The sequence below is a fragment of the Humulus lupulus genome, chromosome 4, assembly GCF_963169125.1.
Source record: "Humulus lupulus chromosome 4, drHumLupu1.1, whole genome shotgun sequence".
NCBI classification, from domain to species: Eukaryota; Viridiplantae; Streptophyta; class Magnoliopsida; order Rosales; family Cannabaceae; genus Humulus; species Humulus lupulus.
In genome coordinates, this window is record NC_084796.1 from 154,355,693 (window position 1) to 154,427,781 (window position 72,089).

Consider the following 72,089-nt stretch of genomic DNA (forward strand, 5'->3'; position numbering starts at 1 on the left):
AAATCTAGAATCATATTCATACATAACTTGATTGACCGTTGGAATTCAGGTCTTAAATATTTTCTTACAAAATACAGATTTTACCTATGGAATGTTGGATTTCATCACTAACAAACATCAAAACCTTATGCATGTATGATCAACCATCAATTAAACAATATCATAGTTGAAAATAATTTATTAAAGCACACCAAACAATTAAAATATTGCAGATTCCACAAAAAAATTCAACAAAACACATAGAAGGTGAACATTTACCTCTTGGTAACATTGGTTTGGTTTTTGGTGACCTCTAGCACCTTGAATTCCTTGCTCAACCTTAAGTCTACATATATTCACTCCCCATAAGACCCAAAATGAGATTAAACAACTATATATACTCAGCTATGTGCATAAGCTAACCAAAGACAAAATGTTGTCAAAGATAGTTTAGGTTTTACCTTTGTGTGTAGACTTCTTAGCTTCAAACTAGTACTCAAGTGCCTAGAACTAAGTATAGGATTGATGAAAGACGAGAGATGAAATGTTTGTGAAGAAAAATTTCAGGAAACTAAAGCCCTACGGCAGTCGGCCAAGTGAGGAAATTTGAGAGAGATATGAGAGAAACTTATAACTTATGTTTTACAATTTGTAGATAATGAAGAATTTTTTACTTTTTAAGTATTTATACGTGGTAAAAATGACCATACAACCTTCTTTCTGTCGCCTCCCTCAAAGCTTAATTAGCCTTTGATTAATTTATTCATTAATCTAACTTAAGTTAACAAATCCTAGGCTAATGAGATTTTAACCTAGGTTAATTAAATTAAATAGGCATTACCATTTAATTTAAGTGGTCACACCCCTATATATGTAACTTAAATAATTTATTTAGGAAAAATCCCTTTTTTTAGCTAAAATGTACATTTATAGAGATTTTTAACACACAAAAAATCAAACTTCTTGACCTTTACATAAATCAATCCTATAATTTACCCGATTATGGTTTTCATTTTGGTTTGGGACCAAAATGCTCAGTTTTTCACCAAACCGCACATATCACACTTTGTCTATAATTTTCAACATAAATTTTTATTCTCAAGCATATATTATCATTCACAATGATATTCACATATATCTCACCATCATGTTCTTAGCTATTTGTAGGTGCCTGAAATGCGGGGCATTACACTACTAAAACTCTATCAAGACCCAGCAGGCACCACTACTTACCGTCACTCCTACTTATAGCTGGCATACACACAATAGGCCACATGCCACAATAACAATCACCGACTGTCGAAACTCGGTTCATGACTCAAATCAGCTAGGATAACTATCTCGTAGACTTTCTACAACATTGTGTATACCTATGCATGTGTCTTAAATCTAGCGAACAATACACGCGTTATTTCATGTTGTAGCCATAGAAGTCAAAGGTTGACTTACTTGGATTCCTTAGCATTTTGTGGGATTTTTCTACTTTTTCCCATGTACAGGCCCGCTCTACTTTGCCAATACTGTAGTTAAGCATACATTATATTCATATTAATTATGAAATTATATTTGTATGATGTATTATGAATTTTAGTCTTTCTTAACAATTAATAAGGATTTAAAAATCCTTAATCGGTTTTGTAACGCCCTGGATAGCCAAGACCGCTACACTGTGTACTTATAAAGGTGCAAGACTCGCTAATCAAGTCATTAATTTGAAATCGTGTCGCTAGACATGTAAGAGCTAAGGTTAAAAAGGTTTTGGTCTCAAAAGACTCATTTAGCATATATAAATTGTAGTAACATGGGATCCCATACAAAAGCGAAGTTAAAGAAAGTTTACAGACTCCCAAAAATACATGAGGAACCACTAGCCATACTAAGGCCAAAACAGACAGTCTTCAGGTTCCATGTCCTTGCTTAGATCTCAACCGTGGCGGCCAAGCACCTGGCTATGTACATTCCGCTCGCTGAGCTCTCCAGTCAGGGCTGATCTAACTTGCCCTTGCCTTTACCTGCACCACGTAGCACCCGTGAGCCAAGGCCCAGCAAGAAAACATTATAGATAACTCAAACAATGACAACAGACAAATAGCTCAGTAAGCATGTATACTTATCAGATATTCCACAATAGATAATCAGCATATACAATTCAATCCAAAACACATTCTATTTCATATAACGTTCATATCGCATAATATTCAAGGCCGACGACTTAGGCCGCACCCTCTGTTTAACCCACTGACTCTGGCCCGCTTAAACCAAGCTCAGTGCATAATAAGCTGTCCTCGGATACCAGTGTCCGAGCCGCGCCCTGTGCGCTAGTGAGACCCTTGGCACCCTTAGGCCGTTGGTTCACTAAATGGCTTGCATGGCATAATACCATATTTTCAAGCATTTACAATAGGAAGCTCTTAGTCTCGTCAGATATATTCAACCAGGTGCAGTTTTCTTACCTTTAGTCTGTACGGTTATCGAATTACGAGCAACGCCCCTCAAGCACGATTCGTTCCCGAGCCTAAGCTTTTATCACCTAGCCACAACCAAAGCATAGGGTTTCATAAATAATCAAATATAGGTTTCCAGTTACAAAACTAACTCCCGGGACTTCTAATTCCACCAAGCACGGTGGTGAAACCAAACCCGAGCACCCAAGACCACTCTCCCATGCTTAAAACCCTCAAAATCCCAAGTGTGCAACCAAGGGCTGCGGCCCGCAAAGCCTAGCCGCGGCCCTTCCCCAAAACAGAAACTACCCCTACACTGAACCACACACGCGCCGCAGCCCTTGCCTTGGGCGCCGCGGCGCACCCCCTTGGCCGTACCTCCTTGTCTTCTTTGCATATTAGGGCCGCGACGCTCTAGAACAGAGCCGCGGCCCTCCCCTACAAACCCAGATTTTTCACCATTCTAAAGCCCAAAACCTCACCTTAAACCATCCCAAAACTCCCCAACTCTTAACCAATGAATTCCCAACCTCTTTAACATGATCTAAACAGCATAACTCCCTAGAAAACATAGCCTAACACACTCCAATCTCTTCCTTTCAATTTCTTAAACCCAAATGCCAAAACACACACAAACCAGCCACCAAACTCAATCTAAAACCTCTAAACTTGGAGTTAGAACTCACCTTTGCTGTAGAACCACTTCACCAAGCTGTAGCCAAGCTAGGTCCCCAAGTCCCCTTCTTTAATTCTACCTTAAAACACCAAAGCTTTACTGGTTTCAACACTTAACCAAAAATCCAGCTAGAGCACAGAATTCAACCACAGAAAAGATGTTTAGATGCTTACCTTAATCCTTGTTCTAGTGATTGACAAACCCCTGAGCTAGACCTTCAATTCCTCACCTCAAATCCCAGAATTCCAGCTTGTTTCCCCTTTGATTTTCTGTGTTTTCTTCCCTTAGTTTTCCTTAAGCGTGAGAGAGAGAGAGCTGAGTCTAAATTAAGTCAGTTTATGTTTTTCTTCTAAAGGCTTCCTTAAGTCTGTCTCACGTGTTATGCTAGTCCCGAGGCTCGGGGTGCCGGAACCGTCCCCGAGGCCAAAATGGTAAAATCCCCCATTATTCCCACCTAGACATCCTAACCTCAAATATATCTCCATATATTTATTTTCATATCCCGATAACCCAAATCACTACCCATTATCTAAAAATATCCCCGACTTCTCCAAAGTCATAACTTAAACCCCATTGTGACTTTTCCCGCTATCTGACCCTAGAATCGTCTTGAGTCGTGCTCAACGAACCTGTCCACATAATAATGTGGTTCTCACATATATCACATATCATATTACCACATAATACAATCAATTATCATATAAACATTATTTAACATATAATTACTCATTAAATCACAATTATTCCAGTAATGCCCTCCTGGCACACTAATCAAGGCCCTTAAGCCTTATTAGCGAATTTGGGTCGTTACAGGTTTAGACCAGCAAATGGACATAAACTGATAGCCCTGAGACCACTATTATAAGTCTTGGGGTGACCTACCTTACGGTCTTGACAACATGCTCGGCTCTACTAATTGTTTTTCCCTAAATAGATTCTTAAGGTCTTAGTTTTAATTGTATTCTAATACACACTGGTTGAAAGACTTCATCAAAACTTTAATTGTTTTGTTAAGTTGAATTAGAGAAATATTTATTCATTATGTCCATTGTAATATCTGCTTAATCTAGTAAGGGGTATTTTGGTAGTCTGGGTTGGGCCAAGGTATTATGGTAAATTATATGTTTTTATGTGCTAAATGATATGATTTATTATATGCATGATTGTTATGTATGTTTTATTTTATGACCCTGACAGGTGATCACACAAGTGTTCCTTCAAGTATTAGAGGCCAAAAAGTGATAGTAGCTGAGTTATGAGTGTAAAATCAGAAATATAAGCTTTATGGTAGAAAGGTTAGTTAAGGAGAGTCAAAACTATTAGCTTAAATAAAAATTATAAAAATGGGCTTAAGTGATCACGTTAAAAAATTAGAGACTTGAGATGGGATAGTAATTAGACTTTATATGACTATTATCAAAATTAAATAAAAATATTGACAATTAGGGCTAGGCTTTTCACGATTGTCAGACATTTCATTCATGATACACGATAGATTAACGGAGCAAGAACACTTATCTCCTTCTTGATATAAACCTTTGAGGCTTATGATTTTGGAGGAGGATGCCGGTTAGTGATTTGGCAGACTAAGAGTTACAAAAAGGAGAAAGGACATGGGGATTTGTGGCTGAATTATTAATTAGCTCGCTACGGATAATTTAAGGAACACCTTAGTGTGTGTAGATCACTTCTGATATCGAGGTAAGAAGAGCGGACACCTGCACATAGGATGTATGCTCGACATACTCACTTATGGTAGTTTGTTTGTTCTATGTACAGTTACTACTTAAGCATGAATGTGTTAATTTCATGTCTGTGTTTTAAGTGGCTTATGTTCAATTTGTTTATTTGTGTTACCGGTATGTGTGGTAAGTTTGTGTGACATGATTACATTCTTAAATGCATGTATAAGTTACGAAATTGCATGCTTACATTATTCTGTTCTCACTGCACTTTGTCCAACTTTACTTGGGCTGTGATCTTTTGCTTGATGATTGTGTTTATAATTTAATTCATTATTGTTATGTTTTTAAGTTATTAACTTATGTTCCTGGTTAAGATTAAGGGGTTGTGTCCTACACAGAGCTTCTTGTTGGGCTTCTGCTCACGGGTACTCTGTGCTGTAGGTAAAGGCAAAGACGTGGTTATAGCACAATGAGTTGGAGAGCTTTGGTGGAGGGCGTACATGTTAAGGATTTAACCATTTGTAAGGGGACGGGCTTACCTTGGATTTCCATTATCGTTTAGTTTTTTAAAAGACATGTCTTTATTAGTGTTAAGAGTTTAAAATTTATGGTTTACGTTTTATTATGAACAAAAATATCTATTTTATTTCAATGTTAAACATGAAACTTTGGAGTTTATTTTTTTTTAACTATTAGCGATGTTAGTCACGTTTATTCTCTTTATATTAAATGGAGTTTTATTTCAAATATAATTATTAAATAGGCCAGCTAACGCCTCAAGAAATTGGGGAGTTACATTCATAATTTTTTAATTTAGCTTTTCTACAAAATAAATAAATTTTATTTAATTACGAAAAACAATTTAGGAAAAATCATTATTATAGGTTAATTGATTCTTAGAAATCCATAACTCAAGTTTAGAATAAAAAATTAAGTTTTATTTAATTATTTCTTTTAAATTTTAGTGCTTTGGACCCTTTTATTTTTTAACAAAAATAAATTAATTAACTAAGAAAATAATATTTTATTAATAATACAAACTAATTCACATCATTCCCTAAATTAGTAAATTTTTGAGTTCTTGAAAATTAAGATGAACCATAGACAAGTTTCTTAATTAAGTAAAACTTGTCTATTATTTTAGTTTAAAAACCAAAAATTTGGTAATCCATAATTTATAATTTACTCATCAATTATTTACCAATGTTTTCAGATTACCACTTCAATATATCAAGAATGTTGTCCCAAATTTTCATTTTTACTTGGTGAAATATTTTCCAAAAACTTTGAGGTGAAAGTGACTAAGTTTCAAAGTCTATATTTTCTTACCAACTTTGAAAAGTTATATTTTTCTAACCCCTTGGTTAGTGAATTTGATGTTAAAAAATCAGACCTAAAATTGGAAAAAAAAAATTCCATATTGCAACTTTTTAAAATGACCATTTCTTTATGAATACAATTCCTTTAAGAACACTTTAAATGTCTAAAGTCATCTACTCTTTCGAGAGATAATACGTTCAACATTTTGCTTGACCCTTTACAAGTCAAGACTAAAATTTTGGCAACAAGCCTTTTGTGCAAACCCTAGAGGACCTTTGGATTCATCAACTAAAACCATCACAAACAACATGCATGCATCACCAAATATAATAATCTACCTTATTACACCACCAAAAATGATTTAAACACTAAAGATAATACATGCAACTCAAATTATACCCTATACATTTCTCTACACACTAAAATAATATTTTTTACCTTTAATATATGCTATCCTTAATTTCGATATGCCCTAGCCTTCTTAGAGCTCTTAAGATTTTCCTAGCTTCCTTCAATTTACTACCCCAGCATTTCAAAGGTTAGATGTGTTCATAGACTCAAGAAAATATGAAAGGGAAGCCAAGAAAAACATATGTTCAACTTTAGCTTACATTTTAGAATTTTCTAGAACACGTGTATGCACTACATTTTTCCTTGAATCTACTTGCATGCAACTCTAAATACCTTTAAACCATTCATTTGAGTGAGTGAAACTCAGAAACCAAAGGCGAACTAAGTCCTATGGTTCGGCCAAGAGGGAGAAAAGAAGACGAAATGTGAGAAACAAATGAAACTTGGCTTCAAAATTTCTTTCTTTTCTTTGTTTTTCTTTGAGAGAAAATGAGAGAGAGAGATGGGAGAGAATGGCTGATGAATTTTGGCTGAAATGAATAATGAGGTAATTGAGTAGGAGAAGAGATGGTTGGGCGTGTAGGTAAGAGAAAGGGAGGGTGATTGAATGACACCTATCTGTTTGATTTTTCTCTAATCCCTTTTTACTTAAATAGTGTTTTATTCTCCTTTTGACACCTACAAACATTCTCCCATTATGAACCATGTATTCCTAAAGAAAATACTTAATTTTCTTCTATATTTTTCATTTTTGTTTAATAAAAGATACTATACACCATATACCACAACATGATATTTACCCACAAACTTAGGTTAATACATAAAATGTAACACCACAATTAAAATATTTGTCACACTTAAATAAATTGGCCTATAGTTTATAAAATGATTTAAAATACCACACTTTGGCCAAAATACACGTTTTTACAAAATGCACACAAAAATTTATTTTTTCGTAGAATTTTCTCAACTTAACCAAAATTCCAAATTTTATTATTTATTTTATTTCTAATATATTTTTCCATAATCATTTACTCATCAATAATTTATTATCCGAGATTTTTCCCCCGATTGGGATTTTCGATTCAATCTAACACCAAATTTTTTTATTTGCTAGCAAATCGCTCTTTTCATACTGTGGCTATCAATAACACATACAAATTGGTCTAACAATATTTTCATACTATAAAATAACATTCATTACAGGGACTATTGTCTTGGCCCAAGTGTTTCATTGATGGCCATAAGTGGGGCGTTACAAGATTTGTCCACATGGGCATTAAAAGTGCAAACACAAGTCATGAGGTTCTCAAGTGAACATAGTAAAAGTGTGTGTATTATCACCAATTTTTTTACTAAGAAATAGTGACTTGATATGCTTCGACAACCAAAATTTCAACAAATTTTGTGATGATTACACCAAGGTAAAATTCAAGTAAAAACACATTTTACTTTATGCACTAATACATTGGTTTCTATAAAGATTGAGATTATTTATGCAAGTGGGGGAATATTCTATTTTCTTTACAATATAATGTATGATTGGTTAAATAAATGTTACAAATAATATGTTACCAAAGAGATAACTTAATCAAGTGGAGGAATGTTGTATTATTTTATATAAATAATATAATGTTGATTAAATAAGTGTGACAAATAAAATGGGGTGTGACAAAATGTCATTTTGTCAATTTGTAACATACAAAGAGAATTTATAAATCTGGTTACTTATTTGTCACTCCAAAAATATCACCATTTTCAATATGTAAAAGTTGTTATTCTTGATTTGATTTTCTTGTGCTATAACGTTGTATAGCTGTTATGGAAGTTATTTTGACAACCAATAAGTGTTTATCTGTTACAAAATTTCATGTGAGAAGATTTGGGATGTTTTGGCAGCTTGTAACAAAATTTGTTACTTGATGTTACAAATCATTAACTTGGTAGTTTCAGTGTTGGAAAATCTTTTTGATGCCTTGAATGTTGTAACACCCCAAGTAACCCCCAAATCATCCCTTTAATTCAATAAACACCCAATTTATTATTAGTAATACCAAAGGGGGTTGGTGGAATTTGAAAATCAATTGGTGATCTCAAACTCTACAAATAGAGACTATTTAGCTCACTTGAAACTCAATTGTGATGACATGCTCATCTTTAGAACACAATGCTAAGTATTAGAGAAGCCTTTATAAATCCTTAGAAGTATTTCTAGAAAATATTCCCAAAGTGTTCTTATGAGGGAGGAAATAGATTTTAGGACATGGGTTTTGAACCTTGATTAAGCATTGACATCTTCATCTTTTACCTCCTATCCTTATGATAATTTACATAAGTTATGTGATCTCTTCTTATCTTTTTCCGTCACATATGTAATATTATTTGTTAATATTATCTATATTTTGTGTTAATTTTATTGTAATCATCTCCCTTGTTATATTTCTCTAACAATGAATGTTTGATTCAGTTATATTTTGAATTAAAATATATACATATATTTAATAGTGGATTATCAATATCTCACCACTTTTTAAATTTTATCAAAAAATTAGTTTTTCTTTCTTATTTTGTTTATTTTATTTATCTCTAAAAATTATTTGTCCACTAACTTTGTTTGCTTATTCTTATTACCTCATTGTGGAATATAATGCATGATCTACTCTTGAATGGCTGCTTTGTGAAGATTTCTTTCGGCGTTAACCAATGTCCCTCCTTGACCACATCAAAAGTTTTGAAAAGATTTTTACCATAGGAGACATGAATGGTGACACATGCATCATACCATCATCCTTGAACCTTACCTTGGATTGTATTCACCTCACTTAGAATGACAACAATTTCATTTTTAGTGGCATTCACCATGCTGCAATTTTGGTTCTTGCAGAAGCTACACTCTCTAGCATAATGACCACCTTTGCCACATACAAAACAAGGACTTTGTTATCCTTGAATTACCCTTTGTTTTTCTTCAGGGCTAGAGGGTTGTCACATTTTCCATTGTGTCTCTTTGTTGCCTTTCCCTTTAGGATTTAAGCATTGAGCGGAGTGGGAGTGTCTACCACATTTTCTTTAGAAGTCCCACTACTGTACTCATTCTCACACTTATTTCTTGAGTCAGATTTTTCTGGAATTCTCAAGTGTTTGAGAATCTCTTCTAAAGAGATCTCCTCATTCTTGTGAAGGATTTTCTTTCTATAATTCCTCAAACTTTGAGGTAGTTTGGTGTGATGGCCCCAACAAGAAATTCCTCTAGTAAAATATCTTAAGAGTACTCAATTTATTAACAACAACTTACCACTCATGGATTTGTAGAAGCAATAGTTAATCATTATAAAATTAACACTCTATATATTGAGTAATAAGGAACTTTTTGGTACCTTCTTTGTCTGTTTTATACTTGTTTTCAAGTGCCTTCCACACAACTTATGTTTTTGTAGAGATCATAAAGCATATCCGATAAAGTATTTAGAATGTGACCCCTACAAATAAGTTCATCTTTTTCCATTTTCTATTTTAGGCAATAACTTCAGCAGTGTCATCTTCCTTGGGACTAAGGAGAGCCTTCAAATATGGATCCAAAATGTAGGAGACTTTGAGGGTTGTGAGTAGAAATCAGATCTTGTCTTGCCAACATACAAAGTTTGCTCCATCAAAGTGATCTAGTCTTACCATGTGTTGGTACATGAATTTGAGAGCCATCGTGGATGTAGACCCTTCTTCCATTGTTGGATATTAGAGAAATAGCATGAGTAGGAGAATAAATGTTTTGATTGTAACTGCCCAAATAATTTACAAGACTAATAATGCGAAATAATAATAATATTAACCTTAAGAAGACTAAAAAATCAGCATAATTTAAAAAAAAAAAAAACAACAATGCTTTAGTTTGGATGTATATGCATACTTAAAAAGGTGATTACAATATTATAAAGTTCTAAACATTCAACATACATTGCCCAAGATATGTTCTTATAAAAGTATAACATTTTTTTTAAAAGTGTAGATTTCCAATGGTCGGGCCACATGTACATTACCACAAAATTTCATTCGAAAATACTTTGATGTACCCACTCAACACACTGTCCAAAATTCGTGAATCTCATCTGCCAACATTTTTCCAAATTTGTACAAGTTTCACAAAACATGCACAACTCATAGCATACAAATTTTTTTTTAGCGTTTCAAAAACTAAACTCATGTTCTCTTTCTATAAAATTAATTCCTAGAGTTTATTTTTATGAACTAAGTCATTATGGAAGTGCTTGACCCTTTGGAAGTCAAGTAAAAAACTTTGGAAACAGGCATAAGATCATACAACTTAGTGGAGCTTTGGATTTCAAGTTAAAAACAAACTCTACCACCATGCATGCATAAACCATACATCATAAACAAAATATTACGGACCAAAAGACTAACATAGCACATAACACACTCATATGAAACAAATTTCCTAAGCTTGAACAAAACACAAACCAAAGTTCACTAGAGTTTTACATTAGTTGCCCTATGTGTTGGTTTTGTGTGTTCCTCCTAGGTTTCAGGACTCACCACTATCCTTTAATAATGTTAAACCCCTCCAAAAACATCACTAAGTTAGATCATAACCAGAGAAAAAGAAAGAAACAATCGAAGAAATGGACATTTCAAAACTAGAGGGTTACCTCCTTGGTGATCAAGGTTCCATGGAAGCTTCTAAGTGAGCTTGAGAGACTTGTGGCTAACTTCAGCTTCTAGACCTTAAACCCATGGTTAAGAATGGTTAAAACTCAGAGATCACAATGCACAATGGATCCCCAGGCTTCAGCATAGAGAAGAATCAAAAGTCAATTAAATTCATAATAATGCTACATCTTAATTTGAACATTGATTTTCAAATTGTAATACAATCCCAGTATGATATATATTATGGGAATTAAATATCGATCTGAATTGTTATTACCATGTGCCAAAAATGCAAGACATTACATTGATTGTTTGAGAATCATTGTCGGAAACCTTTATTCCAAACCACTATGAGTGTTATTTGAGGTTTCTACAAGTTGGAATAAGGAGCGGGATACAAATAACCAATTACACTCACAAGTTAATTGAAATGCCCTCCTTCCCAGGCATCTTGCACCTTTATTTACCTCAGCTCACAACATGTTGGGCCTCGCTATCCGAGGCCCTCTTCCTTAGGAGCCTTGCACCTTCAGCGACTTCAGCCTTCTACGTGTCGGGCCTCGCATAGTGAGGCCCTCTTCCCAGGTGCCTTGCACCTTTACCGACCTTAGCCAGCTACATGGCTTGAACTTTTATCGATTTTTCTATATCCACACTTGTCCTTGAGTCTATGAGCACATTTTCAAGTGATCTTGTACACATTTTGACGTGTTCCTTTAATGACATGTATAGAAATGATGCTTTTTTGTGTATGGATGAGCACAAAATGTCTTTGGGTGGTGTGTTACTTTGCAGTGCACCAAGAAGCACCAAAGCCAACTCACTAAGGTGGTGATCAAAGTGCATCCTTCTGCTTGAATGTGAGCCAATCATTTTTAGGTGCGGATCCCAAAGTTGCCAAGGCTCTTGATCTCCACCATTCATCCTAGACTTTATCATAAGACTAGGAATTCTTGAATCTTCTTATAAATACCTCAAAGCTTGGAATCATTTTTTCACACTAAAACTTACTTATCCTAGTGGTATCTCAATGAAGCGATTTCCAAGGGCTCCAAGGTTCTATTCTCCATAGAAGCACTCTTGAGGTACTTTTCTCCCCTTTTAATTAAATTAATCTCTTTTTTCTTTTTTTTAAACTTATTCTTTCTTGTCCCATGTTTGCATTGTAGGGGTACAAGGTGTTCTCACATTTCTAAAGGTCCGCTCTTTCCTATCGCTTATCCCCTCTTTACATCTCCAGAAGCCTGTCCGCGCATATTTGTGGACTCGCATACACGCACCCAGGTATACCTTCCTCCCCCAGTGATATGCATGTCTCTTTTATCTATTACACGAGGGTAGGGCCATAGGTTAGTATGTACCTATTACATGGGTGCGTATGCATGGGTCCCTATCTTACACCCTTTACACTCATGTTGTAGATATAGGGTTGTCTTCGTGCACACATGTTGTCGAGTCTTAGCATGCCTATGGCATTTGGACGGTCTTTTAAAGTATTTCCTGATGTTGAACTTATCAAGTTATCATCTTCCAACTATGAGGTCGACGTTTCCAAACCCTCTAAAAATGCAGGTGTGCGAATGCTCTATATGCAGAGGTTATCCTACCTCAGGCAGAAGGCACAGGGCCTTGAGAGTGAACTCGATTCTATTACAAATGGTGGGGGTTTAGGTTTTTCCCCAAAACATATGTCGCGCAACTAAAATCAACCTTTCAATATTTCATAGCCGAAATAGCTTGCCTAGAGGAAAACCTGCCACCTGAACCTCCATCTTCCTATTGCAATGGAACCTCGGGCTCTGGGGTCTTGCCCTTGGGAGTGCTAATTGTGATCCATCTAAACATGAGTTTCTCTACATGGTCTTTCCCTCGTTTCTTTGTCTACCCATGGCCAAACATCATAGGGTCAAGCAGTATGTGGGTAGATGTAGGACATGTACAGGACCTTCTAGGGGATTGATGAAGTCAGTTGCTCACAAACTGCCTGTTGTTTCTATCCAGGTATCAAACATGCTGAGGGAGATCCTTGACGATTCTGAGAACGCAGGCATCGAGTCTACTCTTACACGGGTTAAGATTTCTAACATGCTCAATTCCCATCAACTATCATCGAACATTAGCTTAATCATTCCATCTCGTAATGACCGTACGTCGGATCCGTTTGAGGGGTTTGTAGCTTTCAACAACTCAGTGATCAAGTCTGGAGGGTTCTTGCCACTTCACCCCTTCTTTGTAAAGATACTGAACTATTTTGAGCTAGCACCTCTTCAGCTGTCTCCCAACTCTTGGAATGTGATCAGTTGTTTGTATTTGTTATATAAGAAAGTGCACCTTCGGAGGCCCTCCATGAGTAAGGTCCATCGCGTGTTTAGTCTTAGAGCAAGCCCAACAGTGCCTGGCTACTATAAACTCAAGAAAGTTATGGGTCTCATAGGGTACCCCTCGTGGAGGGTTCTATTTCCAATAGGGGTTCGTGGAAGAGCGGTTGTTTCTTCACCAATAGCGTATGCACTCAACATACGTGTTTCAACATGCCAAGTAAGCTTTTTCTACCTGCATGTATACATATATTAATTTTTCTTTTATGTTATTTTTTTACTTGTCTTTACCCCTCTCCTCAGGTTTGCCTAACTATACTTGTTTCTTTTCCTTGACCATTGGCATTGAAGGGGTTGTCGGCCCTGCTTTAAGTCTGGCGAAGATCCTGGCTGTCTCGGCTTCATGTAAATAGGCCTGTAGCCTTTTCATTGAGCTCAATCTATATTCATCCAATTTACTGTCTCCAGACCAAGCCATTTCCTTGTGCTCTGTTTCATCCAAGTCTACCATCCCAAAGATCATAGACCATAGTGACGATAATGAAGACTATCACTACTCCAAGGGTGACCTGATGGATACTGAAGATGAGGTTGAGGTGGAGACTGAGAACTATTCCTATTTAAGATCCTTGGCTGACAGGGCCTGGGATGTTGCCGACGATGGATATACCGACGACATCACTTCCTGGATCTCGTTGCCAGTAGTAGGTGGTGAGTTTGCTTTCAACACCCATTGTCCTGCTCCTCCTATCCTGAAGAGGAATTTCATCTTGCCTTCCTTTGACGATGCTCTTCTATCCTTGGGGGCACATTTGGGACAGGTGTCTTCGGGTGCCTCGCTTCCTAAAGAGGTGACTTCATGCCCCTTTACTCCTCGTGCCTCCGAGGGCGGATTAGGATCTTTCTTGTCCCCTTCCTCGTCTAGGCATGTATCGACAGGTATGTGTGTCTCCCCCTACTGAGCGGAGAGGCCATGAGCCATTAGATGGGGAATATTTTTGAAGGCGAGTGGGGATCTATGTATGATATTCCAGATGCCGAGCTGGGTGAGGCTTATATGCGAGCCTCTATGCAGGTGCTTGTCAAAACACTTAATGTATGCTTTTCTGTATTAATATCGCCTGCTCATTGATGTTTTGTTTCATTTCTTTGTTTTTACTTAGGCTTCCATCTTGGGGTACCATTTTTTTGCCTCGAGCTCCTCATCCATGCAACGGTTACAGTTCAAGCTTGAGGTGGCGATGAAGGACCTCTCCTTGGCAAAGACAGAGAAAGATGAGTAGACCGCACGGGTCAGCGATTTGGAGGGCCAGCTTGCTGAGGTGGTCCACCAGAGGGATGTTGCACTGGCCAAGGCCATGTCGACCTCTCAGTCCAACACCAGGCTCAAAGCTAATATTCATACCCTAAATGAGAAGATTAACGCTCTTGAGGCTGAGCTGGCAAATGCTGAGAATGGCATAGTCAAGCGGACATTACACGCCGTGTGGAGGCTGAGCTAGTAAACAATCTTCTCGGTCACATACTCTCATGATGTCAACCTATCTCCCTTTAGAGAGTATGCAACCAAGAAGATTGTTTAGTGGAAAGGTCGTGATGGAAACCCATAGGCCCTTCTCCGAGGCTTATTTTTACACATATATATTGTTGTTGTGTAACCCTCTATGTTTTTTTTCTTTTATATTGAACACCTTATAAGTCTTTGATAATATATGAGACTCTTTATCTTTAAGTCCTTGCATATTTTTGTATTGACTGCGATGATGTAATGGCCTTCTGAGCCTTTGTCATCCTTTTTTTGGTTATCATGCGTAAGGTACTTTGATATGTCCCTCTTTTTTTATTTTGATGAATTCCTTATGTCATCCTTGGACTGATGATGATAGTCTTTTTGGTGCACCTTGACTATACTTGTAAGGACATGTTAACCCTTTGGGTTCTTGACATCCTTAAAGTCTCGCCCCCTGTGGGGGTTTCAGACTTTGGTAGGAGGTTATCTTTGTGAAGCTTCTTAAGGGCCTTGATTAGTGCGTTAGGGAGGCATAATAGGTTTAGGTGTGAATTTATTGATTTAATGCATGATTATATGAATTTAAATGTGGTTAAATGTTATATCTATGAGAACCACATTATTATGTGGGTAGATTTGCAGTGTGTGACTTGAGGCGATCATAGGGAGCTAGATAGCGGGAAAAGTCACAACGTGGCTTGATATTTGACTTTGGTTAAGTCAGGGGTATTTTAGGTATCGGGTAGCTATTTAGACTATCGGGTTATGGAAATAAATATATGGAGATATATTTGAGGATAGAAAGCTTAGGCGGGAATATTGGGGAAATTTACCGTTTTGCCCTCGGGGACGTTTTTGGTACCCCGAGCCTCGGGATTGATTTAACTGGCTAGGATTAGACTAAGTTAAGAAAAACAGAGGAATAAAACACAAACCGACCTCAACTATTCTTCTCTCTTCTCTTCTCTTCCTTCATCTTTCACTTTCAAGAAACTACAGAAAATTCAAGGAAAATTAGCTAGGGATTTAGTGATATGGGCTGGAAATCTGTAGGTTGAATCTAGTGCTCAGCTAAGGGAACTCAACCAAGATTAAGGTAAGGGCTGAATCATAGCTCTGAGCATTTGAATTTTGAGTTTTGGCTGGGTATTAAGGGTGTTTATGGTTTTCATGCTCAGGAATTTGTCAAGAAAGTGGTTCAGTGAAAGAGGTAAGCTTCAACTCGTAATTTAGAGGTTTAAATTTGAGTATTGCATGACTTGTTTTGGTGTTTGAGTTGCTGGGTTTCAGAAATCAAAAATGGAACTTTAGTAGGTATTTAGGCTGGATTTCTGTTGGATTATGCTGTTAGAGTCATGTTAAAAGTTTTGTGATTAATGGGTTTTGAGTTAGGGTGCTTTGGGATGGTTTTAGATGGGGTTAGGATGCTATAAATGGTGGATTTTCTGAGCACGAAGGGGAGGGTCATGGCTATGTTCTAGAGTGTTGCGGCCCTACGAAGCAAGAGAGCCAGGGAGGCTCGGCCAGGGGAGAGCGTCACGGCGCCCTTGGGAAGGGTCGCGGTGCGTGTCTGCTTGCTGGGGGCCTTGGGCTCTGTTTTAGGTGCGGACCTCGGCAAGGTTTCAAGGGCTGCAGTCCTTGGATGCATTCTTGATCTTTTGGGGATTTTAGGCGCGGGAATCTAACCTAGGGTGCTCGGGATCGATTTCCCCACTGTGCTTGGTGGAATTCGATGTCCCGGAAGCTAGTATTGTACCCGAAAACCTTTATTTGAATATTAATGGAATCCAATACCTTGGTTGTGACTAGGAGTTAAAGCTAGAGCTCGGGAAACGGATCGTGCTCGGGGAACGTCGCTCACAATCAGTGAACGTAGAAATTAAAGGTAAGAAAACTACACCCGGTTGTGTATTTATAATGGGACTAAGGGCTCCCTAATATGTATGCTTGAAAGGATGGTATTATGCCATGTAAACAGTGAACCAACGGCCTAAGAGTGCCAAGGATTACACTAGCGCACAGGGCGCGGCTTGGCCACTGGTAGCCGAGGACAGCTTATTATGCACTGAGCTCGATTTACGCGGGCCAGAGTCAGTGGGGTAATTAGATGGTGCGGCCTAAGTTGACTGCCCTGACTATTATGTGACCTAATTGTTATTTGTGATTAGTTGCGTCATTGGTTCTAAACAAGTGCTGAGTGGATAATGTGGTGTATTAAATGTTTGGTCATGCTTAAAGAATTGACTATCTGTTATTGTTGTTTGTGTTGCATATTATGTTTTCTTGTTGGGCCTTGGCTCACGGGTGCTACGTGGTGCAGGTAAAGGCAAGGGCAAACTTGACCAGCCCTGACTTAGAGAGTTCTGTGAGCTGAATGTACATGACCAGCTGCTCAGCCGCCACGGTTGGAGGAAAGGCAGGAACATGAGAACCAGAAATGTCTATTTTGCCTTAGTATGGCTGATGGGTGTCTGTATTTTGGAGATTCTGGAAACCAACTTTTAAACATTGTTTCTTTTTGGGATCCCATGTATAAAATTGTTAAACTATATAAAGTGTAACTCTTAAAACCAAAACCTTTTTAACCTTAGCACTTTCATGGTTAGTGACACGTTTTTAACGAAATGACTTGATTAGCAAGTCTTGCACCTTATAAATACACAGTGTAGCGGTCTTGGCTATCTAGGGTGTTACATGTCTCTTCTTTAATATATATATGCCTCCTATCCCGCCCCCCAAGTTCTTGGTGAAATTTATTCCATCAAGCACTTTGATAATTTTGCTCCCAACAAAGACTTTATTTTTTATATAAATGCTTGCATAGAGAAGAAATATAGCATGCAAGATAGGAAACACTTTCATTTATAGTATGCAGATTACAAAGGTATGTATAACAACATTGCATCTGCTATGAGGTTATGTGGGCAACCTCTTTTATTCTTATCTACTAACGTTAGCATAACATAAACAAAGTAAGTATGGATATTTTTGCATTGGATGTGAAAGTCTTACTGGTAGTATTTCTTTAGATGTTCCACATTCTATGCTTGGGGTACTACAATATCATCTACGCGTGCTAGTTTGTAAGTGTTTGGCGGTACCAACTGGGGGACTTGGTAGGGTCCTTCCTAGTTCGCCTCTAGTACACCTCTACGTCTTGAATGTTGGGGAGTACTTTTCTTAGCACTAAGTCTCCTACTCTGAAAGCTCTTTCTCGCACCCTGGAGTTGTAGTGCCTCGCGACTCGTTGTTGGTATGTTGCCACTCTTAGTTGTGCCCTTTCTCTTCTTTCTTCCAACATGTCTACATTTTCAACCATTGGCTTATGGTTTACATGGTCCCCTGAAAGAATTAATCTTCATCTCAACCGGGAGGACAGCCTCATCCATATGCTAAGGCGAAAGGGGTCTCTCCGGTAGTCGAGCATGGAGTGGTCCTATAGGCTCAAAGCACATTGGGTAGCTCATCGATCAAGACTCCATTCTATTTTTCTAGCATTGTTTTTAGGTTCTTCTTGAGAACCTTTGTAATGGCCTTCACTTGCTCATTGGCTTGCGGATGTACTATAGCTGAGAAGCTTCTCCTTATTCCTTTCTCCATATAGTACTCTTCAAATGTTTCCCCCTCAAAATGAGTGTCATTGTCAAAAATGATTTTGTAGGTCACTCCATATCTACTGACGATGGACTTGTTGATGAAGGTGGTGATGTGCTTGGCTGTTATTTTGGCCAGAGATTCTGTTTTAACCCACTTGGTGAAGTAATCTACCGCTACAACTGCGTACTTGGCTCCTCCTCTACCAACGGGAAGGGCGCCAATAATGTATATTCCCAAAATAGCAAAAGGCCAAGGGTTGGTTAGGCTAATTAGCTCTTAGGGGCTGTCGGAAGTAGTTTGTGTGTCTATGGAATTTGTCACACTTTCTTCCAAAGTCGCTAGCATCCTTCTCCATAGAGGGCCAATAGTACCCTTGTCTCATGGCTTTATTGGTCTTGGATTACCCACTCGCATGGTTTCTGCACTCGTCTTCGTGTATTTCATATAGAAGTTCCATTGCTTCCTCCCCCCCGACACATCGCAAGACTAGGATAGAAAATCCTCTATTGTACAAGACTCCATCTACTAGGATGTACCGAACGACTTTATATCCAAGCCTCAGAGCTTCTCTCTTGTATGTCGGTAGAGTTCCATCCTTCAGGTATTTCATAATTGGGTAAACCCATGACTCTCTGGGGGTGTTGATCATGTGAACCTCTGCTTCAACGATACTCAGCTTGGATAAGTATTCCAAGGGTACAAACTTGAGCGTATTTCCATCCTTGGTGGAGGCCAGCTTTGCGAGGGCATCGACATTGGTATTCTTCTCTCTTAGGATTTTCTCTATGTTATACCCCTCAAATTGATCCAAATAGCCTTTTACCATCACAAAGTATGCAACCATCTTGGGACCCCTAGCCTGATACTCACCTTTCACCTGAAACACTACCAATTGTGAGTTGCTAAAAATGTGAAAATGTGTTACCTTTAGCTCCTTGGCCAACTACAAACCAGCTAAAAGTGCTTCGTACTCTACCTCGTTGTTCGAAGCTTTAAATCCAAACCTTATCGAACAATACATCTTGTGCCCCCCAAGCCAAGTCATCACAATACTTGCCCCAGCTCCCTCTTCGTTGGATAATCCATCCACATGGAGGCTCCATTCCTCAAGCTTTCTTTCCTCTTCGCTACCAACTGATTCACTTTCTTCTATCTCTCCTTCTTCATTAGGCCGATAGGTGAACTCGACTATGAGGTATGTAAGCACGTGCCCATTGATGGAGGCCCTTGGGGTATATGTGATGTCGAATTGACTTATCTCAATCAACCATTTCAGCAGTCTTCTCGAGGTTTCATGTTTTTACAAGACCTGCCTCAAGGGGTTAGTAGTGAGTACCTCAATCGCATGGGCATGGAAGTGGGGCCTTAACTTTCTTGAGGCAACGACTAAGGCATACGCAAACTTCTCTATTTCTGGGTATCAGGTTTCCGCTTCTATTAAGCATTTACTGATATAGTATAAGGGTTGTTGGTACTTCTTCTCTCCTTTAACCAAGGCAGAACTTATGGCATGCTCGGACACTTCCAAGTATTGGTATACCTCTCACCCTTTTTAGGTTTAGCCAACAAGGGTGGCTTCTCGAGGTGCTCCTTCAACTTTACAAAGGCCTCCTCGCAGTCTCCGTCTCAAGGAAATTTTTTTCTCACTTTTAGAATGTTGAAGAAGGGGAGGCACTTGTCCGTGGACCTCAAAATGAACATTTTGAGCACTGCTAACTTCCCGTTAGACATTGCACCTCCTTCTTGAGCTTGGGTGGATTCATCTCTACTAGGGCTTTAATTTTGTCTAGGTTTGCCTCAATGCCCCTGGAGTTAACCATGAAACCCAAAAACTTTACTAACGAGATTTTGAAAGTACACTTGCGTGGGTTTAGTTTCATCCTATATTTTTGGAGTTTGTCGAACATATTACTTAGGTCCCTGTTGATTTCTTTAGTCTTCTTGCTCTTACATATCAGCTTCATATACCTCCATGTTCCTTCCTGTTTGATTAGTGATCATCATGTTCACCAATCTCTGGTGGGTGGCGCGTGCATTCTTCAGCCCAAAAGGTATTACTCTATGGCAATAGAGTCCTTTATTTGTTATGAATGAATTATGTTATTCATTAGCTGGGTTCATGGGTATATAGTTGTATCCAGAATAAGCGTCCATGAAGTTATGTAACTCATGCCTGACTGTTGCATCAACCAATTGATCTATCCTTGGAAGCAGGAAGTTATCCTTAGGGCAGACCTTATTGAGGTTAGTCAAGTCCACACAAGTCCTCCACTTGCCATTTGGATTTGGTACTAGCACAGGGTTTGATACCCATACTAGGTAGAACGCTTTGCAAATGAATCAATTTGTCTTCAATTTGTCGACTTCCTACTTCATGGTTGCATATCTGTCGGGGTCAAACACTCTTCTCTTCTGCCTCACAGGTCTTGCCTGGGGGTTGATATTTAGGTGATGGATCATGATGGAAGGATATATCCCAACCATGTCTTCATGACCCCAAGAGAATAAATCAAGATTATCCTTCATAAATTTTACTAACTTCTCTTTTACATCACCTTGAAGGTTTTTTCCCACCTTCAATTTTTTCAATGGTTCCTCCCTTGCAACAATTTCTTCCAACTCCTCCACAGATTCAGCCCTAGTGTAATGACCCAAACTCGCTAATAAGGCTTAAGGGCCTTGATTGGTGTGCCTGAAGGGCATAATGGGAATTATGTGTGGTTTTAATGATTAAGATGCATGATTATGATTTAAAGCATGTTATATGACTATTTGAATATCTGAGATGCATGACTATGTGTAATAGTATGCATATAGGCCCTGATTAGGTTAGAAGGGCATAATCGTAATTTTGGTCATTATGGGCATAACTGTATTGATATATGTGATAATTGTCAAGAACACATTATTATGTGGATATATCTGTGAACTGTGACTCGAGACGATCCTAGTGAGCAAAGTAGCGAAAAGTCATGGCGGGGATTTATACCCGGCTCGGGGTGAGCTTAGGGGTATAAATTGGAATTTAGCGAATATACTAGAGTTTATCTTGACATTGAGGAATGTTATTGGTGATTAAATAGGTATCGGGAATTAAGCGGGAAATATTAGAGACACTCGAGGAGTTAGCGGGAATTGGGTAAAATGACTAGAATGCCCTTAAGTGGATTAAAGGGTTAGGAATAAAGAGGAGGGCATTAAGGTCATTTGGCTTTCTAAATATGGGAATTACTGAGACTTTATGTTAGTGGGAATTGTAGAGAAGTGTAGAAGTCTAAAATAGAAGGAAAAGGAAGGGAAAAGAAAGGGAGAAAACAGAGAGAGTTTTCTAGGTCAGTTTACATTTCCTTCATTTGTTTCTTGAGGGTTTCTGGAGAAAAGCTCAGAGGAGAGCTGGGATAAACTAAGCATCAAGGATTCTAAGCTAAGTTTGGGGAATTGGCAGAGGTTTAGCAAGGATTCATCAACACTTGAGGTAAGGCTTTAGAGTTCTTCAGTTTCTATATCTGGTTTTTGAGCTGTGATGTTTAAGTTGAATTGGATGGAAACTTTAGGGAATTCAGGCCTAAGGCTGAGGAGGAGCAAGCCAAGGAAGTCAAGAGGCAACTTGCGGTCGAAATCCCATTAAAGGTGTAAAATTCTAAGCTCTAACTTTGATGTTCAACTGATTTCTGCTGAGTTTCATTGTCTAGAAGTGGCTATGGTGAATTTTGAGTTTGGGGATGCATGCGCTTGAGTTTTAGGTATTTGGGGTGCTTGGGATGAGTGGAGTATGGTCATAAGGTTGTTTTTGAGTTTGGGAAAGATTTGGAGGAGTTTTGGTTGGGGTTGGTTCGAGAAAATCGCAGGAGGGGAAAACTAGTGTTTGTTTGCTTGTGACTAGCGCTACACCGCTAGCCTTTGGGCACTGTAGCGCTAGGCCAAGCTTGTTGATGGGGTTTTCCTCCTGTTTGTAGCGTTGTAGCACCCTCCCATGAGCGCTGTAGCGCTACCCTGACTTCTGAAGGGAATTTTAGGGTTGTTTGCAAGGGCTTTTGACCTAGGGTTTGGGGTTTGATTTCACCACCTTGTTTGGTGGAACTAGGACTTCCCGGGGGCTCGGGATTGGCCCCGAGGCTAGGTTTTGGACTTGAGGATTGATGATGACTTTGGCCCATGGTTGTGTTTAGGTGAGCGCTAGGGCTCGAGGGGGATCGTGCTCAAGGAGTCGGGGGATCAAAGCTAGTGAATTGAAAGGTAAGAGAACTGCACCCGGTTATATGTTTATGATGGGACTAAGTGCTCCCGATACTTGTATCGTGTCAATGATGGTATTACGCCATGGGACATGTAAAAGCGGCCTAAGAGTGCCGTACATTATATTTGCGCGCAGGGCGCGGCTTGGCCACTGGTAGCCGAGGACAGCTTAATATTCACTGAGCTCTGTTTCAGCAGGCCGGAGTCAGTGGGATAACGGAGGGAGCAGCCTGAGAGCGCTAGCCCTAGTTATCATTTGTGCAGTGATGTATGATATGAGTTGATATGTTTAGCATGTTGAATACTTGATTATACTGAATGACTATATGGTTGAGATTATGTGATGCGATGTGAGATATTGATTTGTCTGTTGATTGCTTATACTCTGCTGTTGTGTTTTCTTGCTGGGCCTTGGCTCACGGGTGCTACGTGGTGCAGGTAAAGGCAAAGGCAAGCTGGACCAACCCTGTGATGGAGGGCCGCGGGGTGGAATGTACATAGCTAGTTGTTCGATCGCCATGGTCAAGGAGTGGGTCAGGACAGGGATTGCATAACTGTCTGTTTTGCCTTAATATGGCCTGATATTGTGTATAAACCTTGTATCTTTTGTAAACAGTCTTTAAACTTAATATTTTTGGGATCCCGTGTAAACAGATGATGCTTCTTAATGAAAATGTGGCTTTTGAGACCAAAACATTTTTAACCCTAGTTCCTTTATAGTTTCAGTGACACGATTTTAATTAAAGGACTTGATTAGCAAGTCTGGCACTTTATAAACACACAGTGTAATGGTCTTGGCTATCCAGGGCATTACACCTAGGCTCCTCTGTCACTTGGGGGTCTAGCTCCTGTGGGTTTGAGCCTTCATGTATTACCATCGCCATGGGTTTCTGTGGCTTTACAACATTGCGAAGGGAGGTGTTATATCACTCCCTTGCTCTTTCTATTCCCCTTTCATGCTTGCAAGTCCCTAAGGATTCGGGAATTTGATAGCTAAGTGATATATTGAGGTTATCGCTTTCATTTCAATTAGGTACGGTCTCTCCAATACCACATTGAAAGCTGAAGGGTAATCTTCTATGAAGAAGTTTGCCATGACAGTGGTTTGTCTAGGTTGTTCTCCAATGGTAAGGGCCAATTCGATCATTCGTAGGTATTGTATTGAGTCCCCAGAGAATCCGTATAAGGAGGTATGTTTGGGTTTCAAGTTCGTGATGCCCAAGCCCATCTCCTCCAAGGTGGGACGATACAAGATTTCCATGGAGCTTCCATCATCCACGAGTACTCGATGTACCCTCATACTGGCCAGTTGTACGGTTAGTACCGGGGGTCGTTGTGGGAGAAATGCACCCGTCGTGCATCCTCCTCCGTGAAAGTGAATGAATCATTCTCCCCTTTAAAACTCTTCAGGGGTCGCTACTCTAGGCTCATGATGCACAGAGGTGGACTTCATCTAGCTTCTCTAACATACCTATCTTTCCCCCCTTCCTTTACTCTCCTCTTAATCCTGGACCTTCAAAGATCATTCTTACTTTTCCTTGTATTTCCGGGGCTCTTTCTTGGGCTCGTGGTGATGCCGGACCATCCTCTATTCTTTGGTTTTCCCTTCTGACACATCTTCCCATGTGCCCCCTGCGTATGAGTTCCTCGATTTCTACTTTTAAATGGGTACACTCCGCTTTGGTATGGCCAATATCCTTGTGGTATTAACAATATTTACTGGGGTCCCTTTTAGATCGGTCTTTTCTCATCGGCGAGGGTCTCTTGAAGGGGACATGGCTTTCATTCGTGAGGAAGATATGTCCTTTGGTGTCCATCAGGTCTGTAGAGAAGGTGTATGCTATTTTCCTGGGGTCACCTTCGCATTTTTTCTTTCTCTTGTGGTCATCCCTTGGCCCTTCATACACTCTCTTCTTTTCTGCACCATTTAAGCCTTCATGGGTTGAGGCTTGGAGAGGGGTTCACTTTTTTCTACCCTAAGGTCCTCGTGGCCATCCTCAACATGTATGTATTTTTGTGCTCTTTCGTAGAATTCATCTAAGTCAGTGACGTCTCTTTTGAGCATATTTTCCCATAGCTTGGAGCCGTGGCGTACTCCAGTAGTGATAACCATTTTTAGTTCCCCTCGAGTCAGGCTTCCCACCTTAGTCGCTTCCATGTGTGAATCTGTGAATATAATTTCTTAAGCTTTCGCCTTCGCCTTGCTTTACGTTAGCAAGACTGGTGCCATAATCACGTAATACATGATGATGTTGGAGAAATTCGTTAGAAAACTACTGCCATGACCTGATTGTTCCTAGCCTTATCCTCTTGAACAATTTGTATGCAGCCCCTTTCAGCATGACAGCGAATCAATGACACCTTTCTCTGCTATTGATCCCCCTCAACTTCATCAAGTCGTTGAAAGCATCAAGAAGGTACTTAAGGTCGGCAACGCCCTCATAGGAAGTCATGTGAGGTTCTTTGAAGTTGGTGGGGGGGTCGCTCAACTTGAATCTCCCTTGTGAAAGGTGAATCGTAGTCGAACTCATCATTGATAATATGCCCTCTGGACGCGGTGACTATTTTTCTTTGAAGGCTCCTCATCTCAGTGTCTAGATCTTGTCTCCTTTTATTCAAGGAGTCCCTCAAATCTGACGATTTGGCCTTTCGTTTCCCCTTGTCCTCCGGAGGGGCCATAGGGGGCGTTGTCCTTATGTTTGATGTAACGCCCTGGTTAACCAAGGCCGTTACACATAGTGGTTAAGATAATGCTTAAATCGCTAAGAGAATCATTTTAACTTAAATGTGTAATTAAAGACTATGCCAAGGTCAGATATTAAAACGTTTGGTCAACAAAGTGATTATTTTTCATTAAAAATATTAAGTTTATACACGGGATCCCAAAATTTGGTTACAGACTAATTAAAGACAAATGAAGTACAAATTAGTCATCCTAAGCAGCAAAACAAGATTCAAATTCCTCCAAGGCTACCCCGAACATGGCGATCGAGTAGGCTACATATGTACACACCTCCCCTGAAGCTCTCCAACTCATGGTTGGTCCAACTTTCCCTTTTACCTTACCTGCACCACATAGCACCTGTGAGCCAAGACTCAGCAAGAAAACTTAAATCAACATGCACAATTAGGCAACCATATAAAAAATAAAGTAAACTTAAATCAATAAATTCAATCAACAACCGTATATAAGCAAACATCTTAACAGTAACATTCAGCTCAATCAAATGCATAAACCAAGCTCATCAATCAATACAAATGGTTAAGTGTAGACAACACTTCTGTTTATTGTATAATGTTAAGGCCCAACACCCTTAGGTCGAGTCCTCTAGTTTTATAGTTGATCCCGTCACGCTTAGGCCGGGCTGCATTCCGTACACTTGCTATTGGCCCCCGACACCCTTAGGCTGGCCTTTAAACAAATATAATCACAAATATACATTGCACAACAAGCAATCAGAGGCAACATATCCAAGCATGCCTATGAAGATATTCTCAGATACAGATGTATTCACAATCATAACATATTCGTTGACAGGGGTCCAGATCACAGCTCGGGTGCAATTTTCTTACCTCGAGTCCCGAGCTGAAGGTAAAGAGCATTCTCGAGCACGATCCTTATCCCTGAGCCCTAGCAGTATAACCTAGTCACAACGCAATAATAAATAACCATTAAACCTAAACTGATTACAAACTTCAAAATAACATACTAGCCTTTGAGACCTTGAATTTTACTAAATCGGGTAGTAGAATCCTTCTCGAGCACTTAGTTCTGAGTTCATGAGCCCAAAATTCTGTTTTAGTTATTTTCCTAGGCTTGCCCCCTGTCGGGTATTGGACCCCGTTGTGACTATTCTGCTAGTCCGCTCACTAGGATCACCTCGAGCTGAATACTGCTAATATATCCACATAATAATATGGTCCCAATCATTTAACTCATATATGCACATTTATACCCTCAACCGGTCAAGATTACAATATATGTCCGTCTGGACAAGAACGGGCCCACATTCATATTTAATACACATAAACATGCACATATGATCATATTACCATATATAAATCATGTATACCATGTAGTCACGTATTTATTCGCTTAATTCAACATATATATATATCCTATTATGCCCTCCAAGCACCGTAATTAAGGCACTTAGCCTTAATAGTGAATTCAGGGCGTTACAACTATCCCCTCCATATTGAAATTTTGTCCTCAAAATTTATTTAAATGTCTCAGGATACCAACCCCGCAAATTTGACTATAACCTCACAGTCTAGTCCTTTACCTTGCTATCTCTTTGTAACACCCTCACAAGAGTGACAGTCTTATTTTTTCTGATTTGATCTCATTTATCAAAAATTCCATTGGCTTTTCCTTGGACAGTAAATTCTGCTGAAATCCTAGGGTCTCCTCACCCCATCAGCGGTAATACTTAACACTTATTTCCTTGAGATTGGCACCAATAACACCTTATGAGCCACCACCTATACTAGGGTAAGGCGAATCTATAGGCTTCTGGCCTAGTCCTTATTAGCATCTCAAAAGTCTACCAAATCGGGAGTCAAAACTCCTGTTTCTTTCCCAAAATATCTTATTCTTTCTAGTACTCAATACTCGAAGAAGTACGACGTCTCCAATCTTGGAACTCCACGTTTTCATATTGAAATTTGCAAACTCTTATGTCCTTTCAACTAAGCAGACACTCCTTCCCTAACAATCCTAATAACTTCATTGGTCCTCCGGACCAATTCTGAACCACAATACTTCCTCTCTCCTATTTCATTACTTTGAACGAGTACTTCTTGCTCCCTATCTCACTGTATCTTATTTAAATTCACCCTAATCGTTTACTGGCATTCATCACTGTGACTATTCATTCAAGGGACCGTACATATCTCAATGTCTCCAAAAACATACACATCCACGATAAACCTCTTAAAGTCGGAGTCATTCCTTCAGAGTGTCAGTCTATCTGATGGTAACCGATAATTCCAAATCCCAACCTTATACTAATCGCCCTCTACAACCCACTTTCAGAAATTGGGAAATAAAGGGTCTTAATCCGACACTATCGACCTCAGTGTACCACGGAGACATACGGTCTCCCTTCGCACATGCGCATTCTTATGATACTCGTTCACGTGAACCAAAGTGTGCTAACCCAATATGTTGAATCGCAACTTTCGTATTCAATCATGTTACCTGCAATCTAAGGTAATCCATCCTTACGGTCATAACTATACCCCTCTGTACCAACTCCAAGATACCCTAGAGTCGTACTAGCCTTTCTGGCTTCTAATTATCATCTCCCACTTGCTAGACGAATTAGGCAGCACGCCTCCCGGTATATAAATTTAGGTCCTATAACCCATTCAAACTTCGTGGATACAACAATTACAAGGAGGTAGTACAAGACTCATTAAGAATATCCACCTCAACGCCAGTTTCCATCAGATTACTCATTTGATCCTCATATCCTAACTTATCCATGCTAAAATAGTTGGATTTTTAATCATTCCTACAAGATGTTCTTTCTGTATTTCATTGCTCATAGAGGTAAATCTAGCAACTATCAATCACAGATTCTATACAAATCCTGATCGTTACCTCATCTGACTTTATTGTCATCCAACTGGCACAAATCTTTCTAACTCAAGATGTAGCCTCCACGTTAGTTTCCTCTATGTAATAAAGGATTTCCAATGTGAATCATTCATTAGTTCCCACTAGTGCATTAGTCTCATGGTTATTCCCCTAAAACGCTTTAACTCTTTATACTAGTGTACACACTTCTTTTTCTATAGATGTCGTCACTGCAACCCAACCGTGGTTATCTGGCATTATTGTTAACTTAACGCCTCATGTAGAATATTTGTGTTCACATCCATTCGTCAACCATGAAGCACGAACAACCACCATTTTCAGTCTGTACACGGGCGCACCCTAGTGTTTGACACACTAAACTATCATTTCATGTCTTAAGAAAGGACAATATCTATCATGTCGTCCTCCTGTATCAATCCATAATATACATTTTCTAATACCCTGTCGTGTTAACCAATCTTTATTATAACTTCTGAAAATTTGGTACGCAACTATCCATTCAGACAAACTTTAGGTTCTTATGTTACCTCAGTCCAGGGTATGGATGTCTACGAAGATGCTTCAAGTAGTAGCCAATGTGTCCTACCGGTCTCACTATGCATCTCGCCCCTAGAGTGTCCCTTTAGTAATTTCCTTGTGTTTCCACCTTAAATACCTTGTACATGATCCCATTACTTCACATAATACGACCTTGAATATCCTTTGGAGAAATTGGAACTTATCCCTTCTAGAATCTTACCGGTAACCCTACTTCCTTAGCCTTGGTACTATCAATGAAGTTGTCATTCGCGTTCTACTTCAAACTGGAAGTAGATCGAAACATCCTTATTCAATCTGAATATGACTTGTCCATACCATTTCTATATTCTTTGTTTGTCGAACTTACCTGGGCCGTTGAAGCATTAGTCAGCTAAGAACCTTCACTAATAATCCATCACATCCTACTTGGTGCAAGAAGTAATTCTTGAAATTTCTCTTTCCTTGATCCTCAGGATGTAATAACCAGATTGAGGGTCAATTCCTGAGAGTATTGTCCTACCTTGCAACCGGGCAATTGAATCCTTCATTCTTGGGAAATGGTGTTGATGTGTCCCATGATGAGATGCTCCGTCTTATCAAGCCTCAAATAAAGTACTTCAACTAAACCTTTAATTCTTTTTTCTTAGCTAATGTCGTCCTTCATGATGTCCCTGATACCGACTCTCTCCATGTCTTAATCTTGCAGCATACTCAATTTCCTAGACGCGACAACAATCCCAATGAATCCGTGTGAACCCATTTGAAACCTTACCGACCGATCCAGCTTTCATCTGGTCTAATTGACATACCTCTAATGGTAACCTCCTCAATAGCTAGGCATCCCGTAACCGCAACCGGGTCCTTTCCCTTTAAATTCAAAAGTCACCATCATTTCTTACCATCCATGGTTGTCCCTTATTTGACAGACAATCCACACTCAGGATCAAATCAAAATCCTCATAGATCAAGCTCAATCAATTATTACTGCTAAATTTCTACCAAAAATACCCTAACCCATCGCTTGGAAATTACCAATTCCCCAATCCAGACGCTAAAATCTCAAGCCCCATAGTGTGACAACCATATAGCATCTACCACATATCTATGTCCCTTCTAAAAGATACATAGCACTAAAATCAATCATCCTCATATATAAAAAAGGAACGAGAACTAGAAAGACAACCGGTCGCCTCCGAGGAACTAGCCTCGGGCTCTAAATGCATCAAGGCAGACCCTCGAATCGGAGACGAGCCATCACCACTACTTGTTTCTCCCTCCTTTAATCTCGAGAAACCCTTCTTAAGGTACCCAACCATTCCGTATAGAAAGCATGCCTTTGCCCTGCATTCTCCCAGATGGCGTCTCTTGCATTTGGCGCATACTGGATAATTTCTCCAAGTCTCATTGCCGCCCTGGCGGCCATCCTGTAAAGTATAACCCCTCCCTACTACCCGAGCGTAGGTAACAATCTCATCTACTTGAGCGATCCTAATTCTCTGGGCCATCCCAAAGTTCAATCCTTGAATGAATCGTTCCTTCCCGGCCAAATCCGTTGGTATGAAATCAAAAGCGAATTTGGCCAATCCCTCAAATCAATTGACATACTCTGTCACTGTCTTACTATCCTGAACCAAGTTCATAAACTCATTGGTCTACGTAGTTCAAACTGCATCACACTAGTATCTTTCATTGAGCAATTGTCTAAATTCCTGCCAACCCATCATGACAACATTTCAAGTCTGGGTTACCACTTCCAACCACGTTTGGGCATCCTCCTACAACATGCACGTGGCACAAGTCACTTTATCATTGCCTACTTCTCCCATATAGTCAAGGATTGAGCTAATCATGCCCATCCACTGTTCAGCTCTGAGCGGATCCAAGCCAATCTTCAGGAACTTTCAAACCTAGACCGTTCTAATACGAAGATGTAATGCCCTGGTTAACCAAGACCATTACACTGTGTGTTTAAAATAGTGCTTAACTTGCTAAGTGAGTCAATTGAACTTAAATGTGTAATTAAAGACTAATTCAAGGTCAGGTATTAAAAATTTTGGTCAACAAAGTGATTATTTTTCATTAAAAATATTAATTTTTTACACAGGATCCCAACAATCGATTACAAAGTAATTAAAGACAAACGAATTACAAATTAGTCGTCCTAAGTGGAAAAATAGGGTTCCACCCTAGTTCCTCCTAGACTACCTCGACCGTGGCGATCGAGTAGGCTGCATATGTACACATCGCCCCTGAAGCTCACCAACTCATGGCTAGTCTGACTTTATTTTTTTCCATACCTTCACCACATATTACCCGTGAGCCAAGGCTCAACAAGAAAACTTAAATCAGCATGCACACTAGGCAACCATATAAAAGAAGTAAACTTAAATCAATAAATTCAATCAATAACCGTATATAAGCAATCATCTTAACAATAACATTTAGCTCAATCAAATGCATAAACAAAGCTCATCAATCAATACGAATGGTTAACTACACACAACACTTCTATTTAATGTATAATGTTCAGGCCCGGTGCCCTTAGGCCGAGTCCTCTGGTTTTATAGCCGACCCTGCATGGTTAGGCTAGGCTGAATTCCGCACGCTTGCTATTGGCCCCCGGCACCTTTAGGGCGGCCTTTAAACAAATATAATCACAAATATACATTGCACAACAAGCAATCAGAGGCAGTGTATACAAGCATGCCTATCAAGATATTCTCAAATATAGATATACTCACAATCATAACATATTCGTTAATTGGGGTCCAATCCCCGATCATAACCCAGGTGCATTTTTCTTACCTCGAGTTCGGAGCTGAAGGTGTAAAGCGGTCCCGAGCACGATCCCTATCCATGAGCTCTAGCGGTATAACCTAGTCACAATGTAATAATAAATAACCATTAAACCTAAACTGATTACAAACTTCAAAATAACATACTACCCTCCGAGACCTCAACTTCTACTAAACTGGGTAGTAGAACCCTTTTCGAGCAATTAGGTTTCAGTTCTCGAGCCCAAAAGTTTTTTTTGGTTATTTTCTTTAATTAGAGTCGTGGCCCAACCCCCTTAGGCCGCAGTGGGATAGAAGTCAGAGCCTAAGGCTCTCTTTCCTGAGAGACATGGGCCACGGCGCCTGGAAAATTTCAGAGGTTCCCAGCCTCTTCGTACACACAGGTCGCGGCACCTAAAGAACAGAGCCACAACTCGAGCCTAAAACCTAGAAATTTTCGTGTTTCCCCGCGTTTTCTCAAAGCTAAAACCATCTTAATTCATTCCAATATAACTGAAAGCCAGAATTAAACCCCACAAGTATTTCCATACATTATAAACAATATATAAACCTTCAAAATCAAGCCAAAACATTACCAAAAGCTAAAATCCTACTCTTGAATCAAAAACTCATGACAACCAAAACAAAACTTGAAATTCATTAAGAAGAGAGGAATTTACTTACCTCCCCACTTCAAATTACGACCCTAGGCTGGCCCTTGATCCAATCCTCAACTCTATATCCCTTCCAATTTCACCAAATCCAGGCTTTTGCTTCCAAACTTCAAAATTCAAAGCAAACTCTAAACTCAAAGAAAAGTAAAACCCAAAGCCTTAAAAAATTGTTCTTACCTCTGATTGATCCCTTTCCTAGCTGCCTCTTAATCCCACTCCTAGCTTCAACTTCAAATTCCTTAGGTTTCCTAGTCCTTTCTCCTCAAAACTTAAAAAATACTTCAAGTTCCCCTTGAGAAGAGATGAAACATTATAGAGAGAGAGAGAGAGAGAGAGAGAGAGAGAGAGAGAGAGAAGGTAACTAGGTTGAAGCTTATCTTATTTTGTCCTAAGGTTTCTACATAATTCTAGTGGCTGAGTAATCCAAGGCTAGGGAAGAAACTAAAACACTCCTAGCCTTTATCTTAGTTTTCTAATGTCAACAAGGGAAAAACAGTCATTAGCCACAACTCCCACTAATCCTCAAATTTTCTTATATATTCCCAATTAACTGCGACATGCCCAATTAATCACCAAATAATTGCATGTTAACCAATGACTCCCAAATACGAACTAAGTCCCTGAAATACCCCTAGGCTCACCTCGAGCCGGGTATTGGACCTTGTTGTGCCTATTCTGCTAGTCCGCTCACCAGGATCGCCTCGAGCCGAATACTGCTAATTTATCCACGTATGTTATCCAAAAAATTAGCATATTTGACATGGCACTAAACTTAGACATGTGGAGCAGACTGGGCAGACCCCCTGGCAGGTTCGTCAGTGTATATTTGTGGGGTATACGACAAGTTACTGTTCGACATACTATCACCAGAGGCCTAGCAGGTCGGAGTACACTTGACAAATGAATAACAATTACTACTCAGTATGCTTGCCAGGATAGCAGCTATTCGATATGATGAACAGACATACCTGCTCAGATGAAAGCAGTTACACTCTCTGTTAGCACTCTGCAGGAATTGCCCAACCACGTGCAAAAAGCGCCTAGCAGCCCTAAAAACTTGGTTAAGGCTCCTAAAGAATAGGATTTTAACTACCTGCAAGAATAATGAGATATTCCCACCATCATTTACGTCGTGTGCAACCCCTAGGCCAACAAAGCATTATAAATACAAACACTCCACCACAGTGGAGGGGGTTCAGAAAAATTGACGACCGGTCAGCATCAGGAACATACCGAGCAACTTGGCTTGGTACTTAGCAGTGATTCTGCCATACTGTATTGTATTTTACACATAGAAACCCACTTTTATTTCTTGTGATCTTGTATAACCTTCAAGATTAATACAAATCTAAGAGGACGTAGGTCATTACAAATCTTTGGGGCTGAACCTCTATAAATCGTAGTGTTCTTTAGTATTTATTGCCCATTATTACTAGGTTCTTGGCTCATTTATTGTTCATTGATTGTCTAATTGAAAGCTCTTTGATTAATTATTTAACCACGCGTCAATTGGCTAAAAATGCAGTCAACATTCTGGTGCTTTCATTGAGAGCCTAAGACAATCACATTCGAATTCTATTGCTGCAAGGATGGTAGTCTCAACTAGAAGGTCAAGCCAAGAGCCTCCAGAGCCCGAGGCTGAAGCCTCTCACCAAGTCCCATCATTCAGCAATTTCAATGGGCAGTGAAGTGACTTGCCGCCAAGGGATCCATCTGGTGTTGGAGGGTGAACTGCTAGGCCCACCGCACCAGGACACGGAGCTGCTGCCTCCGCTAGAATCACCCATGCAGGAACGTCAAGTGGAGTTGTTGCGCAGGGTACTGACTAGGCAGGACCAAGAGTTGGAGGTCTTGGACGGTATGAGCCCCACATAGATATTGAAGGACTTGACCCTGAAATTGATCAGATTAGGGAAGTCATTGGGCAGATGCAAGATCAGGTTGCCTCCATGAACTAGGGGTGGGCCACTGCGCAGGAGGCCCTTATTAAACCTTCAAAAAACAAAGGAGAGATTTTCAAGAATGGATGGATCGACATGCCCGGGAGGTGCAAGCCTGTCAGCAACTATATGCAACAGCAACAAACCCAAGGTATGGGAACTGTAGCTGGAACTACTGCCCAAAACCAACAACGCCCTCCCATTTTTGGCTTTGGTGAAGGTGTAATGAATGGGCTAGAGGCTCAACCTCAGAATGGGAACCAGGGTCTGACCAGGAGTCACAGATCTGGTCAGGGCACTTAAGCCAACAACAATAGGCGACCTTTACCTTCGAATGAGCAGGTCATGCCAAGGCGTGGCATAGGCCAGGACCAAGCCGAAAATTTTCGGCCAAGATCTTAGGGCAGTGGTCATGACAGGAATCCTGGTGCTAGAGGATGGGATGGCAACCTCCGAGCTCCAGCACCGAACAGGAGTTGTCAACACCAAAACTGCCAGCAGCAACCTAGTTGGTACAAACAACATCAAAAATACCGACTAAGGTCCCGAAGAGATGAGCTGGAGGTTAGTAGTGCATACAGGTCCCATTATGCTGATGGGTATGACCATGATGAGGTAGCAAGCCACGTTCGCCAACAAAATAATCAAGGTCAGAGAGGTAACCAGCCTGAAGGACCATTTTTCCCATAAGAGAAAGATATCCTGAACATCCAACCACCTCGAGGCGGAGGGTTCCAAGGATTACCTCCAATATCAGGCCGAGCAGACAGCTAGAATGTTGGGGACATACCTCAGCTAAACTCCGTTTTCAACCGAATAGGCCCCATATGAGGTGAAGACTTTTGAGGTGCTCTTAATCGTAGTAGGGAAAATCGAGATTCAAACAATATAGCTCCCCCTAAGCCTGTTCAGGACCCTAGAATGGATGATGTCCACAATTCAGCATAGCCCCAAGCAGCTGCAGACCCTAACATCCAAGCCCAGCTGCATCTGTTAACCTGACTGGTAAGGGACTTGACAGCCCCCAAGTTAACAGATATTGAAATGGAAAGGCAGAGAGGTTCCCCATTTTCAAACTGTATTAATCAGCTGCCGATACTTGTTAAATTCAAAATGACAACATGGAAAATGTACACTAGGGTGGAGGACCCAGTATCTCATGTTCACAACTTTGAACAACAGACTGATTTATAGGGAGTTCGGGATGATGTCAAGTGCAGGATCTTCCCAGGCACCCTGTCAGAAATCGCCCAGCAGTGGTTTATCAAGCTATAGCCATGGTGAATTACATCATGGGATGGATTTGTACACACATTTTATTCCCAATTCTCTTCAGCAATGCCCCTTCCCACCGAACCGAATGACCTGGTAGACATAAAACGGAGAGAAAAAGAACCTTTGAAGGATTATATTCAATGTTTTATGTGGGAAGCCACCAGAGTTAAATCCCTTAGTGACGATGGTAAATTAATAGCCATCAATTCGAGAGTTAAGGTAAAGAGTCTGTTCTGGAGTAGTTTGAAAAGGAAGTCTGCACGTACCACCCAAGAGTTCCTTGATTAGGTAGAGGAATTCATGAAGCTTGAGGAGGTTGAGCGGAAGGTGGATAATCTAACTCAAGTGACTACTGAGCAGGGGAAAACAGATGCTGGGAATACCACCAACCCTGCAGAGGGAGGAAAGAACGAGGCTAAGAATGGTAAGCGCAGTAATGGGGTTGGAAGTAGCAGTAACCAGAATGACAATAAGAAGCCTAAGACCGCTAAACGTCCCAAGCCACAGGAATATGTTCCTAGATTTACTACTTACTCCATTCTGTTAGAGACCCAAGCAGGCGTTTTTAATGCCACACAAGCTGTCGTACTGTACAGAAGACCTCCACCAATGAAGAAGGATGTTAATAGACGGGATATGACCAAGTTCTATCGGTTTCACAATGACTAGAGTCATGAAACCAGTGATTGTAACCACCTGAAGGAGGAGATAGAATTCCTCATTAGACAAAATAATGCTCATCTGAAGAGGTATGTACGGCCAACTGCCGACCAACAACCTCGTCAGCAACAGTCTCAGCAATGTCAGGCTAGTCAGCCTCTCCTATCACCACCAATTGCTAGTCGGCTAGATATGATCTGCAGTGGGCCACATTTGGCCAGCAACTCTGGAAAATCTTGAGAAAGATATGCTCATTCTCTTAGGCCTGAGCAAGAGGAAGATGTACGAGCTGTCCAAGAGCGTACTCCAAAACAGCCTCACTACGAGTGTGAGCCCATCACATTCAGCGAGGAAGACACAAGTCATGTACATCATCCGCATAATGATTCATTGGTGGTAGAGGTAAAGATCGCTAACATGATCGTAGCCTGAATGATGATTGACCATGGGTCATCTGCCAACATCTTATTCAAGAGTACCCCGGACAGGATGAATTTAAGCATCAGTGATCTAGAATCATGCGAACAGTTGTTGTATGGGTTTACAGGGAATGGCATGGCCCCGACAGGAAGCATTAGGTTTCCTTTGACAGTGGGAACATCACCTAACAGCAACACTATAATGGCCTTTTTCGTGGTAATCGACATCCATCTCCGTACAATGTCATGATATGCCGACCAGCCCTGTATGACCTCCAAGCAGTCACTTCAGTCTTCCATCTGCTCATCAAATTCCCAACCAGGGCTGGTATAGGATGTCTTAAAGGGAACCAACTGCTAGCCAGAGAATGTAATAATCCGTCAGTATAAAAGACAGGGAAGGCAGCCTGCACCGCACAGTTACCAAAAATAGGATGCAGCCAAAATGGGGGGGGGGGGGGAGGACATAGACCCTGATTTTGGGGATATTGATACAAGGGTGGGCCCATTTGAAGAATTGGAAGAGGTCCCACTTTACCCAAAGCACCTGACCAGGGTTGTCAAGGTAGGGAAAGGATTATTAGGGAACATATGATCCGCCATGATCCAGTTCCTATGGAATAACCAAGATGTGTTCACCTGGTCTCATGACGACATGGTAGGAATCTGCCCAACCATTATAAGCCACACCCTCAACATCGATACCAAACACTTCAAGCCCATACAATAGAAAAGGAGGTTACCGGATCCAACAAGGGCAAAGGCATTGAAGGAAGAAGTGGAGAAGCTACAAAATAATGACTTCATTAGGAAAGATTTCTACCCAGTATGGGTGTATAATGGTGACGAAGCCTAATAACAGGTGGAGGGTGTGCATAGATTTCAGTGATTTAAATAAGGCATGCCCAAAGTACTACTTCCCACTTTCATGAATTGACCAGCTGGTGGATGCTACAGCTGGCCACAATATCTTAACCTTCATGGATGCCTATTCGGGATACAACCAAATAAGTATGCATCCACTAGACCAGGAGCACACCAGGTTCTGCACGGATGTGGGGTTGTACTGTTATAAAGTTATGTCATTTGGCCTGAAAAATGCTGGAGCCATGTATCAGCGATTGGTAAACCATATGTTCAAAGAACAAATAGGAAATAACATGGAGGTTTACGTGGATGATATGTTGGTGAAATCCAAATAGGATAGGGGGCACATTAAAGACTTGGAGGAATGCTTCAATATCTTGAGGCATTATAGAATGAAATTGAACCCCTTAAATGTTCCTTTGGTGTGGGGTCGGGGAAATTTTGGTGTTTATAGTGAACTCCCGGTGGATTGAAGCAAACCTCGAAAAGATAAAGGCACTGATGGACATGCCCTCACAAGCCAGGATCAAGGAAGTGCATAGTCTAACAGGACACAAATCAGCACTCAGCAGATTCATCTCCAAATCCACTGATAAGTGTATTCCATTTTTTAATATCCTCAAAGGTGCAAAGAAATTCGAATGGATTGAAGAATGCGAACAAGCCTTCCAAGCTCTAAGCAGCAACTGGTACAACCCCGATCCTTTCAAAACCTCTGGAGGGTGAAGAACTGTGCATGTACCTGGCAGTAACTCAACACGTTGTTAGTGCAGTCCTGGTTAGAGAAGAAACTAAGATCCAACATCCAGTCTACTATGTTAGTAAAAGGTTGGTCGAAGTCGAGAGCAGGTATCCTCTAATAAAAAAATTAACTTACTACCTGCTCCTGTCGTCTAGAAAACTTTGCCCATACTTCCAAGCTCATCCCATAAAGATTCTTACCAACCAACCATTGTGCCAAGTCCTGGAAAAGCTAGACACCTCTGGTCGGTTATTAAAATGGTCTATAGAGCTTGAACAATACGAAATCACTTACCAGCCTCGAACATCAATTAAAGGCCAGGCTCTCGTAGACTTTGTGGCTGAAGGTACCAATATACCAAATACAGACGAAGAAATGACCAAGCAGTCACAGGAGTCAGGAACACTACCCAATACAGCTATCGAAGATAGCAAGCAACAATTGACCAGTATTGTTCATTTGGAGGAAGAACCCCAGGTATGGAAGCTGCACATCGATGGCTCATCTACCAATCAGCTGTTTGGGGCCGATATAACATCAATCACTTCTGAAGGGCAACACATCCATTGTGCACTTCATTTTGGATTTAAAGCATCCAAAAATGAAGCAGAGTATGAAGCATTAATCGCTGGGCTAAGGTTAGCAAGGGAAGTAAAGGCTGAAGTCTTGGACATATACAGTGATTTGTAATTGGTTGTCAATCAAATACTTGGTGAGTACACTGCTCGGGGAGAAAAAATGATGGCCTATCTTGATAAGATCAAAGACCTGCTTACTCAGCTCAAGAGATATTATATCCAACAGATTCCAAGAGAACAAAATGTGACAATAGATGTGCTGGCCAGACTAGCCAGCAGTGTTGTGATAGACAAATCCAACTTGGTTCCTATTGAATACCCAGTCGAACCAAGTATCAACCTGCCAGAACCAGTCTTTCTTATAGATGACACTCCATCATGGATGACCTCGATTGCAACTTATCTAGAATATGGCATCTTGCCCAATAGCTGTAATGAATCCAGAAAATTAATAAGAAAAAATGCTCGGTATATAATCCTGGCTGGGGTTATGTACAGAAGGGGGTTCTCCATGCCATTACTCAGGTGTGTCAACCAAATAGAATCAGGATGGCTACTAGAGGAAATTCATGAGGGTTTCTATGAGAACCATGTAGGGGGCAAAGTCTAACTAGGAAGATTTTAAGGCAAGGCTATTTCTGGCCAACTATGAATGAAGAAGCCTTTTCATATGTTAGAAGATGTGAGAAGTGTCTGAGATTTTCCAAGATACCCCGAGCAACTCCAAATGAGCTTACTCAAATGCAGAGTCCATGGCCCTTTGTTATTTGGGGAATTGACCTCATTGGTCGGTTACCAAAGGGAAAGGGAGGATTTTAGTATGTAGTCCTGGCAATTGATTACTTCACCAAGTGGACGGAAGTCGAGCCACTGGTAACCATCACTTCCAAGAAAGTAATGGACTTTGTGGTGAAAAATATAATCTGTAGATTTGGTCTACTCCACATGATAGTGTCTAACAATGACACCCAGTTCGACAATCAAATTTTTACAGATTTTTGTGCCAAGCATGGCATAACAAGAAGTTTCTCAGTACTCTCGCACCCTCAAGCAAGCAGGTAGGTCGAAGCAGTTAACAAAACTCTCAAAGACACTCTGAAGAAGCGTCTAGAACTTGCTAATGAAACTGGCCTGAGAAATTGCTTGAAGTACTTTGGTCATACAGGACTACAGGGCGAACAGCCACTAGTGATACCCCTTTTGCACTCACAAATGGGTATGAAGCAATGCTGCTAGTTGAGGTGACTCCAAAATCTCATCGGCGTACAACATACGACAAAGATTGTAATCACACTCGTTGAGTCCTTAGACCAGATTTAAGAAAGATGCGAAAGGTCCAACATACGTCTGGCTGCCAACCAGCAAAAGGTTGCCCGGTACTTCAATTCCAAAGTTAAGGAACGAAATTTTGACGTCGGAGATCTGGTCCTACGAAGAGTATTCCTAGAAACTCGAGATGACTCAGCAGGAGTGCTAGGGCCAAGCTGGGAAGGTCCTTACCAAGTGACAGAGATAATGCCGCCCGGCACATACAAACTGGCACGATATGACCAAGATCTCCAGTTAGTACTTGTCCCCTGTTATTGGAACGGGGAACACCTCTGGAAGTACTACCAATAAAGATTACTTTTATGTGATCATTGACTTGCCGGTACAAGCACGAACTGCCCCTACCACTGACCAGCTCAAGTTAGCTATATTAATTATGCAGTGGCACATTTTTCCCATTTATTGTAATTATTAATATTTATGAATGTAAGCTACATTGTAGCGACACAGCTTGTATGGTTAACTTTTAATCAATAAGACATGATTTTTGTCCAATTGTACAAGCCTTATTTTTACAATGATTATCTTACTAATTAGTAATTTATTTCACGGATTGTCAGTAGTGTATGAAACCTTTGTCGATTTTGGCGAACCCAAGTACCCCCGAACATGTTATTATGAACATCTCTAGTTAGTTAGAAAGTGTCCAAGAGGATAACCCAAGAGTTATGAATCCTGCTCAGTCACTTGGGGGGCACCATTGTCACAAATGGACAAGCAAAGAAAAAAGCGTGTAATCAAAAGGACTTAGAAACATTAATTTTTATTAATGTTAAAGTGCTTGCGCGTTGCTCGGTATGTACCTTGCAATAAAAAGAGCCATAAAACAATTTCTGTAGATAGGGTTGAACATTTTTTTGTTTACAACTCATTCAAAAAAATTGAACAGCTCCAAATCACAGAGCTGCACAACTTCGGAAAAAGTATACATCGACTAACCGTGAAAAATAAAAGCACGAGCAGATATATAGCTAAAACAAGAAGCACTTTATAATAAGGTAAAATATTGCTCGAGAATTAAAGGCCGCTCGGTTCAACCATGATGTTTTGGTTATAGTAAAAGATTGCTTGAGATTAAAAGTTGCACGGCTCAGCCATCTTTGTCTTTGCAACAATAAAAATATATAACAGGTAAAGTTTATCAAGAGCCCTGGATTTGTTGGTTGGACTCGGCAACAAGGATTTCAGCAAGGAGGCTGCTAGACTGGTCGGCAGGGGTTCTGTCTCAGAGGTTGGAGGCTGCTCAGCATGGACAGTCGGGGCCTCGTTCTTCTCCCGCTCAACACAGTAATGCATAAGCGCATCATAGGCCTCTCCTAGATAATTAATGTCCGCCATCTTTTTGTGAACCCAAAAATAATAGAAGGTGCTGATACCAAATTCCTCGAAAGCTTTAGCATCAGCGGCCTTGTCGATTTTCTCTTTTTCAAGGGCCTTTGCCAACTTATCTTTTTCCTCCTGAGCGGCCTCTTATCAGCAACATTCTTCTCCTTTAATTCCATAATCATCCTTTCCAACTGGTTAACGCCAAGATTCCTCTACTCGGCAGCAGATTTAAGCCCCTCATTTTCCTTAGTAATTTACTCGGTGGCCTGTTGAAGATCCAAGACTTGCTCGGTCAATTGGGCAACCTGAGAAGTTTTATCCCCAGTTTGGCTCGATAATGAGCGTAGCTAAGAGCCAGCATACCTTGCAATATGAAATGAAGAAATTCAGAACAAGTATCAATAGAAGAAAAACAAGCCAAAGATCGAGCAAATTCATTACTTATACTAGTAACATCTTGAAGACCGGTGCTAGTAATAAAGTCCAGGGATTTGCTACTAAGGGTCTCCATGAACTCAGTTTTGGAGGTAGACACCCTTTTTATATGTCCTTGATGGATGGTTAGGGCTTTCTTCAAAGGCCCGTGGACTTCCTTAGTAGGATCCTCAATAGTGCCTTTTGGAGCTTTGCTTGGGCTTGTCAAATCTAGTGCAGTGGACGTATGGGTAACGCCCTCAGCAGAAAGCCCCTTGCCTTTGCCCGATTTGCGTGATGGGGTGGGCACCTTTTTCCGAGAAGATGCCTTATCATGGCTCCTCTTGATCCGCTCGGTAGTTCTGGTAGGAGGGTCAGCTTTTTGACGCTTGGCAGGGGGAAGCTCACTGCTAGAACCGTTTGTGTCTTCTCAGAAAATTTCCTAAAAAATACAGATGACATATCTGTAAAATGAAAGCAAAGGATTATCAAAAGTGTCGAGCAAGGTCAAAACAAACAAACAAAAAATCATCATAATTAGGCAAAAATTAAAAGTAAGTTGTGGAAAGAGAGTCTAATCACCCTCTACACCTCCCCCCGAGCAGTCAGCTGCCTCGAATGGAAGACCCCCATCACTATGTGATGAATCTGAGTCTATATGCTCTACTACAACCTCCTTACCCTTTCCAGGCTAAGGGAGATGGAAATTTTGGGAATGTCATGCTTGGCAGCCTCCTCGATGATATCCCTAGCCGAACACCTAGTTCGGTGAGCCACGCAGGGTCTAGATGGGGAGATTGATGCTCTGGCTTGCTTCTTACTCGGCTGTGGACTAGGCGATTTAGTGTTGGGCAAAGGTTTCCTAGGCGATTGCCTGGTAGGGGTGGCATCCTTGGCCCTCATCTTAGGGTCACGATAGAGCCCAGCGGATATAAGTCTTTTTGCATTGGTCAAGACCACCAGATTTTCAATAGTAGCTAGTTTTTTGGCCCTTATCTCCATTTCTCTGGTGGGAGGCGGGCAGCTAAAGGGCCCATTGCAATGGAAGGATAGGTGATTAGAAGCGATGTTGTCTATGACAAAGTACTAGCTGGCATACTCCTCAACCTTGGATATACCTTTAGTGTTCGATAAGTAAATGTTGTAGTCCCTATGGCTAAATTTTAAATACCTCGACCTGCCTTGTTGAGGGCTAGATTTGAGGACAAAGAGATAGTTTATCTCGTGTGTAGTTGGTACTAGCCAGTTTAAGGACTGGTATAAAACATAGAGGGTTGAAAGGAATTGGATGCCCTTAGGACTAATTTGGCTAGGGTAAAGCCCAAAATAATCTGCCACACTGCAGAATTATGGCAGAAGAGGAAGGGTTGCGCCCGCATTCATATGGAATCTTCTCTAGGTGCAGAATTGGACCCCAGGGTGCTCGGCAGTTTGTACATCAGCAGGCTTAAGGATGGAAACGTCTCCGAGATGGAAGTGTTATTCGATGTTCTACAGCTGCTTGTCAGAAATTGTGCTCTTAGAAGCCACGTACAAGGGGGCGTCCTCCGTCTCTAAGGTGGGGTTAAGGATGACCTTGGTATTGATCTCTATGGCATAATCGATTTCAACTTCCCACTATTTCCATGAAGGGCTCGGCTCTTCCTCAATGGATGGGACCCCATCTGTGACCCTAGTGGTGGCACGGCGTGCCACATGGGAGTCTTCTTCCTCTATAACGTAGTTAGTGTGTTTCATGCAGGCCATCGATCGTTTCAAATGGTGTCTTACAACACAGTTTGATAGTCACCTCCCATCTACCAATACAAGAAAAAGGGAAAGGTGAGGCGAGAACACCGAAGAGTACTGGTCAGTAGGGATTCATAAGGTATACCGACCAGCCTAGAACAAACACAGGAGACCATGCTGAACGGAGGGTAGATCAGATTTAAAACATGGGAACCAAGAAAATGGAAGGTTCTCCCCAAAAACAATTTTTGAGCGGTGTTCTTCGTGTACTTTTAAGAACACCGCACGTAAATCAACAAAAAGAGGAAGTTAAAACCCAGTTTTAAAAAATGAGAGGTTCAAAAAGGTTATCCACACTGAGGGCCACTAAAAATAGTCATCTATTTACAAATTCAAGCAGCATACATTCAAGAAATCTAGGGATTCATCAAGAAAACTACGCACAGTCACAATGTATAAAATACAAAGAGAAAAGAGAGCATCTTGCATGGGTTACAGGAATAACAAAAAGATAAGCTGACTTACTTGCTACAGTATTATGGCACCGAGGACTAGTTCGTGAGGCGAAGGTGGTGTGATGTAGGGATTAGAATATAGGCTAGCTCTCTATGACAGACTGGGAGATGGAGATTTAGGGTTTTTACAGGTCAGCATTGGTTTGTTTGAAGCAAAAAAAAATAAAAAATAAAAAATAAAAAGAGGAAACGAAAGGGCATCCCTATTTATAAGCAAGGAAAAATGAGCTCCTCCCTGCAGGAATTCAATGCGTCCATCCACTCAGCAGTCCCCTCGGCCACCGCAGGCACATCCCCCTAGACACGTCAGCATGACCATCCAATCACTTCGCCTCATCCATCAAATACATCAGCCACTCTTTGGTAACAGTGTGGTACACTAAATGAAGGACTATTATTGTGCTTTATGGTTCCAAAAAGTTGCTGGAAGAACTAAAAGGTCATTTCTTAGAAATACTAAGGCTATTAACTACACCAGGTGTTATGCCACATAGCAAGGGGCGTGTACCTCTTACTAGGTTGGACGGTATGGTCTCAGAGCAAAAGTTTCCATGCTGCTTAGCACCATTGCAAACTTTGGGGGCAAATGTTATCCCAAAAATTGGCATATCTTATGTGGCACTAAACTTGGACATGTGGAGCAGACTGGGCAGACCCCCTGGAAGGTTGGTCGGTGTATACTTGTGGGGTATAGGAGAAGTTACTGTTCGACATACTATCACTAGAGGCCCAGCAGGTCGGAGTACACTTGACAAATGAATAATAGTTACTACTCGGTACACTTGCCAGGATAGCAATTGTTGTGTATGACGAATAGACATACCTGCTTGGATAAAAGTAGTTACACTCTCTGTTAGCACTCTGCAGGAATTGCCCCACCACCCGCAAAGAGCTCCTAACAGCCCTAAAAGCTTGGTCAAGGCTCCTAAAGAATAGGATTGTAACTACCTGCGAGAGTAATGGGATATTTCTACCATCAGTTACGTAATGTGCAACCCCTGGGCCAACAGAGAATTATAAATAGAAACCCTCCACCACAGTGGAGGGGGTTCAGAAAAATTGACGACCGACCAGCACCAAGAATATACCAAGCAACTTAGCATGGTACTTAGCAGTGATTCTGCCATACTTTATTGTCTTTTACACATAGAAGCCCACTTTTATTTCTTGTGTTCTTGTATAACCTTCAAGATTAATACAAATCTAAGAGGACGTAGGTCATTACCAATCTTTGGGGTCGAACCTCTATAAATCCTGGTGTTCTTTATCATTTATTACCCATTATTACTAGGTTCTTGGCTCATTTATTGTTCATTGATTATCTAATTGAAAGCTCTCTGATTAATTATTCAACTTCACGTCAGTTGGCTAAAAAATAAGTCAACAACGTAATAATGTAGTTCCAATCATTTAACACGTATAAGCACATTTATACCCTCAACCCGTCAAAATTACAATATATACCAGTCTTGAGAAGAATGGGCACACATGCATATTTAATACACATAAACATGAACATATGATCATATTACCATATATAAATCATGTATGCCACGTAGTCACAAATTTATTCGCTTAATTCAACATATATATATCCTATTTTGTTCTCCAAGCACCGTAATCAAGGCACTTAGCCTTAATAGTGAATTTGGGACGTTACATTTTACCTTCTATTGAGCTTCTCCCTTTTGTTAGGGGGAGTCTCTTTAGAGGTGACCTCGGCTTCGTTTCGATGACCAGCATCGTTCCTCAATCTTTAGTTTTAGGGGGGCTTCACTGGCCTTGGGCTTTCATGGAATTTCGTTTGAGGAGTGTTGCTAGTGGAAAGTCGCATCTTCTCGTCGTCTACAAGGATGGTGGCTTCACCTCTCCCACATTCCTTTTCCTTGTGCTTGGGAATAGGCATGTTTGACTTTCCTTGTAGTAGGTCATTCAGCACTTCCTGCATGTTTTCTAGTGTGGTTTCCAACCTCTAGTTCTTTTTGTGTATTTTGCATATCACATCATCATAGAAGCGAGTTCTTGAGCTGGAACTCACAGAGTGTATCCAGGGACTCTTGCCCAGCCTGTGCGTAGAGGGTCCTACAACTTGGTATCAGAGCTACCAAGGAGAATTTTTGTATTGTCAAATATCTTACTAATCAAGTTTTTCTCTAAGCGTGGCCCCATAGACTAGGACCACTAAACCATGTAAAAAGATAATTTTCTAACTTATATTTTTATGTATTTAAGTTTATGTGCTTTATGTTGCTATAGTAAGGTTGAAATCTTATATAGCAACTAACATACGCACTTTGTCAACTTTTTCATAATTCCACTTTACTTAAATAGTTTATTATGTAATCACATGGTAATATTCTAAAAATTGGAATTTAAAATTGAACAATAGAGCTTGGTGCATATGACATCAAGTTCTTTCCCAAGAAGGCTAAGAAGGGATTGATTTTGGCAAATTTCCTTATGGAGATCCAATCATTGAAGCCAAACGTATCACAAATATTGGAGAATTTGGAAGAAAATTAGGTTTGGATAATGAATATGAATAGTTAATCTAACATTCTCGGTGCATGTATTGGTGTAGTTCATAAAGAACCTTTTGGGCTATGGATTGAAGAAGCACTCCGTCTTGATTTCCAAGCTACATATAACAAGACAGAGTATGAAGCACTAATTAATGGATTGAAACTTTCCTTTAGTATAGTGGTGAAGAAGATCCGGGTGTAGTGAGATCCTTGTCCTGTTTTGGAACATGTGACAAAGGCATTCCACGCGAAGGAACCTCGAATGAAAAAGAATATTGATCGACTGGTCGTACTTGTGATATCCTCCCTAGTTGATTTTGATTTTATTATCTTGTTTTGATTGAAATTTAATACTTTAAAAATAATATTTTAGTGTGATAATATTTTTTTTATAAGAATTAATAATACTGAGTTTATTACTTAGAAATATATTAATTTATTTGTTTATAGAATTAGTTAATTCAGAAACGAATCTTGGTTATTATTCTAGTAATTTAATTCAGAAATGTGACAAATGTCAATGCTTCACCACAATTTCCCGAGTAGCACCCATTAGTTAACCATGATCTCATCCCCTTGGTCGTTTGCAGTATGGGTATCGACTTGATTGATTCTTTGCCAACAGGAAAAGGAGGAGTTCGTTATGCTATTGTCTCCATTGACTACTTCACGAAGAGGGTTGAGGTTGAACCTCTGGCGACCCTAACCTGAAAGAGAGTCCTTTATTTCATCGTAAATAATATCATATGTCAATTTGGGCTCCCAAAGAAGATCGTGTTTGACAATGGAACTTAGTTTGATAGTGATCTTTTCACAAACTTTTGTGAAAAATACAACATAACCAAGAGTTTTTCGTCGGTAGCATGCGTGCAGGTAATGGGCAACTCTAACCGCCTTTTTTTTTCAATAAATAGAACCCAGTGGGACAAGAAATGTGGCATTGGATTCAATTCGTACTTGCATACTTTTTCTTGTGAGATTTTAGAGAGAGAATCCCTACTAACTTTAACGTTGAAGTGGCTTTGTACAAGTACCCCCCAAGAGGTTTCTTTCTGCATCTTGCAAGATTTGGTAGATTTTTCAAGGAGAAACTACTTGATATATCCTTGTGATTTGGATTTATGATCATCCTTTAGTCGAAAACATAGATCTAGATCACTTGTGATTTTTTGTGATCAAACAACTGATCAACAAAACAAGAGCCAGTGGCTCCTTCTACTAAACTACCACCACTCAAAGCAAAGAATGTAGGATCCATTGACACAAGATCCTACTCAAGTGCCTATAGCAAAAACTTCGAATTTTATGGCCAAGTTCCTTAAGTGATGGAACCCTAACCGTGTGGTAGAAATTAAAATTTCATAGTGGATATTTGGGTTCCCCAAAAACGCTATGTTATTCAAGGATAATATCCTCCAATTTTGCAACTTTTAAATTGTAACGACCCAAATTCGCTAATAAGGCTTAAGGGCCTTGATTAGTGTGCCAGGAAGGCATTACTGGGATAATTGTGATTTAGTGAGTAATTATGTGTTTAATAATGTTTACATGATAATCGATTGTATTATGTGGTAGTATGATATGTGATATATGTGAGAACCACATTATTATGTGGACAGGTTCGTTGAGCACGACTCAAGACGATTCTAGGGTCAGATAGTGGGAAAAGTCACAATGGGGTTTAAGTTATGACTTTGGAGAAGTCGGGGATATTTTTAGATGATGGGTAGTGATTTGGGTTATCGGGACATGAAAATAAATATATGGAGATATATTTGAGGTTAGGATGTCTAGGCGGGAATATTGGGGGATTTTACCATTTTGGCCTCGGGGACGGTTCCGGCACCCCGAGCCTCAGGATTAACTTAACAGATAAGTTAGACTTGAGGAAGCCTTTAGAAACATAAACCGACTAACACTTAGGCTCTCTTTCTCTCTCACGCTCAAGGAAACACAGAAGAAACACACAGAAAATTAAAGGGGAAACAAGCTGGAATTCTGAGATTTGAGATGAGGAATTGAAGGTCTAGCTTAGGGATTTATCAAGCATTAGAATAGGGATTAATGTAAGTATTTAACTCTGTTTACTGTGGTTGAATTAAGAGTTTAAGCTAAGTTTTAGTTAAGTGCTGAAACAAGTTTAGTTGTGGTGTTCTAAGGCAGAATTAAGAGGGGAACTTGGGAGCTTAGCTTGACCACAGCTTGGTGAGGTGATTCAACAACAAAGGTGAGTCTCTACTCCTGGTTTAGAGGTTTTTCATTGAGTTTGATGGCTGGTTTGTGTGTGTTTTAACACTTGGGTTTCAGAAATTGGAAGGAAGAGATTGAAGTGTGTTAGGCTGTGTTTTCTTGGGAGTTATGTTGTTTAGATCATGTTAAAGAGGTTGGGAATTAATTGGTTAAGAGTTGGGGAGTTTTGGGATGGTTTAAGGTGAGGTTTTGAGCTTTGGAATGGTGAAAAAACTGGGTTCGTAGGGGAGGGCCGCGGCTCTGTTCTAGAGCGCCGCGACCCTAGCATGCAAAGAAGACAAGGAGGTTCGGCCAAGGGGGCGCGCCGCGGCACCCAAGGCAAGGGCCGCGGCGCGTGTGTTGTTCAGAGTAGGGTTAGTTTCTGTTTTGGGGAAGGGTTGCGGCTACGCTTTGGGGGCCGCAGCCCTTGGTTGCACACTTGGGATTTTGAGGGTTTTAAGCATGGGAGAGTGGTCTTGGGTGCTCGGGTTTGGTTTCACCACCGTGCTTGGTGGAATTAGGAGTCCCGGGAGTTAGTTTTGTAACTGGAAACCTATATTTGATTACTTATGAGACCCTATGCTTTGGTTGTGGCTAGGTGACAAAAGCTTAGGCTCGGGAACAAATCGTGCTTGAGGGGCATTGCTCGTAATTCGATAACCGTACACACTAAAGGTAAGAAAACTGCACCTGGTTGAATATATTTGATGGGACTAAGGGCTCCCTATTGTAGATGCTTGAAAACATGGTATTATGCCATGCAAGCCATTTAGTGAACCAACGGCCTAAGGGTGCCAAGGGTCTCACTAGCGCACAGGGCGCGGCTCGGACACTGGTATTCGAGGACAGCTTATTATGCACTGAGCTTGGTTTAAGCGGGCCAGAGTCAGTGGGTTAAACAGAGGGTGCGGCCTAAGTCGTCATCCCTGAATATTATGCGAAATGAACGTTATATGAAATAGAATGTGTCTTGGATTAAATTGTATATGTTGATTATCTGTTGTGGAATATATGATAAGTATACATGCTTACTGAGCTATTTGCTTGTTGTTATTGTTTGAGTTATCTGTGATGTTTTCTTGCTGGGCCTTGGCTCACGGGTGCTACGTGGTGCAGGTAAAGGCAAGGGCAAGTTAGATCAGCCCTGACTGGAGAGCTCAGCGAGCGGAATGTACATAGCCAGGTGCTCGGCCACCACTGTTGAGATCTAAGCAAGGACATGGAACCTGAAGACTGTCTGTTTTGGCCTTAGTATGGCTAGTGGTTCCTCATGTATTTTTGGGAGTCTGTAAACTTTCTTTAACTTCGTTTTTGTATGGGATCCCATGTTACTACAGTTTATATATGCTAAATCAGTCTTTTGAGACCAAAACCTTTTTAACCTTAGCTCTTACATGTTTAGCGACACGATTTCAAATTAATGACTTGATTAGCGAGTCTTGCACCTTTATAAGTACACAGTGTAACGGTCTTGGTTATCCAGGGCGTTATATAAATATTGTACAGAATATAATGGCATTATATATGAGGTAAAACAACTTAATTAACTTAATATAGTGTAATTTGAAATCAATTAGTCTATTGATTAACTCTTTCTATAGGTACGGTATTGGATGATTTAGAGTAGGAGAATGGGTTGAACCACATATACACATGCAGGCATCAATCTGTAGTGGCTACCACAGTAGGTAGACGTGAGATTTATTCTAAAGCACTCAATGAGTGATTGCTTCATATGGACCTTGAGGGGTATCTTCTTTTTTTTTTTTGAAATAATAAGTAATTCAACTAAATCTAATACACAAACATTTTTTGTTTAGTGATGAATATCTAATAAAAGTTTGTTTGATTGTAGCACACACTAGATGTTGATATTGTTCCATCCTTACTATTAAGTAATGAAATTTTTGGATCCAGTAAATTTTGCATTTTTTTTCTAAAAATCAAGGATATATACGACCTTATATTCATTATTCATCATACTTGTTATTTTCTTGATATTTTTTAGAGAATAGTCACTGACTTGAGCATGAGAGTGCCTTTGTGCAGGTACCTTTGATTAAACATAGAGATCTATTATATTATCCTCCTCTAACCTACACATGGAATACTATCACTCGTCAACGTGTTAGATCAACCATATCGTATGAGTGCAAGTGTAAATCACCGATACACTAGGATGAAGTGGGAGAGAGAAAGTTACTACGCCCATCGGTGGTACATGTAGCACACCAAATTTTTGTTTTATTTAAATTAACTTTGTGCTTTATTTTATTTTAATTGTTAAGTGTTAGGGATTTATTTTTAATTGTTTGGTAGAAGTTATGTGAATTAAATTTTTTTAATTGTTTTATTTAAATATTTTAATCTGTAATTTCATGAGTTTTGGTTGTATGCCCCAAGGTGCGTGGTTAGTACAGATGTACTTGAGCACTTGTGTGTGTGCATGTGCATGGTTGCATGGTGAGCATAAAATAGTTTTTCCTATGCAAAATTTTCTTTTATTTTATTTATTTAAGAAATTAAAAAGAAAATAAAAAGGAAAGGAATAGGAAATAGAGGGAATTTCTTTTCCAATTATTTTTTATTTAAATCAAGAGAATAGACAAATAGGGTAAGGCTTTGATTGATTGACTTGTGATAAGTATGGAAGGTAGGAACGTGAAGAGGTTAGTGTGAAAAGGTCATACATAGCCAAAATAGAGAGAGAGAGAGAGAGAGAGAGAGAGAGAGAGAGAGAGATGGGTCGTCAGTCAAGGGAGGGATTTGGTTTCCCTTTTTGTGCTACATCACAAGAATTTAGGGAAAAGACACAAGGGGAAATTAGGATCTTATATGGGGAATTTCCTTTTCTTTTTCCTAGCTCTAGGGTTCATTCAAGGGGGGCTTATTTAGAAGAGGATGAGAGCTTGCGAGCTCTTGGTGGCTGCCAAATTCTAGAGAGAGAAGGAGAGGAGAAAATGTGAAGGAGGAAGAGAAGGAGAAGAGAAAGAAGAAGAGGCCAAGGCTAGGAGTCTTAAGGTATGGGTTGAGGTTCATAGTATTAAATTATTTTTCTCTTCATCTTGATTCTAAGCAAGGCAAAATGATGGTGAGGATAGGTTTGGTTTTGTTGCAAGGACTTAAAGGATTGGAGGATAGGTTTGGTTTTGTTGCAAGGACTTCATCTTTAAGGATTGGACTTAAAGGGTCAGTATTTGGTTCATAGTGTTTTGTAAGTTTCGACCTCTTCTTGAATCTAAGACCATGTTTTGTTTTGTTTTCTTTGTGTGGTGTATTCAAAAATTCCTAGGGGGGTTTGATCAAGGTGGTGGCCATTGTTTGGGTCCTTGAGTGCTAGCAGGAGAGCTAATGTAAACTTTGTCTTGTGGTGGTTTATTGTTAATCTTGTTTAGGGTTTTGATATGTTGGTGATTGTTTGAATAGTTGTCTCTATGCATTTAAATTGTTCTTCATGATTCTATTTTATTTATTATTCATAGAAACATGCTAAGGATTCTTGTTTGTGGGCCTTCAACGGTTTGTTTTTGTTTTGAGTATATATGTTTCAGCTAGGGTATGCCTTAGAAATCATGGTCTTGTTGTATGCTCTTGTTATAGATCTAATGTTATTATTTTCTTAGAAAGCATGAATTTTTTTTTATATATGTTCTTATTGGTACTATGTATGTTTCAGCCTAGGGAGTATAAGAATGGGCTCTAATCCTATTGATGTACAGAATAAAGAACCATCATGAGATTTATGATGATAAACTGATATTGAATCATATGTGTATATTTCGCCCATATGATATACTTATGTTCTAAAAAAAATTTAGTTTGTGAGTTGCATATAACGCCTCCTAAGGTGTGTTATTAAGGATTCTCTTTTTAAGCATGAAATGTATTTTGCTTGCTTACGAGGTTTCGACCTAGTGCTTTATTTTAGGGTAATAAGTGTTGTTTGGCTTTTTGCTTTTGTTTTGATTTTTGGGTGATGAGCATGTTGCTAAATTGTGAAATTGTGGATATTTTTGCTTGCTGTTTTTTATTTTTTTATTTTGTGATGGTAATGGTAAATAAATATTTTTGAAATGCACAAGTGATGTCTCAAAGTGGTGTTTAATTTTATATAAACAGAAAGACATTTTTTTCACATGTTAATGGGGTTTTGATGAAACTAAATACATGCAGTTTTTTTTATATTTTATGAAAGAAAATATGGTTTTTAATTCAATTATGTGATTTTAAACAAATAATTAGCTTGCTGTAATTTTTATTTATTAAGAGAAAAATATTTTTTAAATGAAGATAAGTTAGTCATACACTCCAATAAATTAAGTCTTAGAATTTATATATGAAAATGTAATTTTTCCACACATTATTTATGTATTTTCACATTTGTAAATATGTTGTTTTTTTTAGGTAAGTAAATTTATTTTTTCTAGAAGAAAACAAGAAATTTATTCAGTCATTTTAAGTAACTACAAATTTTGTCACAATCTTTAAAATGCTATTAAAATAATAGATGGAATTAATATTTCATAGGTAATTAAAAGGCTAAATGAATTATCTTATGAAATTAAATATTTTATAATAAAGTTTTGTATGAAAAATGTGTGGTTAAAGAAATAATTACATGGTAAATTATTTTGCTTGCTGAATTTTTAAAGGAGAGGCAATGAGATAAGCAAGTAGAAATTATCAAATTTAAACGTTAAATTTTAAAAGGACGCCCACGTATGCATGTTACATGCAAGTATATTTTTACGTTTAAAAATGCGCCTATTATTCAAACACGTGACTTTTATGTTGTAACGATGAAGGATTAATTGGTAGAAATAGGATTATTCTTTTATGATTTTATGTTGAATTATCGCATGTTTGAAATTGTAGTGCAACTTGTGACACGTGTGCATGGCCCATGCACACGTGGGGTATGTATGTTGGGCATGAGTATTATTACGTGATTTTAAAGACGAACATTTGATTATGATTATAGGCTTGTTGTGACGTTTTCACGCTTTACTTTCCTTGGACCTGAGGTAAGGAAGTTAGATAGAATTTTCTATGTTTTATGGTATGATATGGTAAGACTTGTATGTTACAAGAAATAAAGTACTATGGAGGTGAAAGTGTTATGTTTTTATATGTCATGATAAGACAAGTGTTATGAAACATGTAATTTCTATGTTTTGATGTGAACTGTATTACATGTGTTTGTATGATGAATTAAAAGAAAAGGACTGCTAGGGTGCTGAACACAATGCAACAAAGGAGTTACTAAGGATATGACGTAAGTCACAGAGCGGATGCGCCGATGTTATTCAAGGACCTGAGATCCTGATTACATCATAGTGGAGGTATTACCAGCCTATGTTATACTGGTTACCTCAAGATGTGACATGGACAACAGAGGTGTCATGATCACAAAGAGTGTGTTTATGATGTACGAATGTGATGTATGACTATGATTTCATTGGTGATTATGAAATATATGGGTATGATGATGTTAAGTAATGCCCTGATTTACGCTACATGTCTTCTTGTATTTTTCCTTGATATTGTTGTACTTCCTTACTATACTTTTAGCTCACCCCTTACTTTCCCCATTTCAGGTAAACAATAGGGTTTCTCCCTGGAACGCGTTGTGATGTGGGGAGTTCCGACGTCTGAGTATGTATGGCGTGGGGTGTCCTATGAACCAACAAACGATCAATATGAGCGCCGAGATTAAAAGAACTTATGTTATAAATTGTAGACGCTCAAAATTACATGCTTGTAAAAGACCCAAAGTACACGCTCATATCCCATGAGTGCCTACATACATGGATAAGCTGCGGTGTCCTTGGGCCACCATCGTCTTGCATCTCGCATGCCCCGCACCTGCCCAGATGGCCGAGAGGCCTCGAGCGAAGGAGCATCTTGCGCGCACTGAGCCTGGGACTCGTGAGGGTACCTCGCGCGCCAGCACCTCGTGCCCCAAAGCCTCGCGAGCGCAGCAAGCCTCGCGGGCTAGTGCCTCGCGCGCCCAGGGCCTCACGTGCCAGCGCCTCGTGTGCGCTAGTGGGCCTCGCGTGCCAGCACCTCGCGCGCCCGAGGCATCCCCGGTGTCTCGCACCCTGCACCTTAAGTGGATATCTCCTATGAAGACCTATCAAAACCCCAACATCTAAAAGTAGAAGCCCAAGTGTAATTCAAAAGGGTCGTACTAGCATAACCTTGCACGGGGTACGACCTTTAAGACCCCGTACGCCTGATACGGATACTTATGCCAGACAAGTAGTGGGAGCACTAGGAGAGGGGACGTGGCCTGTGAGTTTCTAACCAGATGTCAAAGTCGACACCACCACCAACACCACTACGCCTGAAGCCACTCCTCTAATACTCGTACTAGCTAAGTAGTGGAGACATCCCCACAGAACCTGACTATGTACTGGAGCCAACACCACTACCCCTGAGACCACTCTCCTGACAGTGTACTTGCGTACCATCTGGTCCCCTGGACCACAATGTATCAGGGGCCATTAGATCCCACTATAAAAGGAACCACACTTCCACACGGAAGGGGGTTGGAAAAAAAATACTGTAGCACTACACCATAAGAAATACAAGTTCATTTCACAATTTTCTTTCTGCAAATGTTCTTTGAGTTTCCAATTAGATCTTTGAAGTTTTTCATTTGATAATCTCTACATTTCTATTTTTCTAACTTAACTTGGTTGACGAGTTCTCACCGTCAACATAAATTTTATTTTCAATTATGTCAGTGGGACTTATATTTTTTTTTCTAAATATTGCATAAAGACACATTATTTTATATTCAACTATTAGGCCCAAACTTGTATGGTTTATCACGATCCTGCTGAGTTTTTCCTTAAAGTGGTATTCTTTCTATTATCTATGAGTTGGGTGATGTTTTTATAAAGTAATAGATTAGGGTGCTTTACAGTACAAGAAGCTAGTGAGGCAATAGATAAAAAATTAGAAATAGAATTCTCACAGCACAGAGTAGACAGAAAAGTCATAAAAATCCCAATAGACGGCATGTTGAGTTTGTAGTAAGAGACTACATGTTTTTTAGAGTCTCGCCAATGAAGGGAATGGTGTTGTTCGGAAAAAAGGGTAAGCGAAGTCCTAGGTTTATCGATTTGTTTGAAGTCCTGGAATGAATTATATAAGAAGCTTGTCGCTTAGACCTACCGTCAACATTAAGTGATACACGTGATGTTTTTTTATATTTTCATGCTATAGATCTGTGTTAGATCCATCCTATGTTTTAAGTAATTAATTGTTGGAATTAAAGGAGGACTAGAGTTATGATAAGTAACTAGTACGAATTTTGGAAAGAAGGCTTAAGAGCCCAGATTAAAAAGAATTCCTCTAGTCAAGATTCTATGGAAAAAACTATGTGGGTGGGAAAGCTACATGAGAGATGGAGGAAAACATGAAGAAACATTACTCAGAGTGATTTTGGTAAGCAAATGTAATATCTAGCCTTCACTGAATTTATTTTTTTTATTCGAATTATTTGTGATAATAATTTCGTGGTAAATTAATATTGGAGCATATAATATTACTTTAGTTAGCCTATGGAGGTGAGTGGATTGCTTAGAAAATAATTTTTTATTTATTTATTTAATGACGGAATAAAAAAAATTAGACAAATCTCTAAAATTATCCTAGCATAATTATTAGTTTAGTTTTAACTTTATACGTAAATAAATTGTTATTTTATTATTAGTCTGTAGTGACTTTTGGCCATCACATAGGAGAATATCTTAGTTATATTTTCTTAAATTTAATTAGTTAATTAAGAGAATAATAGGAATATTATTCCTATAGGGCCGGTCAACAAAGAGGAGAGGAAAGAATGGGACTTGAATTTTGAAAGCAGTTCCATAATTCGCTTTAGCAATTTACAACGGTTATGATTAGAAAAATTTTTGTTTTTGAATTTTTTAAACACAAAAATAAAAATATTATTTTTATTTTTGTTTCTTTATTTTTAAAAAATAAAAATATGTTTCGTAATTGTTTTTTTTTTTTTTTTAAAAAAAATAATAATAAAAGTGTTCGACAATTTTTATTTTTATTTTTTGTTTAACTATAAAATGAGGTGTTGATTTGAAGAAGAGAAGAAAAACAATAAACGAAAAGTTGAAAACAGTTTAAAAAATTTTGAAAATGAAAAGCTTCTATTTTTAAAATTTAATAAATTTCAATTAATTTTTTTTAAAAAAATAAATAAAAATAGAGTTACCAAACACTATTTTCTGTTTAATTGTTAAATTTTTAATTAATTAAATAAAAAAAATTAAATATTACCAAACAGCACATAATTAGATTAATTATTTAATTAAGGAATCAAGGAAGATATTTTCCTATGCCTTAGGATAGGGATTTCAGTCACATCATATGGAATATGAATTTAAATTCTGAACTTCACTATTTATTTATTATTGTAATAAAACATATTAATCTATAAATATTAAATTATTAGTTCATGGATATTTTTTAAAAAATTAACTAAATAGGCTTAGGAGAGTAAAGGCTTGGTCAAAGGGAATTAAGGAGAGAAAATAGGGTTTCAAATTTTAAACCCTGGTAACTCTCATATTTGGCCTATTCATTCAAGGAAGATAGAGAAAGAACAATCTTATTTTGTTTTTCATTTGTGATAAAACATCCATCAAAGGGAGAGGAAAAGAGAGAAGCCATGGCAAAGAAGAGAAGAAGAAGAAGAGAGAGAGAGAAGAGCAGAAGAAGAAGAGAGAGAGAGAGAGAGAGGCACACACAAATAAGAGAAATAAAGAGAGATAAAGATTCAGCCATAGAAGAATTTAGGTAAGCTTATCATTTTTCTTTGGTTTATATAGATGAGTAACAATATGTTAAAAGGTGTGCTTGGTTTGATTTTAGAGAATTATAATTGGTTCATGGGGTAGCGTTTTGAGTATGTTTATTTATACTTTTTGGTCTATTTGGGTTAGATCTAAAAGTTTCACTTATTAAAAGATGTTTTGATGATGATTATGGTGTTAGAGAAAGGTTAGGGTGTGAATCTTGAAAAGAGTAGAGCTAGGATTTATTATTATCTTTTTTTTAGAAGAAAAAAATACTAGGGCTTTTAAACCTTAGGTCATTGGTGTTAATGGTGTTAAGCTACTACCAGCTAGTCTTTAGCTATGGTAGGAATAAAATGACAGAGGTTGGGGTGCTTTACACTATAGCCATGATGCAAGGAAGCGCCATGTGCCAAGCTATTAGGCCTGGTGCATTATCAAAGGATAATCGCTACTCTAGGCAACAACTATGATGGAATCTGAGCGCAACCTTGATGGTGGTGCACCTGAAAATGTAATGTTAGGCCTACTAGACTTGCTAGGCCTTGATGCAAATAGGAAGCCACCTAGTCGCGGGGCTAGGTGTGCATTAGGTTAAGGCCATTTTCTTGATCTTGGGACAAGTTCATGGCCATACATGCATGCACATTCAAGGTGGTCCTAGGGTTTGTGATATTGAGGTTGGTGCTTATGGTCATGACCAAGGGTAATTGAGTAACTAACTAGTTAAGAATAATTCAATAATTTTTAGTTAAGGGTACTTTAGTAATTTACTAGCAACTAGAGTTCTATTATTCTACCATGTAAGGGTATATGAGTCATTTTACCCAAAGATCTTAGATTTTATCCTAGTTTCTGATAGCGTGTTTTTTACGGGGTTTAGATTCCTTTTTGAATAATAATAGCACGATGTAATCTAAGTGTTGATTGTTTTTTTTTTTTTTTGTCACCTACGCAAAGTAATAAGTTAAGAGATTTTTGTGTGTAAAATCCTAGAGGTAATATTTGTTTTGAATAATGAACCAGAGATAAAGAAATAAATCCAACAAACAAAGATTTTATAGTGGTTCGGACATTAATGAGACCTACATCCACTGTAGTCAATTGCATTGATGATGAACTTTGAACTAGGAAGAACCGTTACACTTGGTTTGAATTCTGTTCTTGAGGTAGTTGTGAATACAATGATAGGGATTAAATGTTATCTCAAGGGTGAACAGTCTCTAACTTTTTTGGCGATCGAAAGTCATTTCCCGATCTGGCTAATTCCTCAGACATGCGAAGGAGCTCTAGGTCTATGTACGCTTCAGATAGGGCAATCCAACGTGTGCTTCCCATGAGGAGGTTTGTTACATAATTTTGCTAAGGGAAGCTCGAGTGGTGAGGGGTCATTGTCGAAGGGGCATGGGTGATGAGCCCTTCCCAATAATTGTCACGAATTTTCAACAATTGGTAATAATAGCCAAGGGGGTTGGTGGAGTTTGAATTTCAAAAAGTGTCTCAAAACTCTATAAATAAAATCCTAATGTTCACTTGTAAGACACACCATTATTATCCACTAGTGCATTTGGTTAGAAATTCATCAAAGACTTGATAATTCCAGAGAGCTATTTCTATTTGTGAGTTCCTTTAGTGCTTAGAGAATATGGGGAAATAAGCTTTTGGACCAAAGTCTTGAACCTTGTACAAGTTAGTGATCCCCACTACTCTACAGTTAAGATTGTGTGAGTGTAAAAGTGCTCTTCATTTTCTTCTTTGCTATTGTTTCATTTTATAGTCTCTATATTTACTTGTATTATTTTTGTTTTGAATGGTATCTTTTATTCACTATATCATCTTTTCTTCTTAGATACTTGTATTTCTTGCAATACAGTTGTATATTTATTTAATCAATCATTTTGTCCCTTTTATCCACTTGTCTAGAGTTGTTTCTTGGTTTCAATATTATTTCCAATGAATATAATATTCTTTAACATTCGAAAGCTTATATTTCATCTTCAATGGAAGGAGAAACCATGAAGTTCTTATTGTTGGATTTTATGCCCTTATAAAACCATGTCAGAGATGTAGCACGATTTCATATTATCAATAAAAGTAGTAGACATCATTTAGTTTGACAACCGTATTGATTGCTTGTGTTATTACATGATTATTGAAATAATACAAATATTTATAAAATCCCAAACATATGGATAGTTACAATTATAGTGACTAGGTCATAGTGAATTATAGTTGTAATTATATGTTCAAAAGAACGAGTCCTAGGATTAGATCAGTGCATTGGATTTTCACTGATTAGGCAATCTATGATATGATCTACTTACACATTCGGTGTGTGATGTCTTGTCCAAGGCACCGACCAAGTAGATAAGATCGGATGTATTTAGTTACATCAGACTAGGATCGATATTGATTATTGATTGATAAATAAGTATCATTGTTATCGAATCTAATCAATGTCACAACGTTGACCATATGTTAATTCGGTCTTAATTCTGAGTGATAATATTATGCTAATTATATTATTTAAATCTTTTGACTTGTTCGTTACCAGCTTACCCTTTGGAGATTTAGTAGTGTAATTGAGTGGGAGTACTATTCATAGATATGAAATCTATAACTTCTGTATGAGAAGTGAAAAGATGATTTCCTTAATTGCTTTGTTCTAGAGGTTAAATTATTGAGATCTCATTTCTGCGATTAAGTTCACAGAAATATCATTTATAAGGAACTTAGTGGGAGTTAAGGATAAAATACTAATGAGGGGTAAAACGATAATTTTCATATATCTCATTAGTAAGTAATCGATAGAGGATTGACTGACTGTAATGGTTATAACAATGGATAACGTATTTATGGTTTGAAAAATATGTTTCATGAATTCAAGAGTTCAATTCTGAGTCTATAGCGGAGTCACGAGGAATTAATAAGATAGTGAAATTATTCGTAAGTAAATTCACGGTAACTTGTTGGAGCTTGATTTCATGGATCCATGGTGCCTGCATCATCTTTGAGTAAATCATCTAGAATGTCTCAATTAATTGATTTAATTATCAGTTAGGATTTTTAAAGTTTGCTAGGTCAATTTTGGAAAATATACAAAGATATGAGATTTAGAGAATAAAAGAGAATCTTTGGGTAAATTTATTAATATTGATAAATTGGTGTCAATATAAATAAATAATATTAAATCAAGTTTCAAATTATAATTAGTTAATTTGAATAAGGATTTAATTAATTGATTAAAAAAATAAAAGGTTTTGAATTTAGGCCTAGTTGGGATTTAAATTCAAAACAAAGAGATTAGACCCAAGTCCATTTATGGTAGCCCAAGGCTTTTATTTTTTGTTTATTATGTTTAATTAATTTAAATTTAAATAAAGTCCATTGAGTTGCTATATAAGGAATATGATATCTAGGGTTTTCATAATGAATTGAGTTTCAGTTGATTGATAAGTGAAAACCTAGACAGTCTAACCTTTCTTAACCACTATCTCTTCTTCTCTTCTATATCTCTATCTCATGTGTTGAGAACCAGCCCACACTAGTTCTAGGTTGATCAAAGGCTTGGTGAGAAAGACTATGTTGCTGATCTAGTTCAATCTCTTGATAATCATCTGCTACAGAAAAGAATCAAGGGTTAGAAAGATTGAAGGATGGAGTTGTTCCAGTTCCACTGCGTAATGTAAGTTTTACATTACTCTGTATTTGTATCAATTTCATAGAAGCATGTTCTAGGAATTTGCATGTTTGTTTGATAATATGTAAATTGCATGAAAATAAATAAAGTTCCTGCAATAAGTATTTCCTACACTTATGAGGATCCAACTTTAAAGGTAGGTGCTTCAAGCCACTCATGGGTAAGAATAGTGGTTTACATAATAGTAATGAGATTTTATTTTAAGTATCAGTAGGTTCTCAAATGTTGATATATGAATAATTGTGTATAGATTATAACGTGTTAATAAAATTTGTGATTCATGCAATATATGATAGTATGTGATGATATAGTTGACACATTTATTTGTGAAAGTTATTGTGTAATCATTAGATATGGACTTTTGACATGGTTTTCATAGTCTAGGAATTGTAAATATCATATGTATGCTATATGTGAAATAGTAGTACATATATTGACATGAAAATTATGTTCTGAGAATTATAAGCATGATAATTGTGTAGTTTAAAATTGACATGTCTATATATATATTGATTTTGTGAATTAATAGAATACATCAATATGTGATATGTGAATTATTTTATGTGTTATGTGATTCAAAATGCATGTTAATATGATAGATCATAATCATATATGGCTCATTGATATATATTAACAAATTATGTGGAATTATGTTGCGACATAATTATGTTAATATTTAATGTATATTAATATCTGGATATACATGAAAATTATCATGATTATTATGATGTGTCACATAATATGATAATTAAGGTAATAATAATATAAATAGGTTGTATATTATATTATTGTTGGAATGTGATGAGTTACTATTTATTTTGAGAATAAAGAGAATTATCTAGGCATTTAAATTTTCTCATTTAAGTGTTGAGCATCTCAATTTATGAGATAAGAAAAAATGAATCTAAGGGAGTTACATCATTTGATGGATGTGTCCTACTATTGCAAGAAAAATGGATCAAGGTGGATCCAAAATTATATGATGAAATATTGACCTATGTTGGGATTATGGCTTATGATAACAAATTGAATGTTTTAATTTAAGAGAATTAATCACAATATAACAATATACACAATGGAAGAATAACACAAACTAGATCAAGAGGAATAAAAGATATTTGTAGAGAGAAACCTATGTTACATAAAATCATATGATTTCATGTAATGAACAATGGAATTGACAAGAAGTCTTTACACAATTGCAATTGTTGTCCAAAAATCTCCATTTCTAGCCTCCCATAAGATTTTTCTTGAAGCTACTACAATGATGGAATGAGATTGGATTAACAAACTTTGATCTTCAAACAAGTCAAGCTTTCTTGATTAACATCTTGGAGAAAACTAGTAATCTTGATGAGTTAGAGGGAGAAAGGGTCTTAGAGAGAGAGAGAGAGAGAGAGAGAGGGGAGAATGATCAATTAACCAAAATCTCATACGAACCCTTTAAATAGTGTAGGAACTGTCATTAATGTTAACCAATAAGATTAGAGTATATTAAAATTAGTTTTTGAACCAAAACATGCAACTGTATGGCTCCGTAAGGATGGCCCACGCGATGCGTAGTGTGTCTAGGCTTTCATTAGATAGGGGATGTATCGCCTTTCAACAGGCAATGCAACACCACCTTCACTGACTTTTCACCCCCGTATATCGACCTAAAAAGATAGTTTTTAAATGCATACAACAAAAGTCAAACAGCTCATGTTGAATTTAGTGAAATCGAAATTATTTTTGCACCTCTTTGTGCATGGATAATTTCACTATATATTTAACAAATCCTAACAACCTACCTATATGCTTGGAGTCTAAAGTGTTGTCAAAACAAAAAATATTTTAGAATTATTTAGTGACAATAATTCTTAAATATTCAATGACTCTATGAGAAGAGATTACAAAATTGGAGAAGTAATTTGGAATCTTTAAACAAAAAAAAATGGTGAATAGATTGAAGAGAATTTTATTCATTTTGGTGAAAGATAATAAGATAGTGATATGTTTAAATTAATCTCAATGAGGAGATAATTTTAAACTAAAGTGTGAGAAATCAAAATGATTAAATATATCAACGAGGGTTTATTTTCTTTGATTTAAGTGTTTAAAAATTGACATCTTCAAATTGATTCTGAGGATAGAATCAATGAATGTCAAAGTGGTGTTTTCAAAAGAATCTCAAAGAGACTATTAGAAAATGGACAAAAGTTGTTTAAGTGATTTTAAGATTAGTTATACAACTAAAAGTGAAAATTAGTGGTTTTTTGCTTCGGAAATTTTTACATGGTATTTGCGTTCACATATTTCATTTTGTGAAATATAAAAAGAAAGAAAACCAAGAGAATGTTACCTTCAAAAGGTTGCTTCTTGTTCTTGCAAGTAAGAAAAAGTCAAAATAAATTAAACATTGAGGTTTTGTTTATTTTCACATACCTTGGTGAAAACTAGAGTGTCAAGAGGATTTTAGGAGTCGTGATAATCCTTTGGATTATAAGTCTAGCATTATCTTAAAGTATAATATGAAGAGTTCAATATAAATGAAGCAATTTCTATTTTAAAGTGATATTTTATCATTCTTAGAAATGTGGGGGTGTCTTGCATATTGCAAGAAAAACGAACATAATAGAACAATGTTAGGTTTAAGAGTCATAAGGTGTGATTATTTTTTGTTATGCCAACAATAATAAAGGTTATAGAATATCATACCTAGAGTTTAATGTTGTTATAGAATCTAAAGAAATAGAATTTCTTAGAACAATTATCAAACTCCACTTCTCTAAAGGATAATGTGTTATATGAGAACAATTCTCTAGCATCTACATCCCAAAAATATTCTCAAGAGGAGAACACTCAAAGTAGAGCAACCTAATGAACCCAGAAAACGTCAAAAGGTTAGAAAAGGAAAAAATTTAGGACCAGATAGACTCTAAACGAATTTCAATCTACATGGTAGAAGGAAATACATAAGAATTCATTAGGAAAATTTCAATTGTACTTCTTGTTGAGGATGGCCCTAAGACTTATAGAGAAGCCATGCAATCAAGATATAATGCATTTGGAAAAAATTCATTAATGATGAGGTGGACTCCATTCTTTCAATTAACACTTGGGAATCGGTAGACCTCCTACTAGGGTCTAAGCCAATCGGGTATAAGTGGGTATGTAGGAGTAAATAGCGCACGGATTGCACTATCAAAACTTTCAAAGCTAGGTTAGTAGCTAAAGGGATTAGGCAAAATGAGGGTGTTGATTATTTTGATACCTATGCGCCTAAGGCAAGAACAACTTCGTTAGGATTTTTTTCGCTTTGGCTTCCATACACAACTTATATGCTCATCAAATGGATGTCTAAACAACATTTCTAAATGGTGACCTCAATGAGAAGGTCTACATGTAACAACCCGAAGGGTTTGTCCTACCAATTAATGAACATAAAGTGTGTAGACTTGTAAAATCTTTACATGGAATAAAACAAGCTCGAAAGCAATGGCATGAAAAGTTCGATCAAGCCATTCTATCGGATTGAGTTAGAGAGAAAAGTGTTTGTAATCAAAAACTTGTAAGGGATGGGTGATTAATTTTTGTCTATATGTGGATGACATGCTAATCTTAAGTGATATCATGAAAGTGATAGTAAAAATAAAGAGGTTTCCATCATCCACCTTCATGATGAAGGACCTTGGAGAAGTTGATACCATACTAGGTATCAAAGTGAATAAAAATAGTGTGGACTTTGCTTTGGGACAAGCTCACTATATATAGAAAGTATTGGAAAAATTTAAGCATCTTAAGATTAAAGAAGTCAATACTTCATACAACATAGTGTAAAACTAAAGAACAATGAGGGAAGAGCAGTGACTCAATTGGAGTATGCACGTGATATAGAGTCTTATGTATGCCACCCAGTGTACTAGACCTGTGGTAAGTAAACTTAGTAGGTATAAAAGTAATCCTAGTGTGGATCATTGGACGGCAATTGGGAGAGTCCTATGTTATCTTAAGAAATCCAAGGACCTAAGCTTTCACTACTCCAAATTTCCTTCAAACTTAGAAGGGTATATAGATGTAAGTTGGATATCCAAACTCAGGGAAAATTTGTCTACCACCAGTTGGGTATTTACATTTAGCAAGAGTGTAGTTTCTTGGGGCTCCAAGAAAGAAACTTGTATATCTCACTCTACCATGGAAACAGAGTTCAGCTGCCACTGGAAAGGAAGCCGAAGGGTTAAGAGATCTCTTGATAAAGATTCTTCTCATCAAAGAGAATGTATCAACTATATCGATACATTATAATAGCCAAGCAATTTTGGCTCGAGCATACAATGGAGTGTATAATAGAAAGTCTAGATACATTGTTCTAAGACATGGATATGTAAGACAGTTGACTCAAAGAAGAGTCATCTCCATATCCTATGTGATCTTTTTACTAAACAACTAACAAGAGATTTAGTGGATGCTAATTCTTTAGGGATGGGACTTAAACTCCCTAAAGAGATTCCTGCTTGATGGTAACCTATATTTATACTAGTTATTTAGCTGGTATTAGGTGCAATAGGAAATAACAAGTCAAACAAATGAATATTAGTAGCACTCAAAAGTGTCTCATCTAAGATATGAGTACTAGTGTGTTACCAAAATGAGGGTTAAAACCGAAAGGTGTTTTTAATAGAACTCATTCTTGAGAAGACAAGTATTTTAGGGTAACAAAAAAATGTAAGAGTTCTACCTATATAGACCTAGGGGTGGTAACACCCATCTTGAGAATTGGGAGTCATTCCCAAGAAAGTCGATGAACGAAATGTGCACATGGCCATTAACGGTGCAAAGTGTGACATTGAGGTCTTAAGTGAACATAGGAAAGATGTGTGTGTTACCACCGGTTTGTTACTAAGGAAAGTTGGTTCAATACCTAATGCAACCAAATTTTCTACAAACTTTGCGGTAATTACACTATGGTAAAGTTCAAGTTGAAAAACACTTTATGCACTAATGCAATTGCTTCTATAGAGAGAGTAATTATTTAATCAAGTGAAGGAATATTATATTCTTAATATAATGTTTGATTGATTAAATAAGTGTTACAAAAAAAAAGTATTATTCAATCTAGTGGGGGATGTTATATTATTTATAAAATAATATAATGTTAGATTAAATAATAAAGAGATAAGTGTAACGAATGACTTTGTCACATTTTGTACCATATTTTGGGAGTGATAAATAAGTGTAACAAATATGATTGTCTAAATTTGTAATATATTTTTGGGAGTTTCAAATATTTTAAATAAGTAACCATTTGTAACCTCTAAAAATTCACCAATTAATGTGTAAAATAAGAGTTACACATTTGTAATTCTGAATGTCATGAGCAATTATGATTAATAGATGCTGGAGATATGATTTTGACTACCATTAGGTGAATGGAAGTTACTAAATCAAAAGGGATTGAAATTGGACGTTTTTTGTGGAAAAATGTAAAATTGAGAGGTTAGTCAACACCTCTAGGCCATGACCTAGAATGTTCTAGGTCGCGACCTAGGAGGCTGATACCGAAATCTCATTTTGCATTTTACAATAATCTGTATGTGTGAAACACTTCTAATAACTCCAAAATCTTCCATTTAATTTCATAAACACAAATTTAACATTGGTAACAGCTAAGGGGGTTGGTGGAGTTTGAAATTCAAAAGGTTTCTCAAACTCTATAAATAAAAGCCTAGTGTTCATTTGTAGGACACACCATTTCTATCCACTAGAGCACTTGGCTAGGAATTCACCAAAGACTTGATATTTTTAGAGAGCTATTTCCATTTGTGAATTCACTTAGTGCTTAGAGAATAGGGGGAAATAAGTTTTTGGACAAAGGTCTTGGACCTTGTTCAGGTTGGTGATCTCCACTACTGTACACTTAACGTTGTGTGAGTTTAAGAGTATTCTTAATTTTCTTCTTTGCTCTTATTTCATTTTATAGTCTCAATATTTACTTATATTATTTTTGTTTTGAGTTGGCTCTTTTCTTTACTATATCATCTTTTCTTCTTAGTTACATGTATTTTTTACAATAGAGTTGCATCTTTATTTAATCAATCATCATGTTCCTTGTATCCACAAGTTTAGAGTTGTATCTTGGTTTCAATATTGTTTTAATTGAATATAATGTTGAACCAGATTTTGGCCAACTGACACGGAGTCAAAATACGCTTGACGTGGATGAATACGTTGAAAAGAATGTGATGACGAAAATAATAAAGACACAAGATTTTATAGTGGTTCGGCCCCAGGATCTGGTAATAACCTACGTCCACTTGAATTGTTATTGAAATAAGATTCAAATGGGTGATCAAAGAACTGGGGTTCAATGAGTTTCACTAACCTTTGAAGAAGAAAATACAATTATTCTCGTGTAATCTCTCTCTAATCTCAAATGATCTTTTTTGCTCAAAAGAAAAGGATCCGCCTCCCTGAGCTCTCTTCTTCTATTTATAAGCTCAGGGAAGATTTACATTGATTTGTTACAGATATTCTTTCCTAAATAATCGAATACTCAGGAAATCATGGGAGATAATTTCGGATTCCATCATAACTGCCTAAGATTTCCTCCGCATATAATGTGCGTACGGCCAGGCTGGTCGTATGAAGAAACCGATCGCATGATACTGGATGTCTTCCTGGTCGATAGTCGAACACAGATTCTGCCAGGTGTCAGCCACGTGTAATTAATGCCTGCCATGTCACTCACTTCTGATTTTAGGGATAACATATAATATTCTCTATTAAATTGACTGTTTGTTTGTTATCTTCATTTTGGATGCTACTTAAATAATTTTTTTTTAAACTAAGACCTCCTTGATTTGAATTCTTCTACTTGAGATTTAATATATGTTAAATAGATGCATAATATTGTATTTCCTTGGTTAATTATGTTTCGGACTTTTATAACTTTGGTTTAGTTTCTTGGGTTTGTTTTGTTTTTTTTACTGGCATTTCAGATTTTATTTTTAATCTTTTGACCATATATTTTAGCATGCTTTCACAGAATGTCCACATATATTTTAGATTTTATTTTTAATCTCTTAATATACATTTTTTAGGAAAAAAATAGTAACTATCAACTGTAGTTTTGTGCGAACTATTGTTAATACATATTTTAGATGGTGGTTCGTGCAAAACCACCTTCTAAAGTCACTTTAGACAACGATTTAGAATTGACGTCTGTGCAATTCTACCTCAACAACATAATAGAGATGGGGAATATAGATGGCGGTTTTGTGAGAATCGCTATCTATAAAGTTTTTTAACATAATTGCCATTAAAAATCGATACTTCGGTCTACACTCATGTAGATGGCGGTTTCGAAACGTCGTTTATAGTCTTTTATCAACGGTTAAGAACTCTTGTTAAAGGCCATTTTTTTTGTAGTGTGCATACTATGACAAGTTGACCTTAAGGGTTGGAGGGTTCCTAGCTTCTATATTTTGCATTTTTTAGACTATCAATTTACCTTTGGCTTTCATGCATGTGTCTTTGTTAGTGTTTTTTAATTGTTAAAGAATCATTTTAACGTAAACAAATGTTTACTTGAATCCCATACTCATGTTTAAGTATAATTATTAAAGCCTTTCAAAGATTAAGATGTTTAGTTTTAATGTAGTGTTTTATGGATTAAGTTTTCTAACATTAATTTACCTAAATACCCTTACAATATGGTGGATTGCAAAATTACTTTTTGAAAAATTAATTAAATTAGAGATATCTTGGGGAAATGCGAAAGCACTAAGGGGGCGTTTGATATGAGTTCAAAATTATCTGATTAATGAGAATGCTAAGGAGGAATATTTGATTAGATTCTTGTTAATTGAATTACACTTTTAGTTGAACACGATAATCTTATATACTATTTTTGAAAAATAAATTTAAAATTTTTCCTAAAAAGATAAATAATATAACATATCATAAGTTAATTATTTATACTTAATTAAATATTTATATTTATTTATTTATATTTAATTAAATATTTTAAATCAATTATTTTTAAAATTAATTATATGTGGAACTCATTGTATCTGATTAATGAGAATGTATGAAATCCACATTTTTAGAAGGATATAAGATTACTTTTTCCTAGAGTAGTCTCATTTTCACTGTCTTATAATTCCAGGGTTTAAACAAAGAAACACCTCATACTAAGCGCAAGAATCTTGAAGATTACAATTCCCTTGTAAAGATTAACTCATACCAAACAACCTCTTAGAGTTAAAGCACTACAAAGCCCCAATGCGTTGTAGTAAAAGCACACCATAGTCTAATTGGACTATGGTGCACACCAAGCCCATTAGGGAAATGACTAGGGTATTATTAAGTCTTTCCTAGTAAAGAGTTTATAAATACGTTATGTTATACTTGTAGCAAAACCTTACAGAACTAGAGCAAGTTACGGCTTTGGCTTAGCCTAGTCGCCCCTCGAGAGAAAAAATAGAGCTCACTTTCTGTATCATACTTGTGATTAGCACACACTCTTATGTGCAGTAGTTAGTGGCTAGCAGAACATACAACTTCCCACCAATTACACGTTGAAGCTCTCCAACAATATCCATTCCTTGCTTTACAAATAACCAAGGCACTACTTTAGGATGCTACTCTTGAGTAGGTCGATACAAACAATGCAAATTTTTGGCCTTTACCACATTTCATTGCATAAGAGTTATCTTCTATCATTTTATAAGGTGAATTATTGCATGTTTTTAGAGCTTATGGGCCATAATTCTTCTTCTTGAATGATTTTCACACATTCCTTCATGTCTTTCTTATATCAACTTCTTCACTTATGTAGGCCTAAGGCATCTTAAGTAAGGCACATTAAACGACCTTTTGTAAATTTTGTCATTAATCTCTAAATATCCGGGTGCCTTCATCTATATTGCTTATGACTCATCATGATTTGTTTGTTCTATCCCATCTGTAAGATATCTAATAATCAAATCCATCCAACACTCAAGTTCTACCTCTACTACGAAAACCTGATATCCCAGACCTTCTAATGTATTCTCTTGAGGAAGATTTCTTTGCCAAATCTTCTACCTTTCAATTCATTTCCTTAGGATTTGTTTTAATTCAAACAAACTAAAGTGTTTCTTAAGTTTGGAATCAGAGGTTCTTTTGCATCATAGTTCATAAATACTTGGTCTACCAGTAGAAAAAAAAAACCATATCTTACCTATATTTTGTTTGATTCTTGTGATATTGGCCAACTCAAAACCATGAGTCAGTGTCTCATATTCTACTTTATTATATGTTTCATGAATGCGATGTTAGGGTATTTTTAATAACCTAATGTCTGGGCCAACAAAGTAAGACCGGTTTATTTGAGCTAATATTATAATTTGGGCTAACTAAGTGATCTAATTAAAGGATTTCAATTAAACATCTTATAAGGTATGTGATTTGTAATGTGTAATACTCAATAGTAAACATAATTAGTGTTAATGGGGTTCTAATTAGATTACTATATAAGGAATGCTACAGGGTTTGTGTGGGGAATACTTATACAAGATCTTATTTATTTTCATGTAAATCATATATTAAACAAATTAATATAAGAAAATATTGAACATGTTTCTATAATTGAATTTAAACATAGATAATGATAAGAACACTTACATTATACGCAGTGGAATGAATAAGTCATTCCTTCAGTTTCTCTAACCCTTGAATCCTTTTTGTCGCAGGGTATCACCAAGAAATTGAACCGATCTTCAAATTTCTTCGTAGTCTTTCAAAGTATACTTTGAATCACCTAGACTAGAGTGGGAAATTATCAATACATGAGACAGATACAAAGAGAATAAGATAAGAGAATATTGAGGCTTAGAAAATAACTTTTGTTGTAGAGAGATTCTAAAACCCTAAATCATCAAAACTAGATCTTTTGATCATCTATTCATCTCCAAATATTTTGATTTCAACTCTCACTTAACATTCATTTTATAGGCTCAATTAGGTCATTTATTTAAATAAAAAAAACAATAAAATAATAGGTAATATCAGCCATTAGGTCGAAATTATCTTGGGCTTTAGGCCCATGAAATTTCCCATTTAATTATAAGCCCATTAGACTTAAATTCAAGACTCGTATTACTAATAAGACCCATTTAATTAATTAATTATTTAAATCCTATATCAAATTGTAACGACCCAAAATCACTAATAAGACTTAAGGGTCTTGATTAGTGTGCCGGGAGGGCATAATTGGTTTTTGTGCGATTTAAATGATTTAATGTGTGATTACGTGATAAGCATGCTTATATGATTATATGGATATGTGGAATGCATGTTTATGAGTATTAATATGCATGTCGGCCATGTTTAGCTTATAGGGGCATATTTGTAATTTTTTCCCGTTGAGGGCATAAATGTGATTATTTGTTGTAAATTTTTGAGACCACATTATTATGTAGATATATTTACAGCATATGGCTCGAGACGGTCCTGGTGAGCGATTTGGCGAAATAGTCACGACGGAAATTTATACCTAGCTCGAGGGAGCCTAGGGTATTTTCGGGAACTTAGGAATTATATTTAAGGGTTATTAGACATTGGGGAAAATAATTGGTGATTAATTAGATAATGAGATTTAAATGGTAAATATTAGGAACACTTGAGGAATTAGTGGGAATTGGGAATAA